Consider the following 72,089-nt stretch of genomic DNA (forward strand, 5'->3'; position numbering starts at 1 on the left):
AGAGATGAAGATTCATAGTCTAAACACTTGGTTGAAAGACATGAATATTGATAGTGTAGATTCTTGAGAAAGACATACCTCTTTCTTCTTCCTTGTATCTTCCTTGCCTCTTATTTGCTTGCTTGATTGTCTCCTCCCTTTGTGCTCACATATATGTAGTTTTTTGAATATGTAGGCTAATCTCCACCCCTACTTTTTATCCATGTATGCCCTAAACCTTTAAGCCTTTATTATTGTTCTCTCTCTTTTTTTCATTTTTTGATGCAAATTTTATATGCAAAGGATGTGGGGCTAGAGTAGATTAGTTTAGATTGATGTGTGATCACTAAATCCGACACGCATAAGCAATATCCAAGTGCATATTTATTTGCGTATGTATCATACTCATTCTCTACTCTTTCCCTCTCCTTTCCCTACTCTTTCCCTACCCTCAATCTACATTATCCATTCTTATCCTCCCTACTCTTGCCCTATCCTTTTCCTCATTCCTTTCCCTATCCTTTCCCTTCCTTTCACTATCCTTCCCCCTATCATTTTCCTATCCTTTACTTTCCCTGCTTTTCTTTCTCTTTTCCTCTACTCTTTCCCTACCCTTTCCCTTCTTTCCTTTCTCTTTTCCTCTACTCTTTCCCTATCCTTTCCCTACTCTCTTCCTACTCTTTCCCCACTCTTAACCTTACTTTCCCTGTTCCTTTCCCTATCCTTTCCCTCTTCCTTTCCTTCTTCCTTTCCCTATCCTTTCCCTATACTTTCCAAGTTTCTATTCTCTACTCTTTCCTATTCTTTCCCTATCCTTTCCCTCTTCATTTCCTTCTTCCTTTCCCTATACTTTCCTTTCTATTCTCTACTCTTTCCTATTCTTTCCCTATCCTTTCCCTCTTCCTATTCTTTCCCTATCCTTTCACTATACTTTCCCTCTATCCGTTCCCTTTTGTTCCCTACTCTCCTTATGCATTATGCAAATTGTTACCATATTATAGTAGTGATGTGTGTGAACACACTTAGGACCGCCGGGGCACTTTTTCCCTCACTAGGAGGTTTTTTCCCCCGTGCATTGTATATACGCCCATTATCTTCTAGGGCTTGTTATCTTTTCATTTTTGGCACTCATAATACACTACTGTGTTGTGCTCAAGCTTCCTCATCTTCTTGAAGTTGTGTGTGCATTCCTGCAACCCTAATTCCAACAATTGGTATCAGAGCAGGCTTCCTCCTCCCGGGCAGCATCACCGGCACCTGCCGCTTCATCTCCTCCGATTGCGACGAGATTTCACGAGCGTCTGCAGGTTAGTATATGCCCTCCGTTTTTGCATTCCAAGTACTGCGCAGGCAATATCGTCCTACTGTGCAGATTTTCTGTCAAGATTGAAATCTGCAGGACAGGTGCCCATTCGTCTGTTTTGGGCTGTGCTACATAGCACAGGTCGATTTTATACAGGTTCACCTCTTACAGACAGCATTTACATCCAGTAGTACAGTCATTGGCCATGGCTGACAACAATGATGTATTCCGCATGTTGGCTGCTGAGGATAAGTTGGATGGCACCAACTATCCATTGTGGGCATATATGATGCGACATGTATTGGTAGCAAAGGGGTTATGGAACATTGTGCAGGGTATTGATGCACGTCCTATTGTGGCTGGGAATGCTGCAAACACATCAGAAACAGGTACTGTTGATGATGGTGCAGGCACAAGTGCTGTAGCAGCTGTTCGAGAACCACCACTTTCAGCAGAGCAGATTCGTTGGGATGGTAGAGATGCGCAGGCTCATGCCTTGATTGCGCTGTCTGTCAAACGTACCATTATCCCACATATTCGCTCCTGCAGGACTTCTAAGGATGCTTGGGATGTACTTGCCACATTGTATCAGGCAAGAAATGAGGCTCGTGTTGCTTACCTCCGAAAACAGTTGGAGAGTGAGCATATGAACGAAGGTGATTCTATGGATAGCTTTTTGACAAAGATCAAGGATTTCAAAGAGCAGCTCATTTCTGCAGATGAAATCCTGTCAGACAGTTCACTTGTGCAGACTGTTTTGAATGGTCTACCAGATTCTTATCAGGGTTTTGCTTCCACTCTTCGCTTGATGATGAAAGGCAATCCCAATGCCTTATCATTTGAGGAGTTAGTTTCTGTTTTGCTGCAAGAAGACCAGTCAAGGCAAAACAGGAATATTATGCGTGTCGCAGATCAAGCTTTCGTTGCTGGTCAGAGAAGCGGGAAAGGTAAAGCTGGCTTTTCTTCTAGTAAGCAGAAATCTGCAAATGCTGCGCAACCAAAGAAGGAAGACAAAGATGAGAAGAAGGGTGACAAACAGAAAACATTTTGCAAGTACTGTAAAGGAAATGATCATGTCATCAAAGCGTGTCCTAAGCTGGCTGCGAAAGAGGCTAAGAAGAAAGAGGCTGGTATGGCTGTTGCAGATGCCTCTCCTTCTAACAATGAATCTGCTAATGTTGTGCTAGATACAGAATGGGCATTCAATGCGCAGTGCAGTTATGACCCATCTTTGCATGACACATGTATGTCTGCAGTAGATTCAGATGTATGGTACTTTGACAGTGGTGCCACTAAGCATATCACCTCGCAGCGCAGTTTATTCACTTTCCTTGAGTCTGCTCCCACAGGGAATACTGTCACTTGTGCCAATAACTCCTCTTATCCCGTTAAAGGAGTTGGACAGATTGTGCTGAATGTTGCAAATGGCAACACCTTTACACTTTTTGATGCATTGTATGTGCCAGGGATCAAAAAGAATCTGCTGTCAGTCTCCGCATTTGCCAAAACAGGTTTGGTTATAAAATTTGTGGATGACAGATGTACTGTTCATGATCTCTCTTGTGGTGACATCATTGTAGCATCTGGTTCACTATGTCGAGGGCTGTATAAGCTCAATATGGATGGCAAATGTGTAGAGGATTCAGCATGTGCTATTATGGGTACGCAGGCTATTTCAAATGCAAAACTGTGGCATGCACGTTTTGGTCATCTGAATTTTGCAAGTTTGCTGCGCCTGCAGAAATCTGAAATGGTGTCTTCTTTGCCTAAGCTTGAGGCACCTGTCAAGCATGTTTGTGAGGGCTGCATATTGGGCAAAATGCAGCGTGCTTCCTTTCCCAAAGATGGATCAGTGAGAGCTGAACGCAGATTACAGCTTGTTCACAGTGATGTTTGTGGTCCCATGCAAACTCCATCATTTGGAAACTACCTTTACTTCGTGACTTTCATTGATGATTTTACCAGGCATGCATGGGTATATCCTTTGAAGGCAAAGTCCGAAGTGTTTTTGTGCTTCAAACAGTTTTTGGTTATGGCTGAAAATGTGTCAGAAAGTAAGATGGGCACCCTCCGTTCAGATCGAGGGGGGGAGTATATGTCTTCAGAATTTAATGCATTTCTGGCTGAGCGTGGGATAAAACACCAATGTACAGTGCCGTATACACCACAGCAAAATGGTGTGGCTGAGAGAAAAAACAGGTCTCTCATGGAAATGGCAAGATGTATGGTTAAGAGTCAAAGTCTACCACATGGTTTTTGGCTTGAGGCTGTCATGTGTGCCACTTATGTACTAAACAGGTGTCCCACCAAAGCATTACAGGTTGTCACTCCATATGAGGCTTGGCATGGCCGCAAGCCATCTGTTGGCCATTTACGTGTTTTTGGTTGCCTGGCATATGCATTAGTGCCTGTGCAACATCGCAGAAAATTGGATGACAAAGCTGTCAAATGTATTTTTGTTGGATATAGTGCTGAGAGCAAAGGGTATCGTTTGTATCATCCACAGACAAAGCGCATTTTGGTTAGCCGTGATGTTGTATTTGTGGAAGATGCAGTTCAGCCCTTGGTTTCATGTACTAAGGAGACAAGTATAAGCTCACGTGATGTCTATGATACATTGTTGCCTCTTTTCAGTGGTGCACAGTCAAGTGCAATACCTCATGAGGCAGTTTTTCAGCCTATGCAGGTTTTAAATGATGGCACAGATCAGCCTATATCTGATGCAGATGTGCATGATGCACTTGAGGATGAGAGACAAGAGATTGAGGGCTCTAGGAATATGCCTAGATGGCTGGTGCAGACTTTGCGTGACAGCAAGTTGGATGCCCCTTTGTCTAGTCGCACTCGTTTTGGCTCTCATGGTGCCTCTTATGCGTCAGATTGTTATGCATTGGCTGTTTCTAATATGTGCGATGAAAGTGAGCCTGTTTCATTTGATGAGGCACAAAGTTCAGAAAATTGGATGGCTGCTATGCAAGCAGAATACGATGCTATTATGAAGAATGGTACATGGTCTTTATGTGACTTGCCCCCTGGCAAGAAGGCCATTGGCACTAAGTGGGTATACAAATTGAAGCGTAAGCCTGATGGCACAGTGGATCGCCATAAGGCTAGGCTTGTTGCAAAAGGTTATGCTCAAGAGAAGGGCATTGATTTTGATGAGACTTTTGCTCCCACATGTCGTATGACCACTGTTCGTAGCATCTGTGCATTAGCAGCTCATAATGGTTGGAATGTACATCAGCTGGACATAAAGACTGCGTTCTTAAATGGAGATTTGCATGAGGAGGTGTATGTATCGCAGCCTCGTGGTTTTGTTCAAAGAGGGCAGGAAAACAAAGTGTGCAGGCTAAAAAAGGCTTTATATGGTTTAAAGCAAGCTCCACGAGCTTGGTATGAAAAAATACATGCATATTTGACTGCACATGGGTTTCAGAATAGTCCAACAGAAAGCACTTTGTATGGTAAACGTGTGGATGGTGTACATCTAATCATTGCTCTCTATGTCGATGACATGCTGCTCACAGGACCAAATGAGAGTCATATTGCTGATTTTAAGGCTGATTTGAATGCCTCTTTTGAGATGTCAGATTTGGGGCATTTGCATCATTATTTGGGGATACAATTTAAGCAGTGTGATGGAGGTATTGCTTTGTGTCAGACAAAGTATATTGAAACATTGTTGCGGAGATTTGGCCTTGAAGACTGCAAGCCTATTGCTACTCCAATGGAGACAGGTTTGAAGTTGAGTCTTCATGATGCTGGAGATCACTTTGATGTCACACTCTATCAGACAGCTGTTGGTTGCCTCATTTATGTATGCATTACGAGGCCGGACATTCAGTTTGCAGTCTCACAGGTGAGCAGATTTATGCATAGCCCAGGCATTAAGCATTGGCAGGCAGTGAAGCGTATCTTTCGCTATTTGAGTGGTACTCGGCATCTTGGGTTGTTTTATCCCAAGGGGGGATCATTGCCGCCAGATTTACATGCTTTTTCAGATTCTGACTGGGCTGGTTGTTATGACACACGCGTGTCCACGAGTGGTTTTTGCTTCATGCTTGGAAGCTCATGCATATCATGGTTGAGCAAGAAGCAGCCTACTGTGGCCACTTCTAGTTGTGAAGCTGAGTACAGGGCAGCTTTCACAGCTACGGTTGAGTGTGTGTGGCTCAGACGCCTTATGGCTGATTTGGGTGTTGGGCAGCCATCTGCCACCACCATCTTCACTGACAGTCAGAGCGCATTGGCAGTTGCGCGGAACCCAGTGTTCCATGCTCGTACGAAGCACATTGAGGTGCACTACCATTATGTCAGGGAGAGACTCTCTGCAGGAGAGATCAGTTTGGCTTATGTGCCAACACAGGATAACCTTGCAGACCTTTTCACAAAGGCTCTGCCTCGTGAGAAGTTCGAAGCTTTTCGCAAAGCTTTGGGCTTACTCCCTTTTGTGGATTCGTCCACATAGCTAGACACTTCCCTATACATGAGTGCTAGCTCTTGTTCACCGCATCACTCCAGGGGGGATTTGTTACCATATTATAGTAGTGATGTGTGTGAACACACTTAGGACCGCCGGGGCACTTTTTCCCTCACTAGGAGGTTTTTTCCCCCGTGCATTGTATATACGCCCATTATCTTCTAGGGCTTGTTATCTTTTCATTTTTGGCACTCATAATACACTACTGTGTTGTGCTCAAGCTTCCTCATCTTCTTGAAGTTGTGTGTGCATTCCTGCAACCCTAATTCCAACACAAATGACTCCCTCCTCTTCCTAATCTTTCCATACTCTTTCACTCTTCCTTTCCTTCCTTTCACTATCCTTTCCTTTTCCTATTTTCCTAGTCTTATGCATTATGCATTATGTGTAAGCATTATGCAAACACCTCCTTCCTTTTCCTAACATTTCCCAAATCTTTCCCTCTTAAGTTTTCCTTCCTTTCACTATCCTTTCCCTATACTCTTTTCTTGCTCTTTCCCTTCCTTCCCCTCTACTCTTTCCCCTATCGTTTCCCTACTCTTTCCGTCGTCCTTCCCCTCTTCTTTCCCTATCCTTTCCCTACTAGATTACTTGTTGTGTAGGCATGGAGGCCCATGATTTCCTATACCTTGTAGTTGAGGCGATATTGGATGTCGGATTACTTTCATGTGTCGTTGGCAAGCTCCTAATACTAATCATTTGCACTACTAGTGATGATGACATTGATATGGATGAGCTTGAGTTGGCCATGACTTATCTGGCACCATGTAGCACTCATAGGTCATCGCGTGGGGATCCATCTCTTCCTGCACCTGACACCCTTCTCATAGAGTGAGCACCATGTGTAGCACTGAGATATCCATATTGATGTTGGTTGCCATCCTGCAAACCTATATAGATCACCTATATAGATTCCATATCCATGTAAACTTAATCATACCCTTAAATTGTGTTTGAGAGGGGGCCACATCTTAAATGCCCCCAGTTTGTCATTATACATACTCTGAAAAATGACATCATTTTTGGCATTACATGCAATATAAATTGTCAATTTTTTAATATACAGATGTATATATTTGTAGGTCTTACTTGTAGTGAATGATCTAAATGTTGCTCATTATTTTAGTTCAAGAATGCAATGGTGTGTTTTCATGTAATGTTACATCTTTTGTAATGTTGAAATGCAATGATGTGTTTCTTGCTGGCATCTATTCATGTTGTTTTCTTTTGTCTTTTTTTTAATAGCATGCTTAAAAGAACGTCCAACACATTTGGCAATAGTGGGGAGAAAGTGCAAAAGCTCCTCGTAAAGCTTTTTTGCAAACAAAAGGGTAAAGCTCCTCGCACAGTTCTAGGAGTAGAGACATTGCTTTAATGGGACTCTTGCCTCCATGTCTATCTCAAAAGGAGGCATTGCCAAGGAGAGGGAGAGTGATAAACGAAGGAGAGGGAGAGGGAGAGTGATAAACGAAGGGGATCTATAGGATTGCCTTCAGGGTCAGATAATGAGAGTCAGGGGGAGACACAATCCTCCACAAATCTTCTATTTGCAGTTGATTACCAGCGGCACCTTGTCATCGACACAAGAGGGAAAAAAGAGTAATCATTCGCATGCATGTCTTGTGTGGTAGCCATTTTCCTAAAGTGATGAAGGATTGGTACCACCAATGAGGTAGGACAGCAAGACAACGCAAGGTGAGAGAGAGAGAGAGAGAGAGAGAGAGAGAGAGAGAGAGAGAGAGAGAGGTTTTGGTGGGTGCCAATAATCTCCCTTATCTTCAATTATTCCACTATTTGTATGTATCTAGGTACGTGTGGTTGACTGAGGCATATTGATTTTACCCCCAACAACCTCCCACTTAAAGGCCAATGTGCCTCTAAGCGAAAGCAATATCTATGAGCATAGTGTTTACCTAATACCTATCATCTCTCTGAGACATGCAAATCTCTCTTGCTTGTAGACCCTTCATCTACACAGTCGTCATCTGTATGCACCTTGACAAGCTCAGGCCACTTGTCCTCAAGTACCTCTCTAATGAAGTGATACTTGGCCTAAACACGCTGGTTCTTATCATGAAAGACCAAATTCCATGCTAGATGTATAGAACTCATGCAATCATTATGCAACACTGGAGTACCTGGCATGATTCCCAAATCTCCCACTAGGCCGACTAAGCCAAATGGCTTCTTTTGCATGCCTCTATTGCTACAACATATTCAACTTATGTGGTAGAAAGTGAAACACACTTCTGTGCATGTGACATCCATGACACTGGATCTCTAGCAAAAGTAAACACATAACCAAAAGTAGAACTCCTTGTGTCAATACACCTTGCATAATCTGCCTTTGTGTGTCTACCAAAACATATGCACATCTCTTGCGTACCTTTGGAGTAATTCATTATAGCCTTCATTGCCTCTCCCAATGCTTCTTGCCTAGATTTGCCACGTACTTGTTAACAACTCCCACTGCAAATGCAATGTTAGGCCTCGTAGCTATCATTGCATACATCAAACTGCCCATGGAAAATGCATAAGGAACCTTAGCCAGCAGAAGCTATTGGATTACGGTGTATAAGCTAATTTTTGGGATGTGTTTCTGGCATTGTAGGCTACAGTTTAAATACTATTTTTCCAATTTTGCGTATTGCAAAGGTGGTGATTTACTAAGTCCCCATGTGATGCATTTGAATGCAAATTATGTTGCATGTTTTAGTCGGTTTGGATGTATTATGCCATGATCAGGCAGTGCAATCGTTTGCAGAGGTTATGCATTTGTTTTAGATGCTTTTGGCACTAGTTTGTTGCAAGTATTTCCACGTGTTAATGGCCATTTGCTACATCAACACTCCATTTTTCAAACTCCTTGCATTCATATCATACAAGCACCCCGTGGCCCTTTCATTCTCTCGTCAAGGTCTTGGCTATCTTCTCTTTGTAGTCAGTGGATTCATATTTTCTTTGCAGCTACATCAGTTTGGTAGTGACAGTGACACATGCCATGGTTGATGCAGATGCCCGCGCAAGGTAACACTGGTCATTGTGCAGCTGACACAAATTAGCTGACACAAATTGTAGTTGTTGTTGCCCAGTTGTGACATTTTGCTAGTGGTGATATTTGGCACATGTATTGGCATATGCATTGAGAATTTTGCAGGGGAAACTCTATCAGTTTATTGTCAAATCTGCTTGGTAGTAGAGGTTGTGCAATATGTAGTTGTAATCAGAGCAAGATCTGTACACCATCAAATCTGCTTGGTAGTAGAGGTTGTGCAATATGTAGTTGTAATCAGAGCAAGATCTGTACACCATCAAGAAGTTTGATTGCATGAATTCCTCACTCTCAAAAGAGTAGATTCAAGATGTGCTCATTCAAAAGAAGTAGATAAAACCCTTGAAGGGGATAACTGCTAAGCCTGCAATGATGTCTTTCGATGATTGGAATGAGCTAGACACATTAGTGAGATCTATAATCAGGTTGGATTTGGTAGAGATAGTCTACTTCATTGTGGTCAATGGGAAGACTACAAATGCTTTGTGGAAGAAGCCATGCGCAACATATGAGAAGGAGATAACTTCAAATAACGTGTACCTCATGAAGAAGTTATTTGCATTGCTAATGAAGGAGGGTGGATCCATCACATCGCACCTCAATGAGTTCAACATCATATTCAATTATCTTCAGGATCCAACGCTAAGTTTTGACACAAAGATGCATGCTATATTTCTAATGTGTTCATTGCCCTTGTCTCACAGGATACTTTTTTCATGATGATAAGTAATTCAGCACCTAATGCTGTGCTGAATTTTGAGGATATTATTGGCAGTCTAGTTACAAAGGAGATCAGGAAGAAGTCCATAGATCATGACAAGCAAGATGCAACTCTTAATGTTGAGAGAGATAGAAGTCAGTTCAGTAGGAAGTCTAAGAAAAGAGGCAGGTCACGCAGCAAGTCCAGAAGTCACAAGGACATTGAGTGCCATCACTGTGATAAGAAGGGTCACATAAAGCATGATTGTTATGCATGTAAACCAGAACAAAAGGAGAAGAAAAATGATACAAACCAAAAGACGGAGGGCACCAAAGGGAAGGCAAAGATTGAGAAAATCAATGTTATCACTACTGATAGTGATCATGATGTACTTTTTATGTCTAGCTTACCATCACACTTGTTGGCTACTCCTAGGATTGTATTTACTACCAATATGTGGCTTGGGTTTTTGGATCTTTGATTCAGGTACATCATTTCATGTGACTCCACATTAGGAGTGGTTCTTCATATACGTCGATGCAAAGAGAGGATGTGTGCACCTTGGGAATGGTTAAGCATGTGACATTGTGAAGGTGTTGGTGATGTATAATTTTCTTTTGCAAATGGTTCTTCCTTCGTGTTGCATAACATTCGGCATGTATCAAAGCTGACTGAGAGTCTTATTTCAGTTGGCCAGCTTGATGATGGTGGTTATTATATCATTTTTAGCAACCATTATACTGGAAGTCCAAAAAGGTTCACTTGTTTTGTCTACAGGAGCTAAGTCTGGCACATTGTATCCCCTTCATGTATCCAGTGTTGTTCATCATGTTGTCACCACCATAACTGAGCAACCAAATGCATTGTTGTGGCATGATTGATTGGGACACATGGGTAAAAATGGAATGGAGATCTTGTCTTGTCCTCAGGTTATATACCGTCTTTATCCTTCACTAATTTTGGCCTATGTGAGCACTATAATTATGGAAACCATGCCAAATCATCCCATAAAAGGAATTCGCAAAAAAGAGAGCATGTGTAGCTAGAGTTGGTGCATTTAGATGTATGTCAGATTTCTACTACATCAATGTGGGGAGCTGAATATTTCATCGCTTTCATAGATGATGCATCTCGCAAATTGTGGTCATATCCTATGTCCAAGAAAAGTGATGCCTTGCATACATGTGTTTGAGAAATGGATGGCAATGGTAGAGAACCAGTTAGGGAAGAAGATTCCTTTCTTTATAGAATGATAATGGGAGAGAGTATCTCTCCAATGTTTTGTAGCGTGTGTGTAATGCACATGGCATCAAGAAGGAGTTGACAGTCCCACGTAATCCTGTGTAGAATGGAGTTGCAAAAAGGATGAACCGTACCATTTAGGAGAAGGTGCAAAGTATGCTCTCTCATGTAGGCTTGTCAAAAGGATTTTGGATAGAGGCCTTTATGATAGTAGTGCATTTGATCAATTAATCACCCAATCATTGATTATGGTATTACACAGGACATTTGGAGTAAGAGAAAGCCATCATATGAGGGTTTTTTACTGTGAGGCTTATGTTCACTTACCTAAGGATCTTCGAAAGAAGCTTGAGCCTAAGACAAAGAAGTGCATTTTCATGGGCTATGGAACGAGTGGTGAGATGGGACCATGAGTCTCATAAGATTATAAGGAGCCATGATGTGATCTTCAATGATAAGAAGACGCATAAGATACCCGTCATAGATGTTGGATGCACAAAGTCACTTTCCAGGATGTCAATCCACCTAAAAATGATGGTAGACAACAAGTTGTCCAAGCACCAAATGGTGCAATCAAGTACTCCCACTCGTTCACAATAAAGGGCAGATGATAGCTCATCCATTGCTGCACATGGTGAGCCGAATATGGCTGATATAAATGATGGACAAGCTGAATGTCCTTGACAAGATCAACAAGGATTTCTAGACCACCATATAGATTTGTGCCAAGCATAGATTAAGTTATGTTGACTAAGTGTGGAGAGCCATCATGCTATAAGGAGGCTATGCTTTGTGATGACAAGCATAAGTGGGAGCTTGATATGCAGTCAAAGATGGACTCACTCAAGTAAAAAGACACTTGGGATATGGTTTCATTTCCTAGAGAGTAGCATGTCTTTCATTGTAAATGAGATGTACAAGATTAGTCATAGGTGATATAGTGCCTAATATATTCTCTCTAGTGGTGAAGATGGTTACACTCAAATGTGTGCTTGGTTCGGTAGCTAAAGAGAACATGGAGCTTAAGCAGATGGACATGAAGACTAGACATCTACATGAAGCAGCCAGAAGGTTTTGTTGAGACAGGCAAAGAGAGGTTGGTATTCAATCAAAGAGCCTATACGGTCTTAAGCAAGCCCTTAGGGAATGATATCACAACTTTGATAAATTCATAAGATCTTAACATTTCATGCCAAGTGAATTGGATCACTCTCTATTGCGGATGGTAGCCTTGAGATATTGATCCTTTATGTTACTTGCTGGCAAAAATAGCTATGAGTTGGATTCTATACATGCTAAACTACATGAGGCATTTGACATGAAGGACTTGAAAGATGCATGATACTTTTTGGACATGCGTATTATACGTGATAGAAAGCATGAACTCTTATGGTTATCCCAGAAAGAGTATGTTTGCAAAGTACTTGACCGTTTCAATATGGCGTAGGGGAAGGCATTGAGCACTCATCCTCCTCCATATGTGAAAGTCAATCAAAAGGATAGACCAAAGTTAGATAGTAAGAAAAGCAACAAATTCTTAGCCAATAACTTGTCTATTATGGATTCAATCCAAAGCCTTGGATTGAATCAAAACCAAAGGTATTTTTAAAAAAAAGAAAATGACTTTTTGCAATTCTATTTGTGTTTGCACATAAATCAATTTCGGTGTGGTAGAGTCTACTATAAGCAACGATTTCGGTGGTCAATTATATTTCTTTGCTATATGTTAACCTCATTTATAGAGACAAACAACAGTTGGTTTTGCGATTTTGACCTCTGCAAGAAATTTGGATGATTGCCAGACCATACAAATAGCCTTGATTTGCATTCCTTGGTAATAGCAACAAAGAAGTTCAAATCTCATATGTGGATTCTCTAAACAACTGCAATTGCTAGAGCAGGATACTTGATCCCCGAAGTATACTAACAACAAATAACAGATTGCACAGGAGAATCAAAATGCCCTAAAATTGAAGCAGCAAAGTCTAATTTGTAGCAGATAGAATCGATGATTTCTTTGTGCTGCCCACTTCCCTAATTTGAATCCCTTGAGGCATCAACTCAAGTATTCTTAAGGGTTGATCAACTTTTAGCACTTTGGTAGCTCTCAAGAAGCTCTTCCTAGCACTCCTGCAAATCGAGCACCACAAGCTCAATGTTGCTCAGAAGGAGACCTCCTTAGTTGTGAGGCTAAGCCCACACTCCAGGCTCTGATACCAATTGAGGTAGGATAGCAAGACAACACAAGGTGAGGGAAGGAGAGAGAGATGACACATAGGTTTTGGTAGGTGCCAAGAATCGCCCTTATCTTTAGTTATTCTAGTATATGTATGTATCTAGGTACATGGGGTTGACTGAGGCATATTGCCTTTACCCCCAAAAACCAAGACAATAAGAGAGAAGCTCAAGTAATTAGAAGATTAAGAGAGGAGTTTCCAATGCCGAATGAGGATTTGGAGTTTTATGCCCGATGGATGCTCCAAAAAATGTGTGCAGCACTGATAAAGTCGTGAAAGGATTAGATCCAGCAACTTGCCAATGTCGAAGAAAACAAGCCTGACTAGATTCACCTCAATAATTGGAAGCTTGCACAAAAGGATTTAAATACCCCTGAAAAGCACAAGCACCTGTGAAAAGCTACTGCGGCCCGGTGTGTGGGAGTGGGCTAGTCTCACTTGGAGTTCAGGGGCAAAGATACATTTTTTAAATTTTCATAAGTTTTCTCTTTCCCTCATGTGAGATATTATCTTCTTAATGTTAATCCAAGGCTTGATAGGGATGTAATTTTTTTAAACTTTGTTGTGTCACAAAAAAAATGCACCTTATGTGTATAGATGAAGAGTACACATACGCCTATCAAAATGGCATAGATGCTCTCTCCACATTGCTTCACCAGCATGGGGAGCACATGCCATTTATAGATGTAAGTTCCATTTCCAAGTTTCAATGCATTTAAAATATGAGCTCTAAGGGTTTATTTTGGCTAACTATCTTTGAAATTTATCGTGCGACAACCTATATATGGTGATGCAGTGCTCTACTAGGCTTGCAATGAAGAAGAAGGGGGAGCAATTGGAGGGAATGATGATGAAGGGGGGATGAGGGCTCACACGAGTAGCCCCCTTCATCTAGTTATAGAAGTCATTTATATGGATTGGGGTGTTTGATCAGTAGCCCCATATGTTTGTTTAGAGAGACAACCAATACACTTCAGAAATGCATTTACATTATAGTTCTTTTCCTTTCGAGACATTGATTTTAATCTTTGTTTTTAGAATAATTTATGTATACATTGGGAAAGAATCCCCTTTAAAATGTTTAGAGAGACAACCAATACACTTCAGAAATGCATTTACATTATAGTTCTTTTCCTTTCGAGACATTGATTTTAATCTTTGTTTTTAGAATAATTTATGTATACATTGGGAAAGAATCCCCTTTAAAATGTCATGTATATAATTTGAATATGTTTTTAAATAACTTGTGCATCTTGTCATCTTTGTATTTTGAAGTATCTTTGAATGTTTCATCTCTCTTCAAGACTTGGTGACATACTTGTCTATGAAAAATGTTTCTTCTTTGTGAAAAAATGTTGATGCTTATATATTTTGTCTATGAAATTTTTTGATTTTACATGATTGATAAATATTGGAGGTTGGTTAGATGGATCCCAACAAGGTACAATGTGTGAAAGAGTGACCTACACCCACCAACACTACTCAACTAAGGGGATTTTTGGGATTATCATCCTTTTATAGGAGGTTCATATGCCATTATGCTCACATCGCAGCCCCACTTACCAATAGGCTTAAGAAGGAAGCATTTTTTTGGGATGTCGTAGCCGATAAGAGCTTCCAAGAGCTCAAGCCAGCACTAATTTCATCTCTCCAATATTGGTTTGCCCTGATTTTTCTAAGCCTTTCACTATATGGGCTAATGCAAGTGGGAGAGGAATTGGTGCCGTGCTATATCAGGAGCATGGGGTGATTGCTTATGAGAGTAGAAAGCTCACCGAGAAGGAGAGGAAGCTTCATGTTTATGATCAAGAAATGTTGGCCATTTTGCATGTCGTAAAGAAGTGGCATCACTATTTGTATAGTGGGCATTTCAAAGTAAGGACCCATCACCAAGTACTTCAATTTTTCCTCACCCAACAAACCTTTCTCTAAAGCAAAAGAGATGGCTTGCTACTTTGCAAAATTATGATTTTGAGATCTCTTACATGGCAGGAAAGGACAATGGTGTGGTCGATGCACTTTCTAGGATGTGGACGTGCACCATACATGCCATTTCGGAGGCGCATTATGATTGGACAAGAGGAGTATGTGGTGGATGACTTGGCTGGCCCAATGTTTCAGAAATCACAACAAGGGTTATGTGATGAATATCCACATTTTGAAGTGCACAATGGGTTGCTTTGGTACAAGGGAAGGTCTATTTGGTCCCTCACTCATCCCTCAAGCTAAAAATCCGACAAGAGATGCACTCTTCACCAATGGCGGGTCATTTGGGAGTGTTCAAGACTTATGATAAGATACGGAAGAGCTTCTTTTGGAAAGGACTTTGGAAGGATGTGCATGACTATGGGCAAAAGTGTTTGCCTTGCCAACAAAACAATGATCCGAATCAATTTCTGGGAGGATTGTTGCAACCATTGCCTATTCCGGAAGGAAAGTGGACACACATAGCCATGGATTTCATTACCGGGCTGCGCACTACTAAGCAAGGGTGGAATAGCATCTATGTGTGTTAGTGGTGGATAGATTAACAAAGGTGGCTCATTTCATACCCACAAAGGTGCACAAAGGTGCAATATACAGCTTATATGGTGGTTCAACAATTTATGGAACATGTCGTTAGGTTGCATGGAATGCCTAAGCAAGTGGTGAGTGTGATAGGGATGTCAAGTTCATGAGCCATTTTTGGAAGAGTGTCTTTGATTCCATGGAGACTACACTCACTCCAAGTACAGCCTATCATCCACAAACGGATGACCGAACCGAGAGGGTGAACAAGTGGCTCGAAATCTATTTGAGACACTATTGTTATGCCACCCAAGTTTCATGGGATAAATGGCTACACAACTAAATTTTACCATAACAACACCTATCACATGAGTATTGGCATGTCTCCTTTTGAGTATTGGCATGTCTCCTTTTAAAGCCATGTATGGGTATAAGGTGCATGTACCTTCTGTTGCATTAAATGAGGAAAAGGTAAATCCTCAAGCCAAAGAGGAGATTGAGAAAATGTGGCGGCAATATTGCAAAGGTGCAAGGATAACATGGCTAAGGCACAAAACCAAATGAAGCAATATGCTGATGAATCAAGAAAGCATGTGGAGTTTAAGGAAGGGGAATTATGTATTCTTAAGAACCCCTAAGTCAAGGTATTCTTCATTGAAGGGAGACACCAATACAAAACTTGCTATCACTTTTATGGACCTTGCAAGGTGTTGAGAAGAATTGGTGAGGTTGCCTACCAATTGTTGTTACCTTCTACCACAAAGTTCCACAATGTGTTTCATGTCACATTTGAAGAATATGTGGGACCTTAATTAGAAGTGATTGATGATTTTCCTCCTATGGATGAAGAGGGAATTATTCAATATGTGGCGAAGAAGGTTATAGGAATAAGGGAAAGACACCTTTGTAATAGGTCTATTGTTGAGTACCTTGTGAAGTGGAGAAGCTTGCCTAATGAAGAAGCTTCTTGGCAGTCCGAAGGCTTTATGAAAGACTGTCCAGAGCTTCTACAAGAAATGAATCATAGTGGATAAAGTGGGTATAGTTGTATGGTGTCTTTGGATAGCTATATGAATGGATTGTGATGATGATATAAAGGGTGTCATAGTGGATAAAGTGGGTATAGTTGTATGGTGTCTTTGGATAGCTATATGAATGGATTGGGATGATGATATAAAGGGTGTCATTGCTGTAAATTTATTATATGGACAACCATGACCATCAGTGTGCTTCATAATTCATCAACCAAAGTAAGGTGCAACAAGACTCCATGGGCTTATGGGTATCATAAAGGGTAGTCCATACGTACATAAAATAAGTGGATAGCTCTATGTGGAGTTCTGTCCAGAGCTTCTACAAGAAAAGAATCATAGTGGATAAAGTGGGTACAGTTGTATGCTGTCTTTGGATAGCTATATGCATGGATTGGGATGATGATATAAAGGGTGTCATTGCTGTAAATTTACTATATGGACAACCATGACCATCAGTGTGCTTCATAATTCATCAACCAAAGCAAGGTGCAACAAGACTCCATGGGCTTATGGGTATCATAAAGGGTAGTCCATATGTACATAAAATAAGTGGATAGCTCTATGTGGAGTTCTTTTGTGCGAGATGCCTTTTGGATTGCAACAAAGAATGTACTTCCACACTCATGCTTGAAGACAAAAAGGTTTTCCATAGTCCTTACATTGTTCCCTACATGGTTTCGAGGATGAAACCTTTGGGTGGGGATGGTTTGTAATCAAGGGAGTTTGGTTTTGAACATAAGGGAAGCCGATGGGCATGGATATGGTCGGGAAAGTATGGGGGCCCAACATTAATAAGTGTGAAAAGGTGGGCAAGTATATAAGTAAACAAATTGTAATTAGGGGTATCTAGTCATTTTGACTAATCAAATCATACTTCTTGGAGGTCCAAGATTCCATAGCTATGGTGGTACTCCCTTGAGTGCATGTGGTACTCCATCATGAGTGCATTCTCTTTGTCTTTCTCCCCATCGTTACATATGTTGCATGTATGTCATGATTATGTTTTTTGTGTATTTTATTCTGATGCCACGTAGATGGAGAGGAGCCTATATTGCTTCAGATTTGTGAGACCATCTTAGAATACAATGGCTCTATTATTGTCACATCAGTACGGTGTATTAAGTGGCAACCATTATAGCGCAGGCCGAGCACTCTGGCTTCTCCTTAGACACCCTAATGAATGTGCGATGTACAATGCAGACTGGAAAGGCCTTTGGATAAGAGGTAAGCAACACTATCCATAGAGGTTGCCATTGAGCATCACTTTTTGCTTTAAAAATGATTCATCTCATACTCATGCATACATACCCTCGTTTCGTTTCTGCTACCAGCATAATTAGACAAAACCATACACAACCTTTCTCACCTGATTATATCATTGATCCTTGCAACATGATGCACTAGGCAAACAAAACAGCATGGCAAGATATGGAGTTAATATTTTTGTGCTCCAAAATAAGGGTGTTATATTTTTTGGTGGAATTAAGAGAGATGTTTTCTTTGCATGTGGATCTCGGCGTGGATATGATTTTGGGATAGCCTGTTGAAGCATCATGTAAAAAGCAAGGGTAAATGATAGTAGAGGTTTATGCTGGATGTGGAGATTGTGCTATGGTAGCACAAAATTAGGCATATACATTGTTTGTATTGATCTCGAAGAGGATGTAGTGGAGGGTGTCTTGATGAAGATTTCACTGTAATGCAGTAAACATTACAGTGAATATTACAGTGACTAGGTTATGATTGTGTTATGATCTTATTTTTTATATTAAAAAAGAGAGAAAGAGGGCAAGAGCAATGCATGTTAGGGTTTTTCAATAAGACATCATTCATAGTTGCAATGATGTTTATGTACAACATGTCGTCCACAAACCAATAAAGAATCAACATTTTATGTATTGTGTGGATGAATAAGGCAGTGAAGAGTTTGTAGAGTTGAGGATTTTTATGCAAAACATGAATTAGGTGTGTTGTGTTGAGAAATGAGAAGGAAACATAGAGTGAGCAAAGAGAGAGAGAGAGAGAGAGAGAGAGAGAGAGAGAGAGAGAGAGAGAGAGAGAGAGAGAGAGAGAGAGAGAGAGAGAGAGCAAAGAGAAGGACAGAAATACAGAAAGGGTGAGAAAGAGAAAGAGCGAAGAGAAGGGTAGAGACAGAGACATAGAGAGGATAGGGATAGTGAGTAAAGAGAATGATAGAGAGAGTGAGACAGGGAGAGGATAGAGAGAGTGAGACAGGGAGAGGACAGAGAGAGCTACAAAAGAGAGAGAAGGATAGAGAGAGCGAGCAAAGAGAAGGAGAGAGCGCAAAGAGAAGGAGAGAGAGAGAGAGAGAGAGAGAGCGAGCGAGCGAGCAAAGAGAAGGAGAGAGAGAGAGAGAGAGAGAGAGAGAGAGAGAGAGAGAGAGAGAGAGAGAGATCCAAGAGAAGCATAGAGAGAGAGAGGGGGGAGGATAGAGAGTGAGTAAAGACAAGGAGAGAGAGAGAGAGAGAGAGAGAGAGAGAGAGAGAGAGAGAGAGAGAGAGAGAGTGAGAAGGATAGAGAGAGGGGGGGAGGATAGAGAGTGAGTAAAGACAAGGATAGAGAGAGAGAGAGAGAGAGAGAGAGAGAGAGAGAGAGAGAGAGAGAGAGAGAGAGATCCAAGAGAAGGATAGAGAGAGGGGGGGGAGGATAGAGAGTGAAAGGAGGGTGGTAGTAGATAGAGAGAGAAAGGAAGGAGCAAGGTTGGTGGTGTGGGATGTGGGCTGGGCTGGGCGGTGTTGGGTGGGAGATGGTGGTGGCAATAGTTAGTGAGAGATTGTTCAAGTAGAGAGATAGAGAAACCAAGAAAATCTCCCTTCACCAAGCTCCCTCAATGACCATCCCCATGTTTTGGCATATTAATTAATCCTTACTTAGTACTAATCAAAATCATTTGTAACAGGATTAGACACTACCTATGGTTAAAAACAGGATTAGACACTACCTATGGTTAAAAACCATTTTGGTAAGACCTTCCCTCTCTCTTGCCATGGCTACCCTCACCAAAATTGATAAATGGGTCATTCATTCTATACATGGAAAATCAAAGTAAAATTTACACTTACGAGAAAGAGGTTGTGGAACATAGCATGTGGGAAGGAAAAGAAACGTCCAACCAGGGAAGCTAAAGCCACATGGGTGACCAAATATTAGACACTACCTATGGTTAAAAACCATTTGGGTAAGACCTTCCCTCTCTCTTGCCATGGCTACCCTCACCAAAATTGATAAATGGGTCATTCATTCTATACATGGAAAATCAAAGTAAAATTTACACTTATGAGAAACGGGTTGTGAAACATAGCATGTGGGAAGGAAAAGAAACTTCCAACCAGGGAAGCTAAAGCCACATGGGTGTCCAAAGATGAGAAAGCTCTTACCATAATAGCTTTGGGTCTCATTGTGATCAATTTATTCATTATATCAATGAAATGGACACATCCTTTGAATCTTGGGAAGAATTGGATAAACTCTTTGGAGTACAAGTCAAGAGCTCCAAGATTAGCTTGTTAATTCAATTGTTTGATCTCAAGATGATGAAAGAAGACTCTCTTGTTGCACATCTTAACCATATGAAGAATCTCACAACTCAACTTGCAAGTATTAAAATGAACATTGATGAAGATATTTGCATTTCTTTGTTGCTTAAAGTGTACCACAAGAAGACACTATGGAAACATAGTCACTACACTCACCAATCTACCATCTCCTAAGTTGATTGACATCACAGCATCCTTGATGGTGGTGGAAGAGAAGGAGGTAAAGCAAAAACATCGAAGAAGTCATCTCTTCTCCATAATGAGGCCTACTACACAAAGAATATATCCAAAGGGTCTACATCAACAAAGGGTACCTTCAAAAACAAACAAAAAAAATGGTAAAGCAACTTTTGTGGCACATTAGGGCACTTCGAGAAGGACTTCTACATCAACAAGAAGATCTCCACGCCAACCTCGTGGATGAAGACCGTTAAAAAGGAGTTAAAGACAATACTATTGAGGCCTCAGATGAGGCCTCAGATGAGGCCAACCTTGTTGATACTGATTGGGCCTTCTAGGCCAACTCATTTGCATCCTAATCCATTGTACTCATTATGTGCCTTTTGAATTCCACTTACTTTGTAAACCTACAAACTATAGTGAGTTCTAGGTTGGGGTCATGTACATTGTCACAAGGGTGGACAAGCCTTTGTTGACTTTGGAAGCTAGAATCAAAGGCATATGGAGGCTAGAATCATGGAGAGAATTATGGAAAGAATCATGGAGGATTATTAGCTCTTAAGCATGATTAGCTTGAGCCTAATCACTTTGTACTCAGCCTATAAAGGAGGCTCATTCTAATGAAGATGACACTCTCTCATTCTCATCATGGAGAGAATTATGGAAAGAATCATGGAGGATTATTAGCTCTTAAGCATGATTAGCTTGAGCCTAATCACTTTGTACTCAGCCTATAAAGGAGGCTCATTCTAATGAAGATGACACTCTCTCATTCTCATCATTATGTTGTCATTACCTTAATCCTATTGTGTTAAAGCTAATTTATTTTACTTAATTTAATTAGCATGGTCATTATGCCTCAACCATGATTTGGATCACTATCTTTTATCCTCCATGATGCCAACAATAATTACATTTTCTTCCATAAGGTGTCTTTTTAAATTTAATTCAAATGTTTTTCCTACAAAAATAATATTTAAATTCAAATGTTTTTTCTTCCATAAGGTGTCTTTTTAAATTTAATTCAAATGTTTAGAGTGAGAGGAGAGAAGCATTCTATGTGACAATCTCTATATGAGAGAAGGCCAAGCCTTGAAGCATTGAGAGAGGAGCAACATTGTCAAACAAACTTGAAGCTAAGGTTGGAGATTTCTCTCAAGGCCATCAACAACAAGAAGAATCTCTTGACCAACATCAAATGGAGTGCAACATTGACGCTAGAGCAACAGCATAATGAATGTATTTATTACTATTTTCTAAGTGTCAAAATAGTGTGAAATAGTCCTTGGTTGGAGGCTTTCAATACATCTTTGTAGGCATCTCTTTCAAGCATTTGGTTAGGGCTTCTGTAGCCTAGCTCAAGACGTCTCAAATGAAGCTCTAAACCTAAGAAACCTCTTGTAAATCGACACCTGCTATAGCCAGAGAATCAAGAAGGGGTATCAAGACTCTATTGAGCATAGAAGAGATGGTGATTTGGAGGCTCTCATTAGCCTTGCATTGCAGCAAAATACAATGTATTTTGTGAGGACTTTTGTAGTCCTACTCGTGGCGGTTTGGCTCAGCAAAAAACCAGACCAAAATCGGTGCCTATGTGAGCACACAGCACGTTCTTCTACAACTGACTCTTCTGAAGTGTTCTGAAGTTTGATTGCTCCAAATATCACACATGGAGCATCAAGATGCATATGGGATTAGTAGATCGAGAACTTTAGGCCATAGTCAATGGCACAAAGAGAAAGCTATCCAGGGACCCTAATAATATTACTAAGTGGACAAGCAATGACTCAAAGGCATTATCATTTATCATTTATGGGTTATCAGATAACCAAATTCATCAAGTGAGCTCTTCTAAGAGTTCTCATGAAGCTTGGACTCATCTTAGATCCATATTTGGCCAAGTCAATGCAACAGCAAGCTAGAGTGTTTCTTCAAAAACTATATAGGCATGAAATGGATGAAAAAGAGACAGTAGCTAACCATGTTAACAATGTTAGGATGCTAATAGATCAAGTCAGTAGAGCTGGGGTCACCATTGATGAAGAGGAAGCTATTTTCATCTTACTTGCTATAGTATGCCGAATGCCTATGAGCAGGGATTTAATATTCACGTGATCACAAGATTTTTTGTGATAATAACACATGTGAATAAGTTATTCACATGTTCTCATGTTACCGTTCACAAAATAACAGGTCACTTGCCATTTGGGAACCCCTTAAAAGCTTGGCTACACATGGGAATAAGCTATTCACATGTTCTCATGTTACCATCTTCACATAATAGCAGGTCAGTTGCCATTTGGGAACCCCTTAAAAGCTTGGCTACACATGGGAATAAGCTATTCACATGTTCTCATGTTACCATCTTCACATAATAGCAGGTCAGTGGGCCACCTAAGAAGATTTTTTATGCCCGACAAAGATAATTTTTTTAGGCCCTTGTGAAAGCTTTGTGAATATAACATGTGATCACAAGATTTTTTGTGTTATTAACATATGTTATTAACATGTTCACATGTTCTCGTTTACGTCAGTGAAATCCCTGCCTATGAGAAATGTGTGTCTGCTCTTGTAAATCAATCTAGCATGACCCTTAGATCAATTTCCTTGTCTTTGATCCTTGAAGAAACCAGGATGGAAGCAAGAAGACTTCCAAGGAAAAGTTCAAGTGAAATCAGCTCTCATCATGAATGAAAAGAAGAAGAAGAAGTTTCTTAGGACTTGTTACTATTGCAAGAAAAAGGGACATGAAGCCAAGGTCTATTTCAAGAAGAAGTGGGATGAGTAGAATAAGAAGAAGGAAGACAAGAAGACTAGGAGTAGCCATCATGAGGCCAATGTAGCCCACTAATACACTTTTTTAAGCTTTGTGCTAATTATGATTTTAGGAGTGTGTGTGACACTCGTTGTAACTTTCTTGACTACATACCCTACATGGTATAGATGTATATCAAGAGAGGGTAGTGAGATTTTAGTTGTTGAAATATACAAGTGAATAGGGTGTGTGCGGGAACAAGCCTTTGGTTAGAGGCTGTAAAAGAGGAGATGTAATTGTGAAAGAACCTATGAAAAGGTGAGAAGAATCTACTGGGAGAGAATAAAGGGTAGCATGAGAGAATTTAGGAGTGTGGAGTTATTTTGGGAGATATTCAGGGAAAAGAGAAGAGGTGGAGAGAATCAGGCAAGAGGTGGAGATATTCTGGGGTGAATCATGGAGAAATCAATGGGATTTGATGCTTGATGTAAACTCTATAAATTGAGGCATAGCCCTAATGAGAATTTGCTGGTTTTTGAGTATCCATGTCTACACTAATCTATTTGCTAATTATTAATCATTTACTAATCACTTTGTTAATGATGTTGATTCTAGTGTTTGATCCACCATAGCTCATCATTATGCTCAAATTTCAACATGGTATCAAAGTTATGCCTAGAATCCATCAGGTTTATAAGCCCATTAGTTAATTAATTAGGATTAGTAGATAATTAGTAAATAATCAAATTTTTAGTTAGTTTTTCACTTCCCCCTTCACTCCCAGCCAGTGGAGGACTCCATTCTCCTTGCACAGTCAAAATTAGCCCTAGTGCTTCTAACACAAGCTAGCCAACTCACTTGGCTTCAAGCCCATCAACTCACTTGGCTTCAAGCCCATCAACTCCACGCATCAAACCGCCGAGACGGATGCAGTCGGATTTACGAATTTAGCAGGCACTGTTTTTCTGAAGGAGATTGAAGATTTCTTCTTGCTCAGTTCAAATGTCTCTAATTCCTCTTAGCCCAAGGTGTATTCAAGCATGCTCTACAAGCTGGTGAAGACAGAATTCAATTTCATCAAGTCTACATTGAGATCCAAGCTCTTCATCAAATCTAGTGACTTTGGTAAAACAGAGATTAAGCTTTCAATATTTGGTCAAATCTTGTGTTTCTTGGCTTAATCCTCTACTAGACTCATTGCTATTGATGCCTTTGAAAGCATTTGAGCTCATTTGAAGTGGAAGGCACCAGATCTAGGCTCCCCGCATACTCTGTTTTTTGCACACAAAACAGAGCATTAATTTGCTAATCAGTGATTAATCAGTGATTAATCAGTGCTAATCACTATATTTTGGTGCAATTGAGGATTCAAATTAACCATTAGGTATCTGATACAAATCCCTATAGCTTCAGATTGCAAATCGGAGTTGGTTTGATACTCCAACCATCCCGTACAAATTGGTTACCCTTAATTTAATGTAATTTATGTGCTGATAAAATTGTTGTAATCATCTATTAAACACCAGATTGAGTTGTAAAAGGGTAGACACTACCCTTGAATCTTGAAATTGGATCAAGAGGTAAGACCCCCTTCACATCACCATGAGTTCAGAATAGGAAATAGCCAAATTTAATGGGGAGCAATTTTATACATGGCAGACAAAAACCATGTATTTGCTGATGAGGAAAAATCTGTGGGGATTAGTTGAAGGGAGAGAAATGCCCAGAGAGAGGGGAAAATGAGTGGAAGAGCAGGAATGAAAAAGCATTGGGACTTATTGCACTCAGTTTAAATGATGAAATCATTCATCACATCACAGGGATACAATGGGCAAAAGATGCATGGGATGAACTCAATAAATTATTTGGTACACAAGCAAAAAATTCCAAGATAAATCTGTTAATGCAATTCTACAAATTGGACATGAAGGAAAGTGAACCTTTAATCACACACTTGAAAAAATATAAAAGCATTAAGCAACAGCTGGCAGGCAAAAAGGTAGAAGATGATGAAGCATTAGCTGTACTTCTGAAGAGTGTGGACAAAGGAGATTATGAAAACATTGTAGCAATACTAAAGAATGTACCTGAATTGAAGATAAACGAGATAGAAGCAGCTCTACTAGAGCAAGAGAGTAGAGGCAAAGAGAAGAAAGGGCTCGACTCAACAGCAGCAGCAGCAGCAGGAGAGGAAAAAGCATTCTTCACCCGAGGAGGATTCTCTCGAGGACGAGGACGAGGAAGAGGCAGAGTAGGAGGGAGGACCTTCACTTGCCACAAATTGGAAAGCCAGGACACATGGAGAGAGACTGCTACAGCAAACCCAGTGAAGAAAGAACGACATCGCGGCAAACTTCATGGAGGCTCCAAAGGAAGTGGAGTCAGATCATCTTTTCTGCTTAGAGAGAGAGAGAGAGAGAGAGAGACCCCACAACCCAATGTAACCTGCCCCAACAAAGTAAAACCACCTCTGAGCCACCGATGATGTAGGCCACGTGGTAGATGTATGTGTGAGCACTTTAGTCAAGGTCGTGGGCACTTATAGTAGCCTTGGACACATAGAGAGAGAGAGTGTCAAGGACTATGGAGTTTAGGGACTTGAGGCACTGGTCGCGGACTATCAAGTAAGAGGGAAACTTGGTATAGGGTCCAGGTGTGCTAGGATTATTCACTTGACGGGAGGTGTTGAAATATACAAGTGAATAGGGTGTGTGCGGGAACAAGCCCTTGGTTAGAGGCTGTAAAAGAGGAGATGTAATTATGAAAGAACCTTTGAAAAGGTGAGAAGAATCTACTAGGAGAGAATAAAGGGTAGCATGAGAGAATTTAGGAGTGTGGAGTTATTCTGGGAGATATTCAAGGAAAAGAGAAGAGGTGGAGAGAATCAGGCAAGAGGTGGAGATATTCTGGCAAGAGGTGGAGAGAATCAGGCAAGAGGTGGAGATATTCTGGCAAGAGGTGGAGAGAATCAGAGAAGAGGTGGAGAGAATCAGGCAAGAGGTGGAGAGAATCAGGCAAGAGGTGGAGATATTCTGGGAGTGAATCATGGAGAAATCAATGGGATTTGATGCTTGATGTAAACTCTATAAATTGAGGCATAGCCCTAATGAGAATTTACTGGTTTTTTAGTATCCATGCCTACATTAATCTATTTGCTAATTATTCACTAATTATGTCTTAATCACTTGCTAATCACTTTGTTAATGATGTTGATTCTAGTGTTTGATCCACCATAGCTCATCATTATGCTCAAATTTCAACATTAGTGATCTAGCATCTATTTCTATTAGTCCTTAGTGGATAATGTTATGTGCACCTTAGGGATATAATTTCTAAGGTTATAAGTCTCCCAGTACCATGGTTAACCAGAGTAGGCATGGTAGGTACCATCCTTGATTGTGGAGTCACTTTATGGTGAGTCTGGTGATACAATCAGGGGAAGGTGGAGGCATCTTAGGGATCCTAAGCGCTTACCTCCATGGAGATCTATAAATTTGAGGTCTCTACACTCATTATGTAGATACATACCATTTGTTGGCAATATACTTGGTGTTTGCTTTGTGGGCAAAAGGCATATTTCTATTGCAATAAGGTAATCTTGGTGTTCATTGTTTATCACATCTATATTCATGATGTTTATTGTCAAGTCTCTCACATGCTTGGTGCATCTATTAACTTATTTCACTAGCATTGTGTATACTTATTTGTGGATTGTTTATGCTTCTCAATCTAAATGATTAACATCATTAGCATTGCCATCTCATCATCCACATTTCCATACTCAAATTAAGCTATTTTTAAGTAAATTCATGGTAATTCCCGTAGTTTTTAGACAAGAAGATTAAATATTTGATTTTCTAGAATGAAATTACAATTAGTTTATTGGGGTCTCTGATAGTTAGAATAAATTTACAAATTACATCTACAAAAATCCAACCACCATTAGATTTATAATTTTACCTTATATCCACCTTCTAGTAATCTTCCCCAATCTAATGATCACATACAAATTCAGCATTTTAAATGGTAGTTGTGGTGGGTGGATAAAATAGTGTGTTTTTTACAATTCTAATATCTTTTGAATAATATAGAAATAGATAACACATCAAAAAATATTTGATAAATCAAGTTAAGCTCTATATTATGTGAATTTGTGGTATGCATAGTAAAAACTTCATATGAGTAATGATGTAAAAGTTATAGGCAATTTACTCTCCCTATCCAAACCTAGAACATGGACTATTCACAAATTTTATACCCAAATCAAAGAGGCTTTGCAATTATTGAATATTCAATTAGATTATAGTTTTGGGTGCCTAAATTTGCATGTGATGCTTCATTGAAGACCTTTCCTTGGCTAACTAGGAGAGGTTGGCCATTCTTTATGAAAAGCTACTTGTTTTTGGGCTAAAACCTAAGGCCGTCTCGCTGCTAAACAAAACTAGATATCCTCATCTTGCAACCACCCAAATATATGCCATGTATGTACATGTTGTCAGAGGTTTTCTGTTAACCATTTTTCATGTTGTTGTTTGAAGGCTTACATCTGTTTGCTTTCTACGATGCAACAAGGAGTGTGAAGTTGCACACTATCAATGAAAGCTCTATACTATATGGTTTCAGTGAGTTGAGAGAGAAATGATTCTACAACAAGGAAGCTAAAGAGAACAAACACTCTATGCATGGCATTTTGGCATGTTTAAGAGTCAATCATTAAAGCTAAGCTTTGGATTATTCTAATAAAAGCTTTCTTTTTATGGGCTTTATCCTTCTCCTATGGGTGAACCCATACCATGGATCTACTTATGTAGGATAAGAGATATTTTCTCTTGAAAAAATATTTATGCTTCATATGATGTGTTAAACCCCTCTCCCTGTTAGTATACACTCAATGTCCGCCTCTCAGCGTGTATCTCACTTTGATGTATAATGCACATTTGTTAGGCCCCTATTATAAGGAGTAGCCATGGTGCATGTCTTTAGTGGGAACCCCGGCTTAGACGTCGATGGGGTCATTATTGTGACCATTGATGATTGTTAGGAGATGGTTAGGGGTATGAGCGTTAGTTGGGATCCGGGGCATCGCCCCGGCTGGGGCGTCCTAGGGTGGCTAGTAGCCCCCTTGGCGGGGGTGGGAGCCCCCGAGGCAACGGTATGAGGAATATTCCCTCGAATACTAGGTCCATCATTAGTGGGTGTGGTGGTCGGTGATCGGTGGGCCACGTTCTTGATACGCGGGCGATGAACATGTCTACACAGTGTAATCGCCCTCATTGTATATGCGTCTACCACACCAGCTACTACAGTATTATTTATAGACATGGTTGCCACCCATGAGCTAAGGCATCCAATGCTTGTGAGTATCCACCCCCTTCTACACCTCGTACATACTCCATCCAACAGCACCATCACTTGTACCTCTTTGGTATAATGAGAATTTTAAATTCTCTCCATTGTGTTCTATTACATTGTCTATTGTGCTTTGTATTGCTATCTCTTTCCACTGTGCCATATTCTTATATGGTATCAAAGCTTAGGTGCTCTTAGCAGGAATAGTGCATAAATTTTAGTTTTTCTTTGCATAGAATCCTAGGAGTGATGGCTTCTACCTCTATTGTTGCACCAATCTTGCGCATTTGTCCACCTGCCTTCACGGAAGGCAAGCTTGATGGGACGAACTATACTCTTTGGAAATTCAAAATTAATGCCATTCTAGACTTTTATGAGCTCCTAGAAACTATTCTAGGAATGGATGGAGAACCAGTGGGAAGTCCTGACCCCAACAACCCTATAAACATGCTTCTACAAGATGCTATACTTCTTCGGACATGGAGAAGGTGCAATGCTGACACACTTTGTGCCATCATCTCACCAACGTAAGTGATTCTGTTCTCACTCTAATTCATCATACTACCAAGGCTATAGAGGCTTGGATCATACTGAGAAATCAGTATGAGACTCACAATCAGACCAGGATTTTAAACGTGGAGAATCAGCTTACTGCTGCTAAAAAGTTTACTGAAGAAGAATCTGTGTAAGATTCCTCCCTCCAGCTTTTGAGGTGTATAGGTGTAAGAACCTCCCCTTCTGATCTTATAATTATTCCCCTCTCTGAAATAAAAGAAAGATCCTATTTTACCTTGTTTTGGCCTGGAGAGAGAAAATGTCTAGAGGGAGATAATCCAAAATTGAGATATTTTTTGATATAAAAATCCTCCTAGTGTCTAAAATGGTTTCCCCTGAAACAGAAATTCAAAAAGAACTTTCCAATGTGCAATTGGAATTAATTGAAAATAGGTATAAAGGACCTTAGCCTAAGGGTCCAAAAACTTTGGTGGTTTATGGTCCAATTAAGGTTCCTAGGACCAATAGGATCAATCCAAGTGTGGGGAGGAGATAAATCCAATTTATAAAAGCAAAATACCCAAAAATGAGTAAATGCACGCATAAGATGAAGAGTTGACTGAGTACAAGGTTTATTAGTAAAAAAACTATGAATATTACTATAAAAAATGAGATATTTTGGGTATAATGATATATTTTTAACACCTTAAGAAGGAGAAGGGGGATTTTCAAGGAGGCGCCTAAATCAAAAGGGAGTCAAACTAGGTCCAAATCTTGTCCAAATTCAGCCAAACTGAACCTCAAAAATTCTAAAACCTAGTTGGACTTGGTTAGAGGCCTCCCTCATCTATAAATATATCCTTAGCCCTTTGTAAAAATAGATGTGAACTATACCATGCCAGTATTATACTAAAATAATGATATTTTCTATTATCCTCTAAAAATCCTCTACAATTTGGAGAGAATGGAGTTTCTCTCTCTCTTCAACCTTCTTTGGAGTCTTCATCAACATACTAAACTAATTGATTGGTTGGGGGCCTCTCCTTAGACTAAAGAATCAAGCAAAATAAGAGGTAAAGTGTGATTTATGTTCTTTTTCTTAATCTCTAAATGTTTCTCACTTCTCAACCCCTTTCAAGCTTGAGAAGTATTCAATTGAATGGCTCTTTAATGCAATTGAAGCTCTCTAATGGATTTTAGTGATTAAACACATATAATTTTTATTTATGCTTAAATTAAAATATATTTTTTAAGCATATCTCTCTCTCCCTCAAAGAATGGTCATTCCTATGACCTATTCTATATTCAATTAATGCCTCTCATGGAGAAATTCTTTATTCACAAATCAAACTCTAGGCTTGTGAAGCTAGAGGTTTAAGAAAATGGTTTTTATACTTATATGCTTGAAAAATATGGTAATATTATGGAATAAATCCATAAATTGGATTTAATGCTAAAAGAAAGTTATACTATCATAATTATTTTACTATGTCTTATTCTTTTCATAAAAATTAAAAATTACTAGTAATAGCAGTTGAGCTGCTATAGTAAATTTTTTAAGAAATTGATGCATAATTCATTCTTATGCATAACGTGAAAAGAGGACTTCCTATCATATTCTAGGATTGAATATCCTAGGTTAAAAGAATGGTTTTTGTCACATTCAATGGAAAACTAATTTTTAAGTTTATGTGTAATTAAATAATTAAGAAATGATAAAATTATGGTAATTATATTTAATGATAAAAGAGGAATTCCTATGATATTTGAAATTCAATCATTTAGATGGGAAAAGAGAAATTCCTAGCATATTGGAATTATTGGATATTTTATTTAAATTCAAAGATGAATTTTAGATAAATTTATTTTATCTATGAGAAATGTTTAAATGATAAAAGAGGAATTCCTATGACATTTGGAATTTAATCATTTAGATGAAAAAAGAGAAATTCCTAGCATATTGAAATAATGGATATTTTATTTTAGATGCATTTATTTTATGAGAAATATTTGATGATAAAAGAGGAATTCCCATGGCATTGGAATGCAAATAATCAAATGCAAAAAAGAGGAATTCCCATGATATTTGAAGTCCAAGAAATTAAATGGAAGAAGAGGAATTTTTAGTATACTTCAATTTATGATTATTTATCAAAAGTGGAAATATGGGTAGAATTGATTTTTGCAAATCCCATGAATTCTTCTATTCCAAAGGAGGAATATTAAATATAATTCAATTGAGAAATTGAGAAAGAATATGGAACCTTTTTCTAAATTTCTAAATTTTTGTTGGCCCTCAACGGATGAGTTCATGACTCTTTTATATAGATCTGTTGGGGTTGATCTTGCTAATCTTCAACGGAGATTCCATCTGGATTTTAATAAGTGAATATTTTGTCGGGTACTATGAGCAAGGAACTATTGAAAAGGCCCCTTAGTGGACAAGTGGTGAGCATTCTAGTTGCCAATGATGCCATAGGTACACCGATGAAGGAATAATTGGAAATTAGAATTCAAACAAATATTTTGGAGGATTATGATCAGCAATACTATGGTTTCATTAAAGACAGCTGAATTTGTGGAAAAAGACAATTTTGTATTGGGTGTGTAAGTGGTGTAACTAGCTTTAAGTTTGCATGAATATCCGGCTAGGGGGTCTGGGAACTCTTTTCCCTAGTACCCAGAATAAAACCTAACCAAATTCTTAATTGGATCCAATCACTACAGTGGTTGGGCGGTTGGCTTGGGCGGTTAGCTAACCCATGGGACTGGATGGGGTTAGGTTGGACTGATGGATCCCTAAAATGAGACTCCATTCTGTTATGGTATGATAGATAAAGTAAATTCTATGGAAAAAGGGATGTGCTTCTCAATGAGGAAAAAAGTGTTGGTCTCTTATGATCCAAGTGCAAGTTTCTTCCTTGATCTAACCGAGTGTCTTTATAGGTTCAATCGGATCAGTCTGGTTAGTTATTATGACCTTGACTACGTTAGAGTAAAAATATCCTGGAGGAATCGTCCGTGCTTTCCGAGCGAGGGAAGTTTTTCTGGGTTTGGTTTTGGAAGAACCGAGGGATTAGTCTCTTGTCCGGATATCCGTGGGTGAGCCCCCGAGTGAGGGACCCCTGCCCCGTGCAAGAAGTACTACTTTCGCTGCTAGCACCCCCGAATTCGTTGCGCGGAGATGGCAGGGATCTTTCAACTGCTATCAGAGCAAATTGGCTAAAGTGGATCAACCGAGAAGCCAAAAATGTCAAAAATTTATGAAGTAACAGTAAAAGGTTGGAATTGTGTGATGAAATTCATACAAACTGATATTCAGACTAAAATTCATAAATTAGTAATTGGGTCTTCAGATGGAAGTACCGCAATTGCATGGAATCCCTGACTTGCTTGAGGCCTAGACATGATGGTATTTGCCTTATAATTCCAAGGTCCGTGACTACCCGATATACCGAGGGTATAACTGTAGCTCTTTACTGGCAGTATATACGAGTAAATCTAAGACCTTGAAATTATAAGCAAAAATGCTATCGAGATGATGGATTCGAATGCTGGTTGATATGATTTTAAAATTCTGGTTGAGAATTGATGAGTTGTTTGGATTCTAATTGAAAAATGATGATTCTTGAATTTTGGTTGAAAGGTGATAAGTTAAACAAAACCACAATGAGGATGAATGGGACGACAAATCCAAGTAATGATGTTAATAACTAGAATAGCGATAATGACTTCAGCAAATCGCTATGAGATTAGTGGATTATATTGACAGATTGCTGCTGTTTGACCTTTGACCCAGTGGCTCAAATTAAGGGATAATAAATTGAGAACCTATATAACTAAAATTCTCGTGTAGAAATGTTCAGATGGAATTTTTGGTCTAATGGACCATTATTGTGTTAAAGATATGAATGATATGTTCTGAATGAATTGTTATCTGATAATGAGTTCTATATGAAGGAATCTTTATCCCAGGATTCTGTTGGGTTGGCGAGACTATAAGGAACCCCAGAATCAGTCGGATATTAAGGGAAAGAGTTGTCCTCAAGCTACGAGATGAGGACATCTCGCATTTTTTTAGTGGGGTAGGATGTAAGATTCCTCCCTCTAGCTTTTGAGGTGTACAGGTGTAAGAACCTCCCCTTCTGATCTTATAATTATTTCCCTCTCTGAAATAGAAGAAAGATCCTGTTTTACCTTGTTTTGGCCTAGAGAGAGAAAATGTCTAAAGGGAGGTAATCCAAAATTGAGATATTTTTGGATATAAAAATTCTCCTAGTGTCTAAAATGGTTTCCCCTAAAACAAAAACTCAAAAAGAACTTTCCAATGTGAAATTGAAATTAATTGAAAATACGTATAAAGGACCTTAGCCTAAGGGTCTAGATTTTCAGAAATTTATAGATTATGGTCCAATTAAGGTTCCTATTGGCCAATAGGATCAATCCAACTATGGGGAGGAGATAAATCCTATTTATAAAAGAAAAATACCCAAAAATGAGTAAATGCTTACATAAGATGAAGAGTTGACTGAGTACAAGGTTTATTAGTAAAAAAACTATGAATATTACTTTAAAAAAAATATTTTGGGTATAACAAGGAGTAAGAGTTGTTTTCTGAATTCGGGCATGGATCTGGTTGATTGACCTTGCTGGTCCTCACAACGGATGAATCCATGACTCTTTTATATGGATCTGTTGGTTGATCTTATTGATCTTCAACGGAGATTCCATCTGGATTTTTACAAGTGAATATTTTGTCGGGTACTATGAGCTAGGAACTATCAAAAAGGCCCCTGAGTGGATAGGTGGTGAGCGTTCTAGTTGCCAATGATGCCATAGGTACACCGATGAAGGAATGATTAGAAATTAGAATTCAAACGGATATTTTGGAGGATTATGATCAGTGATACTATGGTTTCATTAAAAGATTGTTTTTAAAGACAGCTAAATTTGTGGAAAAAGGCAATTTCGTATTGGGTGTGTAAGTGGTGTGACTAGCTTTAAGTTTGCATGAATATCTGGCTAGGGGGCCTAGGAACTCTTTTCCCTAGTACCCGGGATAAAACCTAACCAAATTTCTAATTGGATCCCATCACTACAGTGGTTGGGGCAGTTGGCTAACCCATGGGATTGGATGGGGTTAGGCTGGACTGATGGATCCTTAAAATGAGACTATGGTATGATAGATGAAGTAAATCCCAAATAAAAATTGTTCTATGGAAAAGAATCAATGGCTGTGCCTCTCAATGAGGAAAAAAGCGTTGGTCTCTATGATCCAAGTGCAAGTTTCTTCCTTGATCTGACCGAGTGTCTTTACAGGCTCGGTCGGATCAGTTTGGTTAGTAATGACCTTGACTACATTAGAGTAAAAATATCCTGGAGGAATCGCCCGTGCTTTCCGGGCGAGGGAAGTGTTTCTGGGTTCGGTTTTGGAAGAAACGAGGGATTAGTCTCTTGTCCAGATATCCGTGGGGGTGGGTGAGGCCCCGAGTGAGGGACCCTGCCCCGCGCAAGAAGTGCTACTTCTGCTGCTAGCACCCCCGAATTTGTTGTGCGGAGGGGGCAGGGATCTTTCAAGCTGCTTAAGCATTTATCTCGCGGATCGAAAATCTGCGAGATCAAATGGTTGCTGTAGGGACTACACACACTATAGTGAGGAGTTGGCCCAGAGGTGCATCCAAATTCTTCCACAGAAGTATGACGGCTTGGCTACATCACTAAACACTGAGGTTAGAGTACCATCTTTATCATTTGAAGAATTTAGTGCTATGCTACTTGAGGAGGAGATGCAGCTGAAGACCCACGATGGTAGTGATACTACATTTTGAACCAATGCTTAAGGAAAAGGTACAACATCTTTTGATGAGAAGAAGAAGAAGCCAAAGAAGAAGAAGTTTCAAGGGAGCTATTATTATTGTGACAAGAAGGGTCATGCTGTCAAGAAGGGTCATGCTGTCAAAGACTGTAGAAAGAAGCAAGCTGACGAGAAGAACAACACCTTGAAGTCTTCATGGAAGGAAAAGGAGTTAGTCAATAATGTCGAGACCGAGCTTGAACTTTGGGTTGCCATTCAAGAGTATGTTCATCTGCTCAGGCTCCAGTTGATGATTCATGGATTTTGGATAGTGGAGCATCCCGACACATGACCAGTAAATAAGAAGGGCTGGTGTATAGTTCCTAGAAGCCTCTACAGGCACCCATCAGTGTTGTTGTTGGGAATAATGCTAAATGTCCAGCCGAAGGGTCTGGAACCATATCTTTTGTGGTAGCTACAAGTGAAGAGAAGAAGTTGTCAAATGTGCTCTATGTACCCCAGATAAAGAGAAATCTACTATCAATTGCTACGATGATAGATCGTGGGCTTGAAGTACGCTTCAAGAAAACAGAAGCAAAAATTCTTGATGCTATTGGCAAGGTAGTCGGAAAAGGAGTAAGGCGCAACAATATCTACGAGCTGAGTGCCCTTACATTATCTGTAGATAAGAGCACAAGCAAGCTTTGGCATGAGCGATTTGGTCACATTGGATTTGCCGTGCTAAAGGAGATGCAAAAAAAGGGTATGGTAGCTAATTTGCCTGCATTTTTAGAATTGCAGGAACCATGTGAAGCTTGTATAATGGGCAAGCAACAACGTAAGGCATTTCCACAGGGAAAGCAGCAATCAGGAAAAGACTCCTCTAGAGCTGGTCCATGATGATCTTTGTGGTAAAATGTCTACTACTACATCAGGGGGATCTTCTTACTTTATGCTATTAGTCAACAATTACAGTAGAAAGATAAGGCTGAAGCTTTTGGCAAGTTCAAACAGTGGCATAAGCTTGTGGAAAATGAGACAGGAAAGAAGGTAAAGAAGGTTCATACAGATCAAGGAGGAGAATTAATTTCAACGGAATTTGACAGCTACTACAAGGACAATGGCATCAAGCACACCAACTCACCACTACTCACACACCTCAGCAAAATGGTGTTGTAGAACGCTGCAATCGAATTGTCATGGAAATGGCTTGATGCATGTTGAAGGCAAAGGGTTTGCCCAATACATTTTGGGCTGAAGCAGTCAACACAGCAGTGTATGTCCTCAATCGGAGCTACACAAAGTCACTCAAGGATGTTACACCTCAAGAGGCCTACTCTGGTAAGAAACCTTTAGTTTCTCATTTCACAACATTTGGCTATGAATGTTACGTTTTGGGCTGAAGCAATCAACACAGCAGTGTATGTCCTCAATCGGAGCTACACAAAGTCACTCAAGGATGTTACACCTCAAGAGGCCGACTCTGGTAAGAAACCTTCAGTTTCTCATTTCAAAACATTTGGCTATGAATGTTATGTGCATATTCCAGATGCATCCAAGACCAAGCTAGATGCCAAAAGCATGAAGTGTATCTTTCTTGGATATAGTCAAAAGTCGAAGGCAGATCAGCTCTATGATACAGAGAGGCAAGAAGATTGTGGCCAACCGAGATGTGGTATTTGCAGAACAGCCACACTCAGTGGAGGAAGGAGGTCCATCCACTCTATCATCAGCCGAAGAAATAGTCCACCATGAGCCCAACCCACCAATCATATTTCCTCTCAAGGAGGAGGCGTTTTCAAATGATGAAGACTCTCACACATCACAACAGCCTGCTGCTACACCACAAGGAAAGCCACTTCCAAAGTGGGCACAACAGCTCTTTGATGAGCGTAATCCAGTACCTGAGAAGCCAGAATCTTCAGCAGATGGACCACGCAGATCAAGGAGAATAGAGGAGCAGAGAAGAGCATCTGATCTCATTATCAATATGGCCTTGATGGTTGAGATAATGGGAACAGTGAAGGAGCCAGCCACCTTGGATGAAGCCTTAGCAAATCCAAAGTGGAAAGCCACGATGAAGTTTGAGTATGACAGCATCATAAAGAACAACACCTGGGAGCTAGTTGGCTGACCACCAAACAGAAAGGTTTTGGTACCAAATGGGTTTGGAAAGCTAAGTATAAGGCTGATGGCTTACTAGAAAAATACAAAGCTATGTTGGTTGCACAATGATTTGCACAAGTAGAGGGTTTCAACTTTGATGAAACTTTTGCTCCCACATCTCGTATAACAACTATCAGGGCAGTACTTGCCTTGACTGCTCACGAAAAGTGGCCAATCTTTCACATGGATGTCAAATCAACATATCTAAACGGCCATCTCAAGGAGTAGCTCAACCACCAAGTTTTGAGATGCCCAGGTCAGAAAACAAAGTTTGCAGGCTGAAGAAGGCATTGTACGGGCTGAAACGGGCCCAAGGGCATGGATTTATAAGAAGTGCTTCTGATGCTAACTTGTATGTTCTAAAAAGTCATGGCAAGATTGTTTTGGTTGTCTTATTTGTAGATGACTTAAACATTTCAGGTGACAATGAAGAGATGATCCAGAAAACAATGGATATACTGAGCCATGAGTTTGAGATGACAGACTTGGGTCTTTTGCATTTTTGTTTGGGGACTGAGGTCTGGCAAGAGTCAGGTAAAATCTTCATTTCGTAGCAAAGGTATGCTTGGAAGATTCTCAATGCATTTGGGATGACAAACAGCAAGCTTGTGTCTACGCCAATGGAAGTGAACATGAAGCTTTCTACAAAGGATTCTTCATCACTTGTTGACATCAGGAAGTACATGAAGTTGGTGGGGAGTTTGATTTTTCTCATTAACACTGGACCTGATATCAGCTTCATAGTTGGTGTGTTGAGCAGGTGAAACAACAAGCCATGAGAGAGTCATTGGAAGGAAGGGATACATCAGAGGTACTCTTGAGTATGGCATCACTTACAGTATGGGTGACACTCTAACAGGTTATTGTGACTCAGATTGGGCAGGAGATTGTGATTCTAGGAAATCAGTTTCTGGATATTGTTTTTCGCTTGGTTCCGATGCTTTCTTTTGGACCAACAAAAAGCAACCTACAGTGGCACTTGCTTTGTTGCATGTGAGGTAGTATGGTTGAGGAGAATCTTGGTTGACATGGGAGTTCAGATCAGAGAGGCTACAATCTTGAGGTGCGACAATCAGAGTTGCATGGCTATCTCCAAGAACCCTTTGTTTCATGCTCGCACGAAGCACATTGAGATTTAGTATCATTATGTGCGGGATCTGATAGAGGATTAGATAGTCGAGCGGAAATATTGCTCTACAGAGAAAAGTTGTGCCAAAAACCTAGTTCATCTTCGAGGGGAGGGTGTTAGTATACACTCAATGCCCGTCTCTTAGCATATATCTCACTTTGATGTATAATGTACATTTGTTAGGTCCCCATTATGAAGAGTAGCCATGGTGCATATGTCTTTAGTGGGAACCCGGGCTTAGATGCCGATGGGGTCATTATTGGTTGTTGTTGTGACCATTGATGATTGTTAGAAGATGGTTAGGGATACGAGCGTTAGCTGGGGTCCGGGGCATCGCCCTGGCTGCTCTGCGGGGTCCCGGGGGGGCTAGCAGCCCCCCTGGCGGGGGTGGGAGCCCCCGAGGCAATGGTATGAGGAATATTCCCTAGAATATTCTCCCGGATACTATGTCCATCATTAGTGGTTGGTGGTCGTGGTCGGTGGGCTGCGTGGTCGTGGTCGGTGGGCTGCGTTTACGCGGGCGGTGAATGTGTCCACGCAGTGTAACCCCCCTCGTATACGCGTCTACCACACCGGCTAGAGTACTATATATAGACATGGTTGCCATGAGCTAAGGCATCCAATGCTTGTGAGTATCCACCCCCTTCTACACCTCGTACATACTCCATCTAGAGTCTATCTTGATCGTCATCTAAGCTCTACTTGAGAGCGCACAGGTAGACAGCACCATCACTTGTACCTCTTTGGTATAATCAGAATTTTAAATTCTCTCCATTGTGTATCTATTGCATTGTCTATTGTGCTTTGTCTTGCTATCTCTTTCCTCTGTGCCATGTTCTTATACTCCCTTGGCCTCTATCACTCCTCTATGTGTGTGCGTGTGTCAATTTTTCATTGGGGTTTATAACTTTGAAAGTTGGTATCACCACTAAAATATTGAATACATAGTGGAGTTTTATGGAAGTTTCAATGAAAGGTTATTACAAAACTAGGCGTTCCTTTCATGTTTTTGTTAAATGATAACCCAATGTGCAAGTGGAGTGGTTCGTTTCACCATTTATATGTGTGTTACACTTGGTATTGTGGTTAACTTAGCTTTAACATCTATCTTTAAAAAAGCTAACTGCTACCCAAGCACACCTCCCCTCTCTCTCTCTCTTTCTCTCTCTCTCTCTCTCTCTCTCTCTCTCACTCAACCAAACTTCCTTTTGTACAACTTGCTTTGTTGTGCATTTCATAACGTCTTCTTGTTACAGTCTTGGCACCAACATGAATAGAAGCAACGGGAGCTTGAGCTCGATCAGGCGAACGTATCATAAGTCGGGAAGTACCAGTGGTTCAGCTAGTAATGGAGATGGCTCCGACAAAATGAAGGCTACAATGACCAAATTAAGCAGCGAGGCAAGCCCCAAGAAAGACATCAAACCAGGCAAGAACGAGATTAAGCATCGTATCTCAATTAATGGTTTGCTTGATTCGAAATGCAAGCTTAATTTCGAGCCGCAAGGAGGAGACAATCCATCATTAAGCCCTAATTATCGTAGTTCGACGTGCATGAGAGCTGATCTGCATCCTGCATCGGGCAGGCAAGCGCCCTCCATTTCGGGCTCGTGGACAAAAGGGCCGGCGGACAGCGCAGGGGCGGTGGTCAACCTGTCGGACCGCCCGAGCCTGTGCATGAGTGTGATGGGCTCTCAGGCAGCCATCGGCTCGTCCGACCATGCAGTCTACACCGTGGACATCCTCACAGCCCACTTCCGCAAAGCCCTCTATGCCAAAAACCAGGGCCACACCGAGTGGGTCACCTGCATTTCACACCTTCCGGACGGCCGCATCCTCAGCGGCGGTATGGACAGCAAGCTCTGCCTCTGGGATCGCACAGGCGCCCGCTGCACTGACCTTAAAGCCCACACGGCCTCCATCTCAGGTGTGAGAGTGTCAGGAGGGCCTATTGCAGTGAGTTCAAGCTACGACAAATCGATAATGATATGGGATTTGAATGTTAATAAGGGTAGCAAGCTCAATCACAAGCCTGTGGCAAGCTTGCATGGCCATCGAGCTGCAGTTATGGCCTTTGCCTTGGGCACGAATAGCAACAATAATAGCATCACTATAGCGAGTGGCTGTAGAGATGGCGCAGTTATACTATGGGATGGACACACCGGCTCAGTGAGGCTGCATTGCAAGGGAGCACACTCCGGGCATGTTACTGCGCTTGAATGCTTGCACGATGCAGATGATGGAGGTCCAGCTGCAACGGGAGAAGTATTTCTAAGCGGTGGCCAAGACGGGATCTTGCAAGTGTGGGATTTCAGAACTGCAGCAGCTCCTGTCCACACAGCTGTGCTGCACAGGTAGGTTTGTGTGTGTGTGGGTGTACACTGTGTGTCTGTGTGTGTGTGTGTGAGAGAGAGAGAGAGCACTCCATGGCTTTCCTTTCTTATTTCTTTCAAAATCAATTGCTCTCATGTTTAATGCGTCCATCGACCCAAAGCCTTATGGCTTGAATGTTGTAGTTCCAGCAGAGGGCAAGGGGCCTTGTCTTGCATCAGTGTCGCTAGGAAGTCTGCTTGTGGTTGCCCCTTGATTGTCACAGGTGGGGCTGACAAGATGATGAAGGTAGTTGATCCAAGGTCTTCTTTTCGAGTAATTCATACCTTGAGCGAGCACCGTGACTTCATCTACAGTCTCTTTGCTTCAGGTAGCTCCTATATCAAGACTCTCTACGGAGACTATCATTGTTTTTAGTATATTTAAAATGCATGATTTCCTTTAATTGTTTTCTTTGGTGCAATAAACATAATGGAGGAAACAACCAAGTGCAAACTTGCTTATGTACCATCACACAAAACAGGTTCTCTTGGTAGTGGGAAGCACCCTTGTAATTTAGTCGTGTGTATCAAGACAAATTATACAAGATGTACAAAGTCATAAATGCACACACGAATGTATGTGTGTGAGAGAGAAAGATTGTAGGTGTACATGCATGTGTGTAAGAGAGATTGTGCTTGTGTGCACATCAGAGTTTCAGAAAAAATATGTTCGCCTTAATCTAGAACTTGTTCAATTTCTAAAAAACCACCTCAAATTGATGGAAGAAGGAAAAACACCTCCTTAAAAAATTCAAGATTTAGTTATATTTAGGTTTTAGTATTTTTTTTTTTAAAGGTGGTTTAAAATTACAATTTCTTCTTCAATTCATGATGAAAAGGATTGCTCAGTAAAATTAATTTCCTGAACCTGGCGTGCATGCGAGAGAGAGCAAGAGAGAGAGAGAGAACAGAGATGTTTATTCAAGTAGTTGAGGTTTTCTTTGATTATATAGGATCTATAGCATGGAGCGGTGGTGGTGATGGGTCCGTTTTAGTTCATGATCTTGTAAGTGGTAGATGTTTATACGGATTAGGAGCATCTGCCAATGGAGCAGTTCGTTGCATAAGCTTGGTAAATGTGCACCAAGGCTATCTTGTTTGTACTGGTGATGATGGAAACGTGATGATTTACTCAAATTCATGAGCAAACCTTGTATGATACCACCAAACTTATAAATCCTCATACTACCATTACTCATTCACCAAAACTAAGTAAAAATGTGTCAATCTTGATTTCTTTCAATTTTGTTGGCCTCACTTGGGGAAGCATCTAATTTCAAAAAAAAATGCTAGGACTGATTTTGTCGAATCACCTCAGGTTGTCAAGGGGCGTAATAGATATGACAAGTGCATCACATCTTTTCTTTAATCACCATATAAATATCAAAACTAAAATTTCCTATATAAAATAGGAATGAAATAAAAAATTTGGCGTCTGTTTATGGCTAGCCTCCAAAACTGGTCATCATGACTTATATATAACACTTGCTTTGTTTGACTGAATTTAGAAAAAAAAAAAACAAAAAAAGAAAATTGCATACTCCCATACTGCATAATTGAAGTCCTTATTCACGGTCATTAAACTCCATGAAAGAGTCAGACACAGGCTCGAACATATAACACTGTTTTTAGTGAGAAAGGTAATTTATAGTTCTTTGTATGATTTATATAAGCTCCTCAATCATAACTTCTTAACTAGCCATCAATGGTTTATACTCTCTACCCTCCAAGAAAAACAGTCTTTTCGCAATCATGTGGTATCACAGCTTTCACTGTGCATAAACGTTTCTTTGAATAGAGCTACTGTACTTACAGAAAAAAAAAATGCTCACTAAATATTTTAAACAAAGAAAGTATAAATTGAACTAGCTAGGGGTGATACCAGGAAATCAAGCCCTATCTAAGACCCCATATCTTCACGAAATGCAGGAATGGAAATAAAAGATGTGAATGTATCTTGTAACAAGAAAAACATTGACAGAGCCAAAAATGCAAAAGAAAGTGTAATGAAACAAACAGGTCCCCTTGTCAAAAGATCAAAGTAGAGTACACTGACTTCATGGAGACTTTTGGCCATAGGCTACTGACACGATCAAGAAATCAAGCCCTACGGCAGTGTGACGAATTCCCCACATTGAATGTGTTAACAAATGAGAACTGAAAAATCTGATAATATACTTTGTGACGTGATCGAAAAAATGAAGGGCCCAATAACATAGCCAAAAGAACCAGGAAAACTGAGATAAAAAATTGTATCTGAGAGACCAGAAAAAGTGGTATATTAACTGGGGCAGATTATGGCCAATAGCTAGTGATGCAAGCAGTAAAACCCAGGTGCCACTAAGGTTTAAAAAACATTAACAGAAGCCCTTAAGGTAGAGTTTAAGAATAGAAGGAGAGAGTCCTAAAATCCTCTCTTCCCCAAATGACCAGTCCTCTCACTGAGTAAAGGTTGCATGTGACTCACAGCCCCACCTCATCATAGTCATTGGCCAATCAGTCTGCCTTATTCACAGGAATTGGAACTCAGCTAGATCATAACAAATTCTGCTGTTGCTGATTCATAACACAACACTCCGTTTACGCAGTCATTGGCCAATCGGTCTGCCCTATTCACAGGAATTGGAACACTTCAGCTAGATCATAACAGCATCCCCATGCTGTTTCGTCCCACCTCCAAGCAACCATGATAATAGGGAATACCCCTTTGTGAAATGGATCACCCCACTGCAGCTCCCCGTTTTCGGGGGTGGACTTCCCAGCTTTTGCTGGCTCCCCCTTTTATCTTCGCCACCCAGCTCAACTCATGTCATTTGCTCCCTACCATCTACTGTCCAGGTTGTGCCAGCTTCCCTCTAGCTACCCATTCAAACACCTCCCATACAACCTACTTGCACCAACTCCTAGCATATCATCGACTCGTTAAAACCCACCAGCCCTAGTACTCATAATCCTTTTAGAGCTGTTGCTTGGAATAACTGCAAGCATCAAACAGGAGCAGAATAAGAAGCAAAAAAGTCAAATCAAACAAATTCATGAGGGAGTATGATGGAGCTTTTTGCCTGGTCACAGCTTTGTTCCCCTCCTCATTCCTGTATGTTCTAAAAAGAATAAATTACACTGTCAACCTTGTTGCCACCACAGCTCATCTTGCACCTGCTACCAGCACTTCATCGGCTGCTGCACAACCAGCCAGCCCTACTTTTGTACCAGCCCTAGTATTCATAATCCTTTTGGTGCTGCTGCTTGGAATAACTGCAAGCATCAAATAGGAGCAGAAGTGTAAGAAGCGAAAAAAACAAATCAAACAAGTTAACGAGGGAATGAGGAAACTTTGCGTGGTCACAGCTTTGTTCCCCTACTCATTCGTGTATGTTTGAAAAAGAACAAATTCCACTGTCCACCACCTTGCGCCACCTTGCACCTACTTCCAGCACTTCATCTACTGCTGCACAACCGGCCAGCCCTACTTCTGTTCCCTCCCCCCTTCTCAATTCTTGCCTCCAACAGCCACAACTAAGCAGCAACAAGACTATGAAAGAAGGTTCAACCAAGGCACAAATCATTAGAATAAATCAAGGAGAGAGAACTGCAACGAGATCAACTAAATCAAACAGAGAATATGGCAAGTACTGTTAGAAGTCATCTCCTGTCTAGATTTATACACCAGGGCCTTTGTTGTGGGTGTGCCCGCCCTTATGAGGTGTTTTCCCATTTTTCCCCACTCTCCGTATTTTTCCCCTATTTTCTCCATTTTTTCTGAGGCTTGGGAGGGCTGCCAGAGGGTGCCAAGAGCAGTACAATGCTTGCCGACTGGGTGTTTATCAGTCGTGGGCACTCTTGCTGCTGGCCGACTGGTTTTGATCAGTTTTGGGCACCAGATTGCTGGCCGACTGCATTTATGCAGTCGTGGACCTTTTTATCAGTCGTGGGCTTTTCCTTATGCTGGCCGACTGCCCTCTAGGGGGGTATATATAGGTCCTCAGCCCCCATACCTCATTTGTATCATTTCTCGGGATCTTCTTGTGTATATAGAGCAGAGTTACACGCCTACATCTGTCTCTCTCTTGTGCTGTTTTTCTGCCTGCGTTTTTGCTCTTGTGTTCCCAGATTTGGTCATCATCTCCGCTGCATATTCTGACATGGTATCAGAGCCCTAGGCTCTAGATAGGTCTTGGGATTTGTGTGAGCAAGAGGGGGCTGTTTTGTGGCTGATTGGTGGACTGTTTTGGACTGTTCGGGAAGAGGAGAAGCAAGAGGAAGGCGGGCTGATTTGCTGGACAGCCACTTGCAGGTTTTAGTTCTTCTTTGTTCCCACCCACCCAACCTTTTCAGAGTACATCCCCGCTATGGCAGATCTGTTTGAGATGGCCGAGAGATATGTGAAGATCCCGACACTCCCCACGTTCCCGCTGGACCGTCAGTTGGACGGGAGCAACTACGGCATATGGAAGGTGATGATGGAATCTGTTCTGGAGTCGTACGACCTCGCCGATTTCGTCATTGTTGGTGTTCCACGGCCGGAAGTAGAGGAAGGGGAGTTACCGTCAACCCGAAAGGACCGGGAGGCCCAGACGCAGATGTGGGATCGCGTCAACGCCAAGGTCCGTTCGTTTATTTTCCTCAACTGCACACCGCAGGTAATCAATCATGTAAAGCACATGACGCTAGCCAGAGGTATATGGCAGCATTTGGCCTCACTTTACAACAGGGTATCGCCCATGAAGAGGATTTCCTTGGAAGTACAGATGCGGGTTATGAGCCCTACAAAGTCGTTGACGATGCGGGAGCATATTAACAAGCTGCAAGCTCTTCAACAGGAAGTTCTCCAGGCTGGGAAGGAGATATCGTCAGAGGACATGGCCATAACGTTGCTGTCACATTTGCCCTCTTCGTACTCAGCATTCTACTCGTCGTTGATTACCAGTGGCAGGCTCAGCACCATCACGTGGGAGGAGCTTGTGCCCATGGTCTTGGACCAGGAGGAACGATTCACAAACCCTCCTCAGGATGGAGGTTCGGAGGCCTTAACTGGCCAACGGTTGAAAGGCCGTAACACGGGCAAGGGGAAGGCTTCGTCAGAGAAGTCTTCTGAGAAGATGTCCATTAGTGACCGCGAGAAACTAAAGGCAGAGAGGACCTGTAATGATTGTGGCGAGAAAGGCCACTACTGGAGGCAGTGTCCCAAGCAGAAGACCGAGAAGGGTGAAGACTCCTCAGCAGCAATCATGAAGACTCCGGCTTTTGTGCACCTGGAGGTGATGGACACCGATGCTTCATTTTCTTCAGGCAAGGAGGAGATTGGAGGACTCTCCGCAACGGATACTCGGGAGTGGATTCTCGATAGTGGTGCTTCCAGGCACATGACTCCTTCCCGTTCCGGTTTATAGGATCTCTGCAAGCTTTCTGGTCATATTCTTACTGGGGATACGTCCACTATCCCAGTTCACAGTGAGGGCAGGATGGAGATAGTTCCCGATGGCAGCGGGGGGAAGCATTCCTCCCAGGTGTTGTATGTTCCGGCACTTGGTTTTCATCTTTTGTCAGTGCATCAGGTTTACAAGACTGGCGTACGGGTGGAGTTTGATGAGCATTTTGTTGCTCTCCGGGACAAAGCAACAGGCCAAGTGGTTTGGGAAGGTGGGGAGTCTACAAGCTTTCATCACTCTCTCTCCCAGGTCCCCAATATTGTGATGAGTGGCAGTCTGGTAATGGCTACTCAAGTGTGGATACGCTGCAGGTACAGGCTTTTCGAGACCAGATGGTGGATAGCGTACCAGTAGATGGCAGCAGTTGGCAGGAACTTTCTAGTACTGAGGTTGGTAGTTCTTGTGTTCGTGAGTCAGAGGAAGCTGAACAGGTCACTTATGCTCTGATGTCTCGTAGTGATCGGGATTCCAATTGTTGAGGATGTTCTTTCCACGGGGACCTTTCGGAAAGCCAGGCAGGTGGCAGGTGCTTACTTGCAGAAGGAGGGGGTTTCTCCAGGCTTTGTGGTTCCGGATTCAGAGGGGGTTGTTGACAGGTTTCATCAGGTTTCCAGGACTTGTTTGTGCACCGTAACAGGTGGTGATCCTTGTGAGCAGTGTGATGTCTCTGTGACTCAGAAGCTGTATGGTTCATTGATCTGGTTGATGGACACCGGATTGGACGGGAGCTTCCTGATGAGGCAGTTGAGCTCTTGGTTGCAGATGTCTCTTTGTGAGGCAGGATTGCGTTTCCTGTGGTTTCTGCAGCATGCGAAGGATCATGGACTCTTGTACACAGGAGGGGGATTGTTGGATGGAGTCCGACTCCACGGTTGGAGTGACTCGGTTTGGGGAGGAGATCTGGACACGAGGAGATCTACTTATGGCCCAGGAGCAGTTTTACGGAGCATGAGGAGGTTACATTGCAGGTTTGGGCTTCCACTGGAGGAACCCATGGTCATCCAGAGGCACTTTGTTCGTGAACAGATCGTTGCTGATGACATCTTGCTGGAGTTCTGTTCGACGGAGGACAGTACGGTGGACCTCTTCACGAAGTCGCTCTCAGGATTTGCTCAGGCGGCACCCCAGCTCCCAGTGGTTGGTCACACAGCCAGGAGCTGAGCGGGGGTGTTAGAAGTCATCTCCTATCTAGATTTATACACCAGGGCCTTTGTTGTGGATGTGCCCACCCTCATGAGGTGTTTTCCCATTTTTCCCCACTCTCCGTATTTTTCCCCTATTTTTTTCATTTTTTCTGAGGCTTGGGAGGGCTGCCAGAGGGTGCCAAGAGCAGTACAGTGCTGGCCGACTGGGTGTTTATCAGTCGTGGGCACTCTTACTGCTGGCCGACTGGTTTTGATCAGTTTTGGGCACCAGATTGCTGGCCGACTGCATTTATGCAGTCGTGGACCTTTTTATCAGTCGTGGGCTTTTCCTTATGCTGGCCGACTGCCCTCTAGGGGGGTATATATAGGTCCTCAGCCCCCATACCTCATTTGTATCATTTCTCGGGATCTTCTTGTGTATATAGAGCAGAGTTACACGCCTACATCTGTCTCTCTCTTGTGCTGTTTTTCGGCCTGCGTTTTTGCTCTTGTGTTCCCAGATTTGGTCATCATCTCCGCTGCATATTCTGACAAGTACATGGTTGCAGATTAAGTACCCCCTATTGCTTCCAAACTGCAAACAAAAACATTGTTTCTGCAAAAACACCCCCAAAAAAAAAAAAAAAAAAGAGAGAGAGAAGCAACATGTGCAATGTCAACAAGGGCCAAAAATAAAAGATGTGAAGGAACAGAGAAATTACCTGGGAGCAGTAAGAAAGAAATTATCCGTGAGCAGCTTCATTTCACACACTCCTAGCTGTGGCACTACACACCATCCAATCTGCAAAGGCAGGAGGAGTTCACTAACGGAGCAGAGGATGACACCAATGCTAAGAAGACATCCTATAATCGACCTAATAAAAAACTGTAAGTGTGCGTATGTATAGCTCCCCCTACCGCTGTTTTCTTTACTGAGAGGAGCAATGGTGATAAAATGTTATAATGGAAGAATTTCCTCACTGTGTACTCCACTGAGACTGGCAACTACATGATACACCTTGCTGGAAGCTGATGATAAAGTGTGGGTAATATGCAAGGTTTCCTGGCTACCATCATAGCATCGAAGCTGCTAGATCAACGAGTGATCGAAGGAAAAAAATTTACTATATCAACGAGTGATCGAGAGGAAAAAATTTACTATCTGGCCACCTGGGGGACCTTAAATAAGTGGCTACACAGATGAAATATATAATCCAGTCTCATGAACTTTGCATGGGTGCATTACCACCTTCCTTTACACAAGGCTAGAGGCATCCAGATTCACCCAAAAAGAGAAGAAAAGAACATACAAATGAACTTGGCTGCTCTATAATCTGTAGGACATGGGTTCAACTTGACGCTGCCAGCTAATGCATTAGGTGGTTTATCCTTATGCCACATCACTTGAAGGTTCAGTTCTTATGTGCATTGAGAATACATATAGGGAAGCTCTGTGTCTCATCACACAAGCTGCACGTAGACAGGCAGAAAGGTGAAGCTATGAGCAAGCACAAAGAGCTGTTTCATCAGCATGGCCAAGATGTGGAGTTGCGTGATGACCACTTCAATATCATCCATGTGAGGGCAAAAGGACAAAAGGACCAGATGTGTGAGGGATCAGAGCAAATCAACACAGCATGAAATGGATGAATGAGTGTGTGTATAATGATGAATGTAATCCAGTACAAGAGGCCCTCTGAGGTGAGGTGAGTATCAAATAAAATCCCCTTTTTGGGCTGGGTAAATACCATTTTCACACAATCCATTGGGTCCCCAACATGAATATCTACAAGTTCCAAAAGCATCATTGTCAACTTTTAGTGTCTTCCCTCCTCTTCCTTTTGAAACCATGGTATCTTCTTTCCACAAAATGAGACGCAGAAACATGTTTCAATCACCATTGCTGAGCACACTATGAGATAGCTGGGTGTTACAATTGTCTTTTAAATTAATTTTGATTACCACTATGCAAAATCATTGGACATGAGAACCAGAGACTTTTGAGAGAGGCGACACTAACCACAATCAACACATTTTGAGTCATCTCAGGGACTCACAACATCCCAAAGACTACCACATAGCCAGCGAGGGCATATGAATGTCTGCAGACACACAGAGGGTGCAACATCTACACCATATTCTCTTAACACGTTTTTAATCCAACTGCTATGACAAGGTGTAAATGTGCAGCCTTAGAACAGAAACCCTAATCCAACTGCTATGACAAGGTGTAAGTGAGCAGCCTTAGAACAGGAACCCTAACCACAGCTCTTTTTTAAAAAGTAATTTTTGTATTAGAATTATATATCCCCTTGGCAAGAGTAAGTATACATAATATACAACAAGAACCCTAACCACAGCTCTCTACTACCTTACAGTATTCTCAACAACTACTTAGCCATTCCATTCCTTGTCTTTATACAATAGCAATTTGGGAGAGATCTGGTTGTAACACCGTACCACTTTGGTCTGGTAGGTTATTTCTGGCCTTCCTAAGACATTCATACATGCTTTTCTTTCCCTCTGCAACATCCTGCTGCAGAATTTTCCATCCGCTGCTTAGCTGCTCCTGCCACCTTCTTCTGCTCAGCCCCTGCTACCTGCCCCTCAATGGACCTGTTGGAAGCAAGGTCTGGAAGCACATATTCTACCTCATGAGGAGTTCAACAGGTGAAGGTGAAAGAGGCACGGAACAATAAATAGATGAGAAAAAACATGACTTGCCTTCATGGATGGCTGATTTGATCCTTCAGCTGAGAAGATGTAACATTTTCTGATAAAGAGTATCTGTGCGAACCCTAACATGCAGTGATGTGCCCAACAGCCCCACAAAACACAATCCATTCTTGAAAACATGAAAACGACTTGCATCTCTACGAGTGATAGTCCATTGCTCTGTCTTTGATATCAATGCCATTGCTGATTACACAGCAGTTGATTTTTGACAACCCGTATGGACGCCTTTTTGCACCATCAGGTATGTTGCATAACACAGTGCAAATCTGACTGTTTACTCTTTTCTTTCATTTTGATGGGAATTTCTCCAAGCTTTGAGTACAAATTTTTCTTTTGATAAGTCCTGCCTATTTCTGGAAACCTATGCACAATTCCATCAATCTCAGTCCAACACTTATCTGGTTCTTTCCAGGCTTGCATGTTCATCCTCATTGCCTCAATTTTTTTCGCATCCTCCCACATTTGTGCATCTGTATAAATATGCGACATCAAAATAAAAACAGAGGCATGCCATTCCTCTAATCTCACCGCATAGTCAAAAGCCATCCTTCCAAGCTCTACATTGCCCCACTTTCTACAAGCACCCAGTACAGTGAGCCACACCTCAAGACTAGGTTGAAAAGGCATCTTTTTTACCATCGCCAAGGCCTCTTTGAGTTGGCCTGCACGGCTGTGGAGATCAATCATGCAATTGAAGTGCTCAATGGTCGGGTTGATGCCATACTCTTCCCTCATAATCTCAAAGTACTTCTGGCCCTTATCGGCTAGGCCAGCATGACTGCAAACACTAAGAACACTAAGGAATGCAACCCCATCAGGCTGTACACCTTGTTCCCTCGCTGTCTCAAACAAATCAAGAACAAGTTTGTTCTCTCCTTGGCGAGCATATCCTGCAATCAATGTACTCCATGTCACATGGTTTTTTATGGGTGTTGCATCAAATACCTTGTGGGCATCAGCCATCCTTCCACATTTCCCGTACATGTCAATGAGGCCATTTGCAAGAGTTACTTCAGTAGCCTTAAGTTTAAGAACTCCACATATTTGAGCATGAATTACTCTTCCAACTCTAAGGGCTGCTCCCTTCCCACATGCGGCCAGGATACTCAGAAAGATTACCCTATCTGGTAATAAACCTTGATCTTGCATTTCTGCATAGAGTTCAAAAGCCTTTTCACTATCTCCTCCCTCAGCATAGCTCAATACCAGAGAGTTCCATGAGACTGCGTCCGGACAAATACCCTCCATGTGCATCTGTTCAAAACATTTCATCACTTCCTCCCCATGTCCAAAATCAGCATGACCTGCAATGAGTGCATTCCACGAGATTACATCTCGAGATGGCGATTCATCAAACACTCTCCATGCTTCAAAGAATGAGCCACACTTGGCATACATATCAAGCACATTATTGGTAACCAAAACTTCTCTTTCTCTTCCCTCCATGATAATTTTTGTGTGTATTTCTTGGCCCTTGTCAATAGCTCTTAATCTACCACAAGCCTTTAAGCTGCCAGCGTATGTCACATCATTTGGAGAGACACTCTCCCATTGCATGTGTTGAAAACAGGTCAGCGCTTCCTCACCACATCCATGTTCTACATAGCCTGTAATTAGCGTGTTCCATGAGACGACATCTTTATCTGCCAACTTGTCAAACACTTCCTGTGCTTCTGCGAGTGCACCACTTTTAGCATACATATCTAACAAGGCATTGCCAACTGAAGGATCATTTTCAAATCCTTTCTCCAAGATTTTAGTGTGTAAAGCTTGGCCCATGTCTATCACTGCTATGCTATTACAAGATTTGATACTGCAAAGGTACGTGACAGCGTTGGGAGACACCCACTCCCCCTGCATCTGTTCCAGACACATGAGAACCTGCTTACAAAGCCCTTGCTCAGCATAACCTGCAGTTAGTGCAGTCCATGAGACTACATCTCGGTCTGGCAGTTCATCAAACACTTTTTCCGCCTCTAGAAGGAAACCACATTTACTGTACATATCCACCAATGTGTTGCCAATAGACAAATCGTTTGCAAGCCCCATCTTAGCAATCTCAAGGTGTATCTCTTGCCCCTCGTTTACAGAACCTAAGATGCAACAAGCTTTCAAGCAGCAAGTAAATGTGATAGTATTTGGAGGCACCCCTTCCAGTTGCATTTGGGTCAAGCAGCAGAGTGCATCGTCACCAAATCCATGCTCAACACATCCTGCAATTAGTGCAGTCCAGGAAAATACGTCTCTCAACGGTAATTTCTCAAGCACTGCACGTGCTTCTGCAAGTGAGCCATATTTGGCATACATATCTACCAGGGTGCTGCTAACATAAGGGTTTCTTTCAAAACCAATCGTGACTATCTCAGCATGGATTTCTCGAAAGTGATGCTCTACAGACCTTATGCTGCCACAAGCTTTCAAGCTGCAGACAAACGTAAAAGCATCTGGAGAGACTCCCTCCAGTTGCATCTGCTTGAAACAATTAAGTGCTTGCTCAGCAAGCCCTTCTTCCACATACCCTGAAATCAATGCAGTCCATGCACTAACATCTCGATTAGGCAGCTTGTCAAATGTTTCTTGTGCTTTTGCAAGTGAGCCACATTTGGCATACATATCCACCAGAGAGCTTCCAATGAAAGCATCTTTCTCGAATCCCTTCCTTGCAAGGTTGGTATGTACGTCCCCACCTCTTTCCACACACCTAAGACTAACACAAGCTTTCAGCAAGGCGACAAATGTGTACCTGCTAGGATGAACACCATCCTCCTGCATCGGTTGATATAGGTTTAGAGCATATTGTGGTTCTCCACACTCAGTGTATCCTTCTATGAGACCAGTCCAGGAACACTCGTTCCGAGAAACTAACTTGTTAAAGGCTCGCTGTGCATCAGTGATGCTTCCACATTCCACAAACATGGGAACAAGATAGTTCCCGAGCTTTTCATGGTCTTCAAGTCCAGAATGGCATGAGTGGACATGCATGTGCATGGCATGGAATATATTCTTTGATTTTCGGCAGCTTTGGGATATGGAGATAAAATCATCAACAGAGGGCAATCCTGGTGTGCATTGCAGCAGAGAGAAGGACTCCTCTATGCTAATCATTTTACATAGACACTGTTATGTAGAGAAAATTAGGTTAGAAATGTACCGCAGGATGTAGTGGACATGGATGTCAATTTCTCGTCGACATGATCAAAGCTTGTTAGGCTACGTGACGCCTCGAGTGGAGACGAGACACTGCTCGACGTGCGGTTGAATTTCAGAATAGCTTTGTACGCTACCGCCCTCGTCGGGCACCATCCCTATTACCCCGACCCTGTTGATATATATATATATTATATGCAAGGTAATTGTATTAGTATCCAAAATGAGTGGATACACCACCCAGAGGTTACATCTTAGCTGATGCTAATTTTTTATTCAAAGTTCTAGCAATTACTGCTCTCTTGTAACCACCATTATTGCTTGCTAATTGACAAGCTTGTATCAGCATATCCCTTACCTTCTCCTTATTACTATATTCCAAGACTCTTCTGAAACCCTTATGGGCTATGGTATTCCTAAGTTCCCAGATTTCAGCTAGTACATAGGTCCTTATGATATGCCAAATTTTGTATAGAGCAAGGTTCATCCTGCCATTACATCCAATCAGCACCTATCTCCAATGTAACTTGTCCCCATTTCTTTAAGGACTGCTCTGAAGTAACAAATGGGGCAATTGGCCAGGTGGACTTGATTCTACTAATGGTATTAGATAGAAACAACCTTTCACTTCTACCCAATGCTTGCCATGTCTCTATTGGGATGATCCACTCCTGTGATCCAGGATCCCAAATGTCCTTAAACTGTCTTCGACCCTTGCTACTGATTTGTTTAGCCAGCCTTTTGTTTCTTAGGATGGCAGGGGTGTCATCTTTCATTGCATCTTTGCTAAACCATATACTTTGAGCTAGGGAGGAATCAGCCCTTCCATTTCCTCTCCAGGAAGAAGCTGAGTTCAGTAGCCTTTTCCAGCTGTTGACCAAGTGCTGTGCAGGTGTTCAAAGTTCCCAACTTTAATAGGACTAGGTAGAAGCAACTTGTCTATCCAGTGGACTTCCTCCCACCATCTCCCACCTATCTTAGCCTTCTCAATTTTGTAGCTGGTAATGCATGCCCACGGTTGGTTAGATTCCAAGTGGCCAACCCATTTTGCAAGCAATTAACTTGCTTTACCAACTATGTTGGGGATGCCCCAACCCCCATCCTCCTTCCTTGAACACACCTGATCCCACGAGACACACGACCATGTCTTGCTATCTGCAAAGGACCATAGAAAGTTCCTGAACAATTTATTTACTTTACCCCAATCAGATTCAGAGAATTTGATTAAAGTGGCAATGTAGACTGGCAAAGCCAACAGAATATGCCTCAGTGCAATCAGCCTGCCAGCCAGGCTTAGTCTAAGTTGTGCTCTCACCTTAACTTTTTGTTCTATCCTGCTTTGTAACCAACCAAAACATTGATGAGCAGTTACTCCAAGTCCCACTAGGCATCCCAGGTATCTAATGATCTTACCCGGTCCTATATCTTTGAGGTTGAACTGTGATAAGACATCCTCCTGCTAGTTATAGCTCAAGACCAAGCTCTTAGTCTTGTTAGGAGCTATCTGTGAGCTTGAGACAAAGCAGAAGTGATTGTACACCTCCATCAGTGTTTGGATGCTTTCTCTCTCACATCTTGTTATGTTGCAGTTGTCACAGCAAACAACTAATAGGCAAAGGGCCATTGGTGTTGATCCAATTCTGGGATTAACAAGAGCTACCGCCATTATCTTACATCAACGAGTCACGGTAGATACACCAAAGGGTCATACATTCAAGATATAAAGCAATAGTGTCCAAAGCTACAACTTGGACGGGCGCCCGTAATGGTGTGACGGAGTATTTATGGCGATTTTCGCTTTAAGAGCCTGGTAAAAAGTTAGGATGAAGTCCTAATAAGTGACGTACTTCATGGATATATTATGAGAGAAGTCATTGTAATAGCATTAGGCCTCTTATAAGCCTAAAGTGCCTAGCCAGCCCCACCACAGTTTAAGTGAGTGTGAACACTTATGCCCATGTATATAAGTGAATTTCTCTCTTAATACAACATACTCTCCCATTGTACAATTGAGTCTTGCTTTTGCTAATCCTCTTGCTAATCTCTCTTACAACCAACTCCGATAAAGCCTCTACTCCTTCAACCCCATCCTCACCTATGAAGTTCAATGCCAAAATCTCGCAATCAATATCTATTCCTGAAGAAGTTCCCATAGCCAAACCATCTATCTCTAACAAGGAACTCAAAGGAAAGACCCCGAAGCCAATGCATTTTCATCTCGACAAACCTCAACAAAGGAGACAACCACATGCTCAAACGCCTCGTTCATCGATAGCCACCACTGCACAAGAGACTCTAGCCTCATCATCATCAACAATGCCAATGAGTCTCAAACCTGCAGCCTCAGCGTCAACCCAAGTCACAGAGGGCCCCAAAACTTCCACACCAACCCAAAAGAAAACTCCACCAAGATTCCCACAATCACAATATCTTAATAGTATCAAAATGTGGGTGGAGAAGTAGCTACTTGTAGCTCAAGGCTACTATGAAGGTGCCAATCAAATTTGGATGCCTCGATAGTCAAAACCTCTTCCTCAACGCAGCACTCAAAAGCCAAGGAAGAAGAAAAGTACTCCACAACAACATCCACAAAAGCCTATGCGAGTTTCTCAAAGAACTCCACCAATGCAACAAGTGTGGGTACCAAAAACACTGCTGGCGCAAGGGTACTACCAAAGAAATACCAAACCTTAGGTCCCCAAGCGTAAGCTTGGACAAAGAAGAAAACCTCAACACCAAGCACATTGGCCACCAAATTACAGTGTTCGTCAAAGATAGGTGCATGTGCATCAACAACAAGATAGGTGCATGTGCATGTACATCAACAACAAGGATACTATGATGGTAATTCCATCATATGGTTGCTAAGATCGAACATTGTAAAGAAAACCTTACCATCAACTTCAACCCCAACAACTTCACCTAAAGTTTGACAAGATTTGAGGCCCAAGAAACAACAAGCAAATCACTCAACCACTCTCGCGCATTTAGCACCAACACAAGAGCTTGTTTGTTCAAGCAAACAATCAGTAGTCTTCCCTACTGCCTCGACATCATTTTAGCAACAAATTCAAGATCAAATACATTGACTGAGGAGCACATCAAGAACAAAATAACAATGCTCTTATCATCCCTCTAGAAGTGAGAAATGAGTGCACAAGAAGCTGTTGCTTGCAAATCATGACATACATGACCTATAAAATCAAAAAAAAGGAGAGGATCAAAATCTGCAAATTCACGAAATTCCATCTCAAGGGACATCATCACAAGCCAATTACTTTAAATGATGAATGTCGCTTCAATGAATCAAATGAGGAACTGAGAATCATCATCTCATTCTGATGATTTAATCTACGTTCCTCTAGGCCCTTCTCTCTCTTCTCTCCCATTTTTAACATCTCTTAGTGTCCCCACTAACAAAAATCACATGTAACATTGCCGATGATTGCCAAAAACAAAGTAAGCAAAAAAAAAAAGGCTCACAAAAATAAAATGCAATCATTCCAAACATATCTATGATTTATAGATAAACATTGACGATGTTTTTTTAACCTCCTCGTCATAAAAGAAGTTGACAAAAACATGCAATGGCATAAAGATAACGATTTTCACCTGGCGACTTGCTACATTTGGTCTTATACACCTCTGCACGTCTTGGTATATCTTTAATCTAACGCACTCACTTGTTTCTGCTGTTGGTATTGGCCATTTTGGAGTGTTGAATGAAGGCAATGGTAATGCTTTCAAAGATCCATAACCTGTAACACTATGAGGTGCCGTGTAAAATTCATTATAAAAGAAAACTCATCTCTCTGCCAAAGACATGCTTGATGTTTCTTTGTATAACTGCTCACCAATAGATGCATGAAAAACATCAAAGATTCCCACAATACTATATATAGGCTGCCAGTCAACCAAGTTTGAAGGATATATATCTATACAGATGAATACAAGAGAAGCATAAGTATAGAAATGAAACACATTACATAAACATAATGTAAAAACATTTACTTTTAGTTTGGTCTATGAAGTGGGATTCCATTACACAAACGTTGTAGACGCAGTTCTAAGTGCATGTAGGCATGTTGTATAAGGACTTCCTTAATGCTCCTACCTATGTCAGAGAGTTTGAAATCTTGAACTCTACCTTTATAAGTGTCGATGAACTCATTCTTTGTTTTTTTTCGCTTCCTCGTCTGCAACATAATCCAACTACTAATAGAGATTGTGGTAGGAATTCACCTTTGATTATCCATATCAAAACTATTGTATACTATAATAGCTCTAGTAGAGGAGCAGGGATGCCTAGGACGTGTGGTTTCCATGGAAGCAAATAGAAAATAAAAGCAGATGTAAGAAGATGGAAGAAGAGATAACCTCCAAAACGTTCGAAATTTTTAGAGGGAAATCCATTCATTAAGTGAGCTAGGAACTTCGAAGAGAACATTTCAAATTTTTAGAGGAAAAAAGCACTTTTATTACATGAGCTGAACGAGGAAAACTTTTATTAAATGAGCCGAACGAGGGAAACTTTTAGATTGAAAACCGTTCATCTCATTAAATGAGCTGAGATTTATTAAATGAGCTGAGATTTATTAAATGAGCTGAGACAACACTCTAATTTTCAATGGCTCATTTGCATGTTTTTGGTTGTCTTGCTTATGCTCATGTGCTTGATTAACAATGCAGTAAGCTGATCATGAACTGGTCGATCTGCTCCTGCGAGCTCCGCCTCATCCCCCTCCCGTCTACCTTCCCCCTGCTGCTTCTCGCCGTCGCGCGCGCCCCTCTCCCCCCCGCTTGTCCCCCGCCATCTCCTCCGCCTCTCTCCCCCGCCTCCTTCCTCGCTTCCTCCCCCGCCATCTCTCCCCCCCGCCTTCTCCTCCCCCGCCTCCTTCCTCGCTTCCTCCCCCGCCATCTCTCCCCCCTGCCTCCTTCCTCGCTTCCTCCCTCGCCATCTCTCCCCTCGCCATCTCTCCCCCCCGCCTTCTCCTCCGCTTCGCGGCTCTTCCCCCCGCCTTCTCCCTCACCTCCCCCTCCGTCTCGCCCCTCCTCCCACCGCTAGCTCCCCCGCCTCAACTCCCCCCTCCCTCCCCCGCTATCCTCTCTCCTTCCGCCTCTCCGTTCCTCGTAGGGCTGTGTCCCTCCCGTTGGTGACCCCGGTCTCTGGCCTTTTCCCTCTAGAGGACTCCATGGAAGCCGCTCCGACTACCCCTGCCGATTTCGGTCTCCGTCTGGAGTTCACAGATGCAGATCATCAGTTGTTTGTTTCCACAGTATCCGCTCTTGAGGCCTCCTCCTTGGTCTGCAAGATAGTGGGTAGCCGTCCGATATGCGGAGAGAGCTTCGCGACCTTCTGCAAGGCAGCCTCGTTGGCGTGCCTACCAAGATCGTCACCGTCGATTTTTTGGGACGTGGCTACTACCAGGTAGATTTCGAGTCCCCCCAGGCAGCTCAGACGGTGCTGGCTCGGAGCCCCATTGCCCTCGGCTCATCCCGAGCGTTCCTAGCGCCATGGACTCACGGTTTCGACCCCGCGCTTCTGACCCGCTAGCAGGCGCGACAGGTTTCCCCATCACTATCTGCTTTCCTGGACTCCGCAAGGAGTACTTGCCCCTCTTGTCATCCATTGGCAAGGCGTTCGGGCAGGTGGTGGAGACGCCTCAGACAGCGGCTTCAGTGATAGCTCGGGCAGCAGGACTCCCGGCCATTCGTGTTGTGGTTCCGTCAATCACCGGAGTCCCTCCCGAAGACGATCCTCCTCCCTTGTCTTTCTGGAGGACATCTGATACAGTGCGTGGAGTATTCGGGCCTCCCCGGCCAGTGCTACATCTGTCGGGAGATGGGCCACCTCGCACGCGCCTGTCCCCGCAAGGGGGTTCATCCTTCACGCTCTGCCGCCTTTGGACCCCCTTCAGGAGGCCCGAGGGGTGGCCATCCACCTCAGAGACCGGACATCCCTGGCTCGTCTCAGCAGGTGCCATCATCTGACGAGCAGGCCGCCCCAGCAGAGGATGCCGCGTAGACCTAAGAGGCTGGCGGATGGCAGGAGGTTCGCCGGCGGAAACGCCCGGCCCGCAGGGACCGTCGCGGACGCCAGGCAGCACAGGTTGGCGGACAGGCTAGCGGACAGGCGACTCCGGCTGGCGTCCAGGCACCTACCCGCACTTATGCTCCAGTCAGGGATAGGCAGCCAGTAGGTCCCACCCCGATGGACGAGGATTCAATCTCAGTGCCCGTTGAGGCCACCGGTGGAGCCCCCCACGTGGAGACCCCGCTCCCGCCTCCCCCCGGGGGCCCGCCCCCTACATGGAGCAGATTCCTGAGGATCCCGGGCCGCACTCTGCGACCCCCGGTCCCTCTTCCCCTCACTCGGAGAGCACTCCTTCCACCCCCCCTCTCCCCCCCCACCAGCCCCCCCTCCTGCCTCCCTCGGCGGCCCCCCCTGACACCTCTCCCCTGGGCAGATGCCTCTCCATCCTCTCCTCGCTCTCCCCCCTCCTCTCCGCGAGACACCATCCCTCCCTCGGCCTCTCCAGGATACTCCTCCAGACCACCCACTGCCCCGGGGCAGCGCAGCTGGGTAGGCCAGAGTTCAGTTCAGCGGCTGTTCCACCGCCACTCCGGGCCGGTGGAGATGGCGATCCTAGCTTCGCCCGCCATAGGGCCCCCGCGTGTGATGGGACTCCCAGTGGATTACGGTTTTTTCAGGTGTCTCCAGCTGCTGGCCCGTTCGAGACACTGGTCGTGCCCTTGCGAGTTTGCGTGGTGTGCCATCCCTCTCGTTCTCCTTCAGTGGTGAGCAGCATGGTGGCCTTCTCCTTGCCCCAGACACAGCATGGGATTGCAACTCTGTAGAGGAAGTTTTGCGTGATCAGATACTGGAGTTTTCTCACTTCTTCAGTGACTTGGGGCTCACGGACCTAGCAGACCCGATTACACTCAGCCCGCATGAGCTTGTTTGGTATAGGAGATTGGCGGGCGGATCCGGTCCACACCTCAGTTGAGGCGGTGCTATTGATTCTCCTCCACGCCGCCCCGAGGATGCAGCCTACCTTTAGATACATATATGCAGAGGATTGGTCTCGCACCTATGCCCTGGACAGGGCGAAGGTGGAGTGGGACTGGACACAGAGACAGGTCACCCTCTTTTTGGAGAGACTCCGCACCCGGACAGACAGTGACTATTCTCCCTCCAAGCCGGCGCCCAAGACTCACAGAGTGGAGGGCAGCTCATCCGGGCCGGCTAAGAGGGGTGAGCCAGTGGCGACTGCTTCACTTGCCATAGCTCATCCATGAGGATCCTCTCATGGAACATCCAGGGTCTTGGTGAACATCGCTGCTACATTGGTCGGGGCAGACTTCTCCAGGAGATCCAGAGGGCTCTCATTGCAGGACCCATAGATATCCTTTTCATCCAGGAGCACCACCTTTCTACTGGGCGTACCCGTACCTGCGGGAAGATCTTGCCAGGCAGGAGTCACACTTTTTGGTCACCGGCATATGGCTCCCAGGGGAACCAGGGTGGAGTATGCATCTCAGTCAGCGAGCAGCTTCTATCCGAGGTTGTGGATTCTGGCACTCTGGTCCAGGGTCGAGCGCAGTTGATCATCCTTCGGGTTGGGGAAGACCGCGTTGGCTTCCTCAACTTCTACGCCCCTAATGGGGCGACCGGGAGAGCTGAGTTCTAGAGCACCATTAGGCAGTCCCTCCCCATGGTAGACCATTGGTGCCTAGGGGGGATTGCAACATGCTGGAGGATGCAGAGGACAGGATGGGGGGCAGCCAGGAGACCATTCATGGGCCGGAGCTCGCTGCCTGGGAGGAACTAGTGCTGCAGGTGAGAGGCCAGGATCCGTGGACTCTCTCGGAGTTTGGCAGGTTGCAGGGGAGTCTATCTTTCTCGCGCTCGGATAGACGGGCCACAGGAGTTAACCTTTCCCGCATCGACAGGTTTTACATTGATGAGTGGGCTTGCGATAGAGGTGGCACTGTGGGTATTCTTGCAGGCTTCTCATTTTCAGACCACTTTCCAGTGCTTCTCCAGATCGAGGACCCTACAAGAGGAGAGCGAGGCCAGAGCGTCCGGATTCCAGATTGTCTCATAGAGGAGCCCGAGATTGCGACCAGAGTTGAGCAGGTCTGGCAGGAGCTTCAGTTCAGGAGATGATCGGCAGCCAGCGATCTTGACAGGGGTTTGCAGGAGATCAGTAGGATGCTCAGACAGGCTGCCCTGGACCGTCTGGAGGCTTCAGAGGGCAGGAGAGGAGCCTGCGGCGGCGGAGGAGTCTAGCTTCCCTTCAGAGACTTCAGGAGAGGGATCCTACGAGCCCTTGGATTTCAGAGCAGATGGAGTCAGCTCACACAGAGATCAGATCCATCGCGAGGAGAGGAGGGTGGAGTTCCGATTCCATGCTCGGGCTTCTTTTTGGGAGACAGAGTGACTCAAGGTTTCTTTGAGGCGACAGGGCCTCGCTTCAGACGAGAGGGTCTCAAGCGTCTTCGGCAGGCTGATGGCCAGGTAGTGGTGGATCCCCCCAGAGTTTGGGCGATCACCACAGATTTTTACAGGGATCTGCTCTCTGCTGAGCCAGCAGAGAGATGACAAGGTGAGAGAGGCTCGGGAGGCAGTCTGGAGCTTCACGAGACCGGTTGTGCCGGCCCATTTGCAGCACTCCTTTCTCTCCCCCTTCTCGGATACAGAACTGGAGGCGGCTCTTCAGGCACTTCCTCGGGGCAAATGCCCAGGAGAGGACGGTCTCTCAGTGGCTTTCTTCCAGAGGTACTGGGGTCTCTTGCATAGGGGTTTCAGACTGGCATTCCAGGAGATCATGGAGTCAAGAGACATGCCGGACAGCATGGCAGAGGGGTTGATTCACTTGATCCCCAAAGAGGGAGGAGACAGACTGGAGATTAGACAGTGGAGACCGATCACCTTGCTAGGCATGGCCTACAAGGTCCTAGCTAAGGCGATCACAGCAGAAGCAGGCGGCTTTAGCCTCACCTTCCGAACATCATCCACTCCACGCAGACAGGCTTCATCCAGGATAGGAGCATCCTGGATAACATCTTCTCTTTCTGGGAGGCTACGGCTTTGGCTAGATTTTGGCAGGAGGATCTGACAGTGCTCCTTCTCGACTTCGAGAAGGCATATGATCGGGTGGACTGGGCCTTCTTGGAAGGAACTATGGAGAGGATGGGCTTCCCCCCTCAGTGGATCCGCCGTGGGGTCTCTGCACTCTACACATCGGCTCATAGCCAGGTGTTGATACAGGGCGTGCGCGGAGAGAGGTTCCAGCTCTTGCGCTCGGTGCGGCAGGGGTGCCCCTTGGCGCCCTTTCTTTTTCTTTTTGTGGCGGAGGCCATGAGCACTTTCTTGACGGCACAGGATACATGTTTGCGGGGCCTTCAGCTCCCCATCCGCACCTCGGCGGAGGAGCTCCTAGACTCGAAGTTTGCGGATGACACTGCTGTCTATCTTCAGGGAGGGGAGGAGAACCTCCGCCGCTTCGCCTCAGCCATGGACAGGTTTTGCAGAGCGTCGGTGGGTTGTGGGTCAGTTCTGTGCCCCCCCGACTTGGAGGCCAGTTGATGGGTTTCAGTGGCTGCCCCCCGGCACTACAGTGCGCTATTTGGGATGCTATGTGGGCATTGACATATCTCCAGAGCAGCAGATAGCCCCCCTTCTTCTGAGCATTCGGAAGAAGCTTCTGTATTGGAGTACCGCTCGTTTATCTCTGGCTGGCTGAGTGGTTGTGGCCAACCAGGTTCTGCTTGCTACCATGTGGTACATCACTTCTTGCTGGGCCTTCTCTCGGGCGTGCATTGGCCAGGTGCAGAGGCTCATCAAGAACTTTCTTTGGTCCGGTGGCGCGCGACGGGCGGCCCGCCAGGGCCAAGGTGGCATGGGCTGTGAGTGATCACTCAGCCGAGGGAGAGAGGCGGCCTGGGCATAGTTGATCCTATTTGTCAGAGCCGAGCTTTGCTTGGCAAGTTGGTGGTTCGTGGCCTCCTACCAGGCGCGCTGAGCCGTGGAAGGAGTTTCTTGTTTCCAGGATTCTCAGCCGCACTCCTTCTCTTATGGTGGACCCAGCATCAGGTGGATCTTTACAGAGCAGCGATCCAGAGGAGTGGGCCTTGGCTTCGAGGAGCGTTTTACAGCTAGCCTTCTGAGGGCATCTGAGGCCGTCACTCTTCCAGACTCCCCCGGGCACCGATGAGGAGCGCCTGAGGCAGCCATTGATCTGGAACCCCTTGATCCGACTTCCCAGTGGTCATATGGTTGGATCGCGATCTCACGTGTCGTGGGGCCCTTTGAGCTCCGGCCCAGCCCAGTCCCTAGACGACTGGATATGTTTTCAGCACCAGCTGCCTCTAGAGGTTCAGGAGAGGAGACTCAGCGGGATGAGGGGCAGAGAGTTGATGAGGCAGGACATTGAGGCGGCCATCCCCCGGGAGTGGCGGACTCCAGTACAGGACCCTCCACCTCCACAGTGGATGGGCGTCTTTACTTGGCATGAGATCCTTCTAGCGGTCTACGGCTCAGCAGAGAGAGTCGCCCCACTCACCTTCGAGGTGGGAGAGGGAGGCCAGCTTCAGAGGACCCGACTAGATTTGGATGAGTTCCAGGGTTGTATCTTTCAGAGGGTGCGGGTGGTCGGCTTTCATCAGAGACAGTGGCATGTAGACCCCTCACCGGCCTCGATAGGGGAGGACTATTCTTGGAGATTATGGGCTTGGGACAGCAGGCCTCTTATTCGCCTTCAGTGGGATCCAGGCGAGTGGCTTTGGCGAGATCCCTACTCGGCCCCTACCAGCCCAGGCACCCCCTTTTTTCAGTACATAGCGAGGATGGGGCGGCGGATCCAGAGGCACAGGATAGCGGGCACCCCGGCGTCGGCAGCCGAGCATTGGCGGCGGACAGGGGCTCTCCCCTGCCTTCCTTAGGGACTTCTGGCAGCGCCTTTGGGCCAGCTTCCGGCCCCAAAAGGTGACGCTTTTTCTCTGGCTTACAGCGCATAGAGGACTGGCTGTGGGGGCTTGGCTAGCTTTTGGCAGACACCCACCAGCGTCCTGCCCTCGGTGCAGCCATGCACAGGAGTCGCAGCGGCATAGCTTATGGGATTGCCCACAGGCACAGCAGGTCTGGCAACGCGCTCTCAGGATGGTTTTTGCAGGCTCGCCAGGTGAGATGATGGTGACGTGGGGTGCGGTGGCTTGGGCCACGGACACAGCGGCCCGGCCCTTGGATATGAGGACGTCCCTGGCAGTGTGACCATCCAGGTCTCTGACAGGGTGATGGCGGTGGTTCCGACGCCAGACTTCTCTTCGGCAGTCTCCCAAGAGGGGGACGGGCACAGATGGGAGATGATCAGCAGCATGACGGCTTGGCACATATGGAGAGCCCGATGCAGGGAGGCCATAGACCGCCAGGTGACTCCACCAGCGGAGGTCATACAGGCCCTCTGGGTGGACATCATTCACACCTTGACACTGGGTGGGGAAACTTCATCAGGGCGACTCGGATCGCATGAGCGGTCACCGCCGCAAGGCGTTCCTCCGCACTTGGCAGCCTGGCCCTTTCCTCATCGTGAGGGGCGAGGATGTCACTTGGCACTACAGGCCTCCAGTTTGGCTCTTCTCACCTCCCGCATGTACTACTAGGTAGCCCCCCCAGAGAGCGGCCAACCACGGGGGTGGAGCTCCGGTGTTCACTGTGTTTATTATCCCTCCTTGTAAGGTGAGCTTTGTAGCCTTATGGCGTTTTCTCATTAACTAATAGAAGGATCGTTTTTCAAAAAAAAACACTCTAATTTTCATATATATTAAAGAAATGACATTATAAAGTGTGGTCAAATGCATTTCGTATTTCTTTAATAACAATATATTCATATAAAGAATATATGAAAAACATCTAATTATCAAAAGTTCTATTACAGTGACTCTCTTCCTATTGGTCGAAAGCCTTTCTCTCTCAAGAGGAAAAAGGCCCAAAGTTGAGTCCAAAATTCCCCTAATGAAGTAGATTAGTTCATACTACACGGATAAGTAATTTGTAAGATCAAACGGTAGCATATGGATCACTAAGACTAGCGGAGGAGCTATTGGAATATGTTGGAATTTATGATCAATGTCATGGTCTAAGGTTAAAGCACTCAATAAAATGTAAAAGGACCATGTAATGTGAAGAGAATCCAGGTGAATGTAAGGGTCAAACCCCACTTGAAGTAGGCGAGTTTCAGAAGATTCCTTGGAGGCTATATTCTAGGGAGCCATGTGGGGGGAGATGGCCTTGGATGCTCTTGATAAGATGTAAGCAATGATGTCATTCAAACATGTACTCTTTGGCTATAAAATGGTGGCCCTCCTAATGAGAAAAACACGAATTTTATATGCTATGTAATGCTCCTTATTGTGCTGTCATTATGCTCTCTTAATCTTGGATTAAGTACTAGTTAATTACACTTTTGTTCATGTAACCACCATGGCTTATCTTGAACCACCATAGATCTTCCATCACTCCATGAACTCATTAAGCTTTTATTATCACTCATTATGCTTTTCCCAACATGGTATCAGAGCCATGATTATCCCTAGGCATAGTAATTAACCACATTGATTAGTTTTTCATTTTTTTCAAGCTTTCCATTAAAGCTTCACTGCACCCCCTGCTGCTGGTCTTTTGCTTCATGTGAGCTCTATACTCCACCAAATCTCAAGCTTTTTGATTCAAAAGAGAGCTAACATCCGGCGCTTTCTACACCTAGCTCCATTTGAGCTCCCACGAAGTACACGCGGCGCATTTCGCTCTGCAGCCCGCCTCTGCGCTGCGAAATTCATGAAATTGGAGCTCTACAAAGCATGGTTTGCAAATTCCTCTTATGAGCATAACATTGATGCTATGAAGCTCCTCCTTGTTGATTTTCATGAGCAATGGTCCACTGTAGCTGCTGTTTGAACTAATTTCTCAGTGACAGTCTATGCTGTGTTGCAGAGCAGATTTACAGAGATTGAAGCAACATCTTGGCATGTTTGAGTGCTGCGCTTAGAGCCAATACTTTGGTTTTCACTTGGTTTAAAGCATTTTATGTTTCTCATTTGGGAAGAGCCTCATTCAATTGCTCAAAGCTCACTCTATTTTTGGGGGCAATTTTTCCTCTTTAATTAATCATCTCCACTAATCATCATATAATTATCTATTGAGATGACATTCTAATATGCATATTGAGTTGAATATCTCTTTGTAGTCATGCATTCGGATGCTGAATCATCTAATGAAGATTATCATTGAAACCCAAAAGCAAAACTAGAAAACCTAGGATCAAGTCTAGGCCCCGTTATTATCACTATGCAAAGGCTTATGGGTTTGGGGAATTCTTGAGTAATTTCATGCATCTATATGGTGAAGGGGGACTCTAGCTTTTTAATCTATTGCATTGTTCAATTCCAATCATGGAGTCAACTTACATATCATCCTCTTTCATCAAGAAATTCAACGGTCATGACTTCCACACTTGGCAAGTCAAAATGAGATTTTTACTAATGAAAGAAGGAGTTTGGGGCATAGTCAATGGCACTATACCTAAACCTGCCACACGAGAAGGAGAAATCTCTTGGCAAACCAAGGATGAGAAAGCATTAGCTCTCATTGCCCTTGGAGTTGAAGATAGTTATATACATTACATTGGTAATGGAACATCTTCACAAATTGCGTGGAATTCACTGGATAAATCTTTTGGTGCTCAAGGCCTCCACAGCAAAATCAGTCTCAAAGTAGACTTTTACAGTCTAGAGTACAAGATTGATGAGACACTTGCATCTCACATCAACACCATGAAGAGCTTGATGGCCCAGCTCGAAGCCATCAATGAACCAGTCAAGGAGAGTGATGCCATAGCCATCCTCCTAAAGTCAAGGAGAGTGATGCCATAGCCATCCTCCTAAAGTCAATGCCATCCGAGTATGATACACTCATGCCGACCTTAAAGTATATGCAGGATCCCACTTTGGAGGGAATAGAGAGTGTTCTCTTGGAAGAAGAGAAGAAGCTGAAAGGTAGAGTCATTGATCTTGTCTCAAACCAGGCATACCTTGTTCAAAAGCAAAACGGCAAATCACTCCAATGTACACATTGTGGAAGGACAGGACACCTTGCCAAGAATTGCTACCATAAAGACAAGCCAAAGCGAATATGCACCAAATGTGGAAAGCCAGGTCACCTCGCCGACAAATGTTACACCAACCAGGCAAATATGGTAAGCACTTCGAATGATTCCGCAGAAGCAATCCAAGCATGCAACAATGTTACTACCTCCTTTGATGTAGAGGTAGATGCAGAATGGGCTTTCTAAAGCCAACAATGTTTATGCCCTCTCTTACCCAAATGTTTATGTATGGACACCTCTAACCACCGATGATGTAGGTTATGTGTTTTTATGATGCTCACAATATCTCTCAGTAGGCCATGTAGCCCTCAAGGGGGGATTGATGGGGAGTTGGGTCTCCATGACCAACAAATGATGACAGATGATGATGATGCCCATGGATATGATGATGATGATGCTATGATGATGATGGGGTATGGGAGAGGAATGTTTTTCATGTCATGTCATTTTCTTTTCGCAATGTAGAAGCTATGCTCCCTATGAGCGATGCTAATTTCTTGTATGTACTGTAGAGCTATACTCCTTATGAGTTAAGCTTTTTCTTTCATGTAATGTTTGGATCAAGGGAGGGCAATATACCATGCCATGATCAAGGGAGGGTATTGGAATATGTTGGAATTTATGATCAATGTCATGGTCTAAGGTTAAAGCACTCAATAAAATGTAAAAGGACCATGTAATGTGAAGAGAATCCAGGTGAATGTAAGGGTCAAACCCCACTTGAAGTAGGCGAGTTTCAGAAGATTCCTTGGAGGCTATATTCTAGGGAGCCATGTGGGGGGAGATGGCCTTGGATGCTCTTGATAAGATGTAAGCAATGATGTCATTCAAACATGTACTCTTTGGCTATAAAATGGTGGCCCTCCTAATGAGAAAAACACGAATTTTATATGCTATGTAATGCTCCTTATTGTGCTGTCATTATGCTCTCTTAATCTTGGATTAAGTACTAGTTAATTACACTTTTGTTCATGTGACCACCATGGCTTATCTTGAACCACCATAGCTCTTCCATCACTCCATGAACACTCATTATGCTTTTCCCAACAAGCTAGCATGTAGGTGCATCATAGTGTTACCCCTGAAGTATGATAGTTTGGTGACCTCACTGATGAATGTGGAGGTGTGCAACTCACCCCTTACTTTTAAGGAGTTTAGTGCAATGTTGGTGAAGGAGGAGATGTGTTTCAAAGCAAGAGATGATGTGGCATTCTCCGCCCCGTAAATGTAAAGAAAGGCAAGGGGAAGGGCTCCAATAACCCCAATGCTTTTGAAAAGAAGAAGAAATCTAAGGTAAAGTGTTTCTATTGTGACAAGCTTGGTCATGTGGTCAAAGCATGTATATTGAAGGAAGCATATGAGAAGAATGACACTTTAAAGCCTTGGAAAAAGGAGTTTGGGAATAGTGTTGAAGTAGACTTGGAGCTGTTTGTGGTAATAGAAGAAATATGTGAAAAGAAAAACCATTTCTTAGTATCTGATGTTTCATGGATCATCGATAGTGGAGCATCTCGATATATAAGGACTGGTATACCTCCCTCAAGTCTGTGGTGGGGCAGTCCATCTTGGTAGCAGGTCGGGAATGACAAAATGCCTAGCTATGGGTTTAGGTACCATTTGTTTTGTTTCTAGCAATGATGATAATAGGAAGTTTTCCAATGTCCGTTATATTCTAAACATAAAGAGGAATCTACTATCTATTACGGCCATAACTGATTGTGACTCAAAGATTATCTTTGATAAGGCTAGTGCAGTCAATCACAGATACCAATATCAATGTCTTGGGAAATAAATCTTGCACAACAACTTGTATGAGTTTTTGGCCTTTATAGCTCGAGTCGATGTGGGTCGGGAAGCTTGCTCTTCTCTGGAATAGAAGCTTGTTGTCGTTGAGCGGAGTTGAAGCTTGACTTTGCGCAGTTTGCTATTGTTGGGAACTCAAAGCTTCCAAATTGACATCTTTAGATCCATCAGATTCTGGAAGCTCGACAACTAACCTGTCGACTTGTGTTCGGGGGTATTGCCGTGGGCAGTGGTCCTGGTCATGTCCGTGTGGTGGAGGGGGCACAAACACAACAGGGATATTAGGCGGCCTGCTATGAATGTTGATAATAATATGCTCAATGGTCTCTTCCCTGAACAGCCTTAAATCCACATCGGATTCTACAAAAAGCCAAAAAAATAGACATGTGCCGTCAAAGAATGAGGAAGGAAAGTAAGATATCATTAAAAAAAAGGAGCATGCCTACATTTTCTACGGGCAATGAGAGAACTAAGTGTAGCAGCAACTTTGCATTGTAACACACCCTCCAACCGCAACTATGGCCATCACGTTGTTGCTGTGCGGGACTCTGCATCTCACAGTCCTTGTGTGTTCTAGTAGTGTGTCCTGGATCATGGCCTCGAGAGCAGTTATTAGCTTGCTAACCGATCTGCATGAAACAATACTGTTATCAGTACACTGAAAGTTCTCTAACTACTTCTCCTTCTCTCTCTCTCTCTCTCTCTCTCTCTCTCTCTCTCTCTCTCTCTCCAACTCGTACGATATATAAATAATGATTGTGTGGACTTATTGTCTCACGGTGTCATGGAATTCTTCACCTGAATTGGCCAAGTAACAAGTCTTGGATTCCATATCATAAAGGATCAATCTCCAGTGTAAACTACAACATGCAACTAGGAGTATCAGAAGTAACATAAAAAATATATAGTAAATTTAGGTCACAATACTAAGACTATAAATGAGATTGCATGTGACTTACTCTTTATTGTATCCCATTAGAATTATTTGAGCTACATCGAAATTTATTGGACTAAACCATGGACATACATCAACCAATGAAGTATGTTGTGCGGAAAGGAGGGAATCTACAATATATACACGATTTTGAACATCGAAATGGGAGATTTGATATAATCAAGTTGCACAAGAAAATTACATTATATTAGTTACTTTGGACAAGCAAACCACTTTACAATCAAGATGATGACAAGGACGTAGCAAACCTTAGAATTGCTATGATAATTCTATCATTGACCTCCCTTGAAACATTGCATAAAACATCAATCTCCTCTGCATTGAAAGGGAAAAATTGTGCGGTGCCTCACACCAGAAGTCTAACGTGAAACCAGGGGACAAAATAACTCAAAGCTCTAACATTCGACTTATGCATTTCCCAAATAGCCACATTCTTCAACCGCAATTCTTGGAGCTCCTACATCCTGGCTTAGTCTCCAATCCTTGTGCGTTGAGCCTTGTGTCATGAGAATGACTAGCCTTTATCACTTATGTGATCTTAACTTTCTTCGTCAAAGGAGGGATTTCCAAAATTCCTTTCATTCTCTTGTCACTAAAGACAGGCTCCAGCGTACGGTCATATTATCTAAACTTGAGCAAACGAAGCGAGTTCATGTCTTTCGGCATCACACTGATTCTATGTGTGTATGCGTGGCAAGGACATAGCTATCTTGAAAAAACTCGACGAGCCAGTTTTTCGCAAGCCTCTTGCAAACATCCTAGGGCAGAGGCATGCCAACGCATATTAATGCCAACGCATATTAATGCCAAAATCTTCCCATGTCGACCGGACTACGCGCGCTGGAATGGAAACTTTGGAACCGCGCAATGCATATGTTTCTCCACCTTCCTTAGTTCAAGAAGGATAGATCTATGTTGGTCGTATCTGTGTCTTCTCATTGAGCGCAATTCAGACATTTTCTTTCCCAAACTAGCTTCTTTACCTAATTTAGGATCAGTAGATGAGAGCCTTGCGGTCTTCTTCGTACGCGCCATCTAAAAATAGTCATATTGTTACATGATAAGTTTCTCAATAAATACATAGGACAATAAAATAGCAACAAATAACTATGTAACGCAATTTGGGCATATCAGATACAATCACAACACAATCCTCGCGTATCACGCTTAGCGCTTCAAAACACAAAATAATACAAAAACTACTGAAAAAGTTAACTTGGATAAGAAAATAGCTTCAAATCACTACAATGCGATATGGGTACATCAAACAAAATCTACATCAACTCCTCGCATTGTAGTGATTTCTCAAACAAACCCTGTCATTTGACAAAATAACACATGAACAACACACCTAACAATACGATAAAATAGGTTCAAATCACTACAACGCGATATAGGCACATCAGACCTAATCGGCATACCCTCCTCACGATGTAGTGATTTCTTGCACAAAGCGTTTCATTTCACAAAGTAAGTCATGAAAATAAGTCATAGATAACATACACGACACATAACAATGTATAGGACAAGAAAGTATGTCCAAAACACTATAACGCGATATGGCTACATCAAAAAAAATTATAATTCATTCTTCGCATCGTAGTGATTTGTAAGACATTGCCGTGTTTGACCCAATATCTAACGAACATAGGTAAAACATGATATATATGATTGAATATAACATTTAAGACCAGTAGTGATTGCTTGTAACTCACCAAAGAATCATGTAGGAAAAATGTTGGACAGATGTATGCTTGCTTGATAAATCACAGAGATGGCATAGATGAAGCATGGCAGAGGAATACACGCAGCTGAAGGAGGCAAAACGAAACAAGGACACTTGACATTTACCGAGGACAAGTACCACATTTACCAAGGACAAGTATGGCACACGTGCAAAAGCATGTTAACATGTGCAAAGGAGGACGTGGGGCCATACTCATTAAATACATGATGATTACGATCAATCTATTTTTGCGTGTCATCATACATGCACAGAGCACATGGTTGTCACCATGACATATTTCCTCGCTTGTAGATGGAACCTTTCGGGATTGAGGTTGAGTCTATTGATGCTGGCCTTCAAGAAACCCTAGATGAAAAGTTATTCAACTTCCTTTATAAAGTTCAATAGCATCATTACCATCCTGAAATCTCATGCATGTTTAATTTCAATTTCTTCATCGAAGACATGATCGTTTCTGCTCATTCGTATCTTGAGGAGAGAGAGCAGCAATTTCAGCAGATCACTTCAAGTGGTACACAGTCATGTTTGACGGCGTCCAATATGTGCACGCGAATGATATTGAGCCTTCAACAACCCTAAGACAAAAGTTAAACAGGGATGTTTTAAAGGTGCCAGATGATAAGAAGAAGACACATAGTAAGTGTCCCATTC

The 72,089-nt window shown here is 43.0% G+C and overlaps 2 protein-coding genes across 5 annotated transcripts; one reads left to right on the plus strand and one right to left on the minus strand.

Moving 5' to 3' along the window:
• Positions 1-35,217: 35,217 nt before the first annotated feature.
• Positions 35,218-41,476, plus strand: LOC147615550 (ribosome biogenesis protein YTM1-like). The gene is made up of 4 exons (XM_086779009.1): positions 35,218-35,372; positions 39,217-40,314; positions 40,477-40,661; positions 41,286-41,476. Exons 1-4 carry the CDS (start codon positions 35,218-35,220, stop codon positions 41,474-41,476), a joined length of 1,629 nt encoding a protein of 542 aa, XP_086635135.1.
• Positions 41,477-42,511: 1,035 nt separating this feature from the next.
• On the minus strand, positions 42,512-52,958 carry LOC147615551 (pentatricopeptide repeat-containing protein At5g27110-like). 4 transcript variants are annotated; one of them, XM_086779666.1, is made up of 4 exons: positions 49,346-52,958; positions 47,608-47,687; positions 43,461-43,587; positions 42,513-43,310 (listed from the first exon to the last, which is right to left on the minus strand). In XM_086779666.1, exon 1 carries the CDS (start codon positions 52,724-52,726, stop codon positions 49,859-49,861), a length of 2,868 nt encoding a protein of 955 aa, XP_086635792.1. In that variant the 5' UTR covers positions 52,727-52,958; the 3' UTR covers positions 42,513-43,310; positions 43,461-43,587; positions 47,608-47,687; positions 49,346-49,858. The 4 variants fall into 4 exon arrangements, with proteins under 4 accessions (XP_086635790.1, XP_086635792.1, XP_086635791.1 ...); XM_086779664.1 differs by having other exon boundaries at positions 42,512-43,587; XM_086779665.1 differs by lacking the exon at positions 47,608-47,687 and having other exon boundaries at positions 42,513-43,587.
• Positions 52,959-72,089: the final 19,131 nt, after the last annotated feature.

Source organism: Cibotium barometz, chromosome 40 (assembly GCF_041138505.1).
Source record: "Cibotium barometz isolate CiBa-2024 chromosome 40, ASM4113850v1, whole genome shotgun sequence".
NCBI lineage: Eukaryota > Viridiplantae > Streptophyta > Polypodiopsida > Cyatheales > Cibotiaceae > Cibotium > Cibotium barometz.

What these genes read in the sequence shown, in the direction of transcription:
- LOC147615550 (XM_086779009.1), top strand. Translation starts at nt 35,218, where the DNA reads ATGATAGATCGTGGGCTTGAAGTACGCTTCAAGAAAACAGAAGCAAAA. An exon ending in CACACAGCTGTGCTGCACAG is followed by an intron (nt 40,315 to 40,476) that starts GTAGGTTTGTGT and finishes TGAATGTTGTAG; the next exon opens with TTCCAGCAGAGGGCAAGGGG. An exon ending in CTACAGTCTCTTTGCTTCAG is followed by an intron (nt 40,662 to 41,285) that starts GTAGCTCCTATA and finishes TTGATTATATAG; the next exon opens with GATCTATAGCATGGAGCGGT.
- LOC147615551 (XM_086779664.1), bottom strand. Translation starts at nt 52,726, where the DNA reads ATGATTAGCATAGAGGAGTCCTTCTCTCTGCTGCAATGCACACCAGGA.